General features: G+C 51.9%; 4 protein-coding genes and 1 pseudogene across 4 annotated transcripts in view; 3 read left to right on the top strand and 2 right to left on the bottom strand.

The window, feature by feature from the left end:
* The first annotated feature begins 23,726 nt into the window (after positions 1 to 23,726).
* LOC135999519 (olfactory receptor 14J1-like) lies at positions 23,727 to 24,659 on the top strand. Its single transcript, XM_065653089.1, has one exon. The coding sequence runs from the start codon at positions 23,727 to 23,729 to the stop codon at positions 24,657 to 24,659; it is 933 nt and encodes a 310-aa protein (XP_065509161.1).
* A 9,193-nt stretch (positions 24,660 to 33,852) lies between these two features.
* Positions 33,853 to 34,785, bottom strand: LOC135999348 (olfactory receptor 14C36-like). The gene has a single exon (XM_065652906.1). The coding sequence runs from the start codon at positions 34,783 to 34,785 to the stop codon at positions 33,853 to 33,855; it is 933 nt and encodes a 310-aa protein (XP_065508978.1).
* Positions 34,786 to 49,249: 14,464 nt separating this feature from the next.
* Positions 49,250 to 50,254, top strand: LOC135999493 (olfactory receptor 14J1-like). The gene has a single exon (XM_065653062.1). The coding sequence runs from the start codon at positions 49,250 to 49,252 to the stop codon at positions 50,252 to 50,254; it is 1,005 nt and encodes a 334-aa protein (XP_065509134.1).
* Positions 50,255 to 53,582: 3,328 nt separating this feature from the next.
* On the bottom strand, positions 53,583 to 56,954 carry LOC135999347 (olfactory receptor 14J1-like; annotated as a pseudogene).
* A 13,123-nt stretch (positions 56,955 to 70,077) lies between these two features.
* Positions 70,078 to 70,172, top strand: part of LOC135999346 (olfactory receptor 14J1-like) — an 8,625-nt gene continuing 8,530 nt past the window's right edge. Inside the window, exon 1 of the mRNA XM_065652905.1 lies at positions 70,078 to 70,134. Coding sequence (XP_065508977.1) covers positions 70,078 to 70,134 — 57 coding nt within the window. The remainder of the gene's footprint in view (positions 70,135 to 70,172) is intronic.

Genomic DNA, 70,172 nt, shown 5'->3' with positions numbered 1-70,172 from the left:
TGCAAAGATTTCTCCTCCAGTGAGCTCTCAGTCATCCTCCCCATCCTGACCACCTTTTATCTCTCTCTGCCTTGCTCGTCTCCCTGAGATCCCCAGGCAGAGCCCTCAGCCCTGCTGCGCTTTGCAGAGGAGCTGCTCCTGGGCAGAGCTGTCTCTCTGCAGCGCTGCCGCTTGCCATGAGCTCCCTCTGTCCCAGGAGCCCAGCCCAGCTCAGCAGCACAGGAGCAGCCCAAGGCGCTTTAATGACCCCTCTGGTGGGTTTGCTGCTGAGTCCATGAACTTCAGACCCTGGAGGAAGCTGAAGAAACCTCTCACGAAGTCCAAGTCATATTCAAACTATAAAGTTTCTTGTAATGTTAATGGGTCCCACTGAGGAACACTACTGAGGAAATGACCCCAGGGTCTGGTTAGAGAAGAAAACTGGAGGCAGAGATGGCAGGTCAAGACAAGCAAGGTGAAGTTCTCTCTGATGATCAGTAAACGTGGACGTGTTTCATTAACCAAAGGGCCAAGCCCTGACCCCCAGCCCTGGGAAGGCAGATCCTGTCCCTCCCACGTTGCCCAGGGCCCTTCCTGGGACAGTGTGATGTGGGGCTGTGCAAGGCCAAGGGCAGGACTATGGTCCCACACCTCCCAGGTTCCTGGCTGGGGACAAGGAGGCCATGAGGCCCCTGTGCTGTAAGGACAAGGTGTCTCCTCACAGGCAGCAGAGGTGGAGACAACAGCCACAGCCAAGGAGAGAAGAAGCTCCAGCTGTTAGTGTTTACATGCAGACGGTTTATCCTGATGAGAGCGTCTATCCCAAGATAACATCATGAGCAGTTACAGGACACTACGAATACCACCTGCAGGAGAAACTTTGCGGTCTTGGGGGGCTAGTGCTCGTAATGCCAGAGGTCTGGACTTAGAGGGGAAGTTTCCCTTCATGTGGGACGGCAGCAGGAATGTGTGGAGCTCTGCCTGGGGACAGAGAATATCAGCTGAAAGTTGAGGAGTCAGCGTGAGAGGGCAGAACAACATGGGCAATGTTGTGGTGGGTGCACATCAGCTACTGACTCACTGATGAGGAAAAGGAATTAGATGAGGCCTCCTTCAGACAAATGAAAGAAGCCTCATGTTTCCAGGGCCGTGTCCTCGTGGCAGACCTAAGATATCCCAATAGCTGCAAGGTACCAGCCATCCAGGAGGGTTTAGGAGCTCATGGACAACATCTTCCTGACACGGGTGGCTGAGGAGTCAGTGAGGTGAGGTGCCCTGTGGGACTTCACACTTACAAACCAGAAAGGGATGGTCAGGGATGGAACAGTCAGGGCTGGGAAAGTGGCGTTGAGGCTCCTGGAAGATGATAACAAGGCAAAGAGCAGGATTTCAGGAGAGCAGGCTTTGGCCTGCTGAGGGACCTGCTTGGGTCCCATGGGATATGACCTTGGTGTTTGCAGCAATTTTTCTCTCAGATTTCCTCCCTCCTCTCTCCCACCTGCTTTTGTGCAGCGTTTTTTACCCTTTCTCAAATACAATATCACAGAGCTGCTGCTAGCATCACTGAGTGGCTCAGACTGGGCAAGGAGTGAGTCCATCTTGGAGCCAGCTGAAATTGGCTCTGCCTGATGCCGGTCAAACTCCCGTTGTCTCCTCAGAGAGGTGACAACTGTAGCACACCCACACTCATCCCCAGTTACAAGACTTTGCCATGTATACCCAGTAGACGGTGACAATGTGTTGGGTGTTACAAACTACTTGATCATGGAGAAGAAATGGAAAAGATCTTCTGTCAGCAACCTGAGGAAGTCACCAGTAAATGAGCAGGTTCGTATAGGGAACTGTCATTGCCCTGGCATTCACTGGCCAGGCAAAGCAGTGGGTATCAACAGTCCAGAAGATCTTGGGCCAACTGCTTAACGTGGCTGCCTGGTGGGACAACAAGGGTGATGCTCACCTGGATCTGGAACTGGGAAACAAAGAAGAGCTGGTGAGGGATGTGAACATCAGTGTCCACTTTGGCTGTGGTGACCAGGCAACAGTGGGATTCCAGGCACCAGAGGGGAGGGAGGAAGGCCAGCAGCAGAGCGCAGGCTGGTGGGCTCCAGAGGAGAAGACTTTGACATACTGAGGGACAGCAGCCAATACAGGTGGTGACATGGAAGTCTGTCTGAAGGGTGAAGGAGCTCAGGAAATCTGAGAAGCCTTGCAGGACAGCCTTGTGCTCCAGAGGAGTGTCATTCCTCTTGAGCTGTCCTGGCATGTCTCCTCACTCAAGTGGTGCATCAGGCACCCACTTTCCTACACATATTGTTTTGTCTTCATCAGAAAATGCTCCAGATCAATAAGATACCACCTCTTTGGGAAACGGGGAGGAGGGAGAGGGGCAAAGACAATAGAAGAAATACTGATTTATTCTTCTTTATTATGGAAATGCTCTCTATTTGGCTATTCCTGAAATCTCCCTAATCATCAAGACCAGACTTGAAGCCTTTAGGAAAATGATGCACAGAGCCTTGGCTTGTAAGGGCATTTTGGATGTTAATGGGCCCTCTGCTGCCGTGATCCTGAACTGCAGCTGCTGAAGGAATGAACAAACCTCTGATGAAGTGAAAGGCAGAAGTGGAACTCAAGTTTCTGAGGGTGCTTGGGACCCCATGAAGGGCCAGCACTGACACAGCTGTGAAGGAAACAACCAGTCGAGGTCCCTGTCCCTGGAGGCTGGTGAAGGAAAGACTTGGAGACACTGGTTACAGGTGGTGAGGGCAATGTGGAGGTGGCTCTGATGCCCTGTCAGCCCTTGATGCTTGTTTATCACCAGAATGGCTGAGCCCTGAACCCTGGGACTTGGTAGATTTTTCTCAAATGTTTTTCAAGGCTTTTCGTGTGGTCAGTGTGAGTGTTTGGTGTTTTGGGGGTGGGTTTTATGTCAAGTGCTGTTGTTTTAGCTGCAAGGCTCTGGTTTTCTGTGGAGTTGGAAATGCCTGTGAGTTCTTCACAACGCATCAATCTTCTTTTATACCCCTGGCAATGGTCACCAATCACCTCAATGTCCCAGTCTCAAACTTGCTTGAATCCTCTATTTGGATCCATATCCCATCACTCCAGGATGTTCATGCATCCACCAGGTTCATGGATATTTCCTGAGGTCCATCCAGGACTGGGCAGTGTAAGAGTGGAGCAGAGCAAGGTCAGCTCATGGGCCATGCCTGAGCACAGCCCCCCCAGCAGCAGCCATTCCCCATCTCCCAGGCACAGCCATGCCCACAAGATGGAAATGTCACTGCCATATATGATTAGCCCAAGAGAGGCCTTTCTTCCTTCCTTCCATATTCCCAGGAAAGTCTTGCTCCTATTCCTCCTCCACCTGCAGACAACAACTGCTTTCCATTCCTGGGCTCAGACATGGCTGTAAGGGTTCACTAAACCATCAGCCATCTCATTGCTTCTCCCTGACATGCCCTGTCCCTCTCCCACACCTACACATGGCCAATCTCTGCTGCTCAGGGCCTCCCGCTCTTCAGAAGAGGCCTTGAGCTCTTTGGTTCTTCCTGGTGCTTATTATAAACTTCCTCGCTCACCCCAGAGTTCATGGTGAGCTTTCTTGTCCATAACAGCCCCTTTATGACCATGGCTTACTAAATGGGTGTCTTTTTATGATCATTTGTGCAGAAAGGGTAGTCACAGGAAGCACCCAATATGTCAAAACTGATGCTGAGTGAACTGCCATGAAGACCTGATGAGTTACCCCTGTGTCTCTCCTAGAAGGAGTCTGTCCTGAGAAGGGCATCCAGCTTCTGCCACTCTCTGCAGAGGCACATGAGCAGTGTCCGTGCACCTGGGGACACAAAGGGTGACTTTTGCCAAACCAGCCTTCATCTGAACCACTTAGATGTGTACTTGTGGATGAGGTATGGTCTTATAGTGCAAATACCTATTTAATTGTCATTGGAGGGGCTACCACAGACGCAGAGTACTATGTTACAGATATTTAAATGTAAGCATGTTAAACTTTTTTTTTTCTTTAAAAACTGGCATTCCTAGACAAAGTACACAAACACTTGAAGGATTATTCACGCCTTTTACACATGACTATCCACAGAAGGCCCACCAACTTTGCATCTCAAGAAACTGGATGGGAGAGTTGAAGGGAAGGATGGTTTGGGCTCTGTCCTGGGACCTGGGAAACTGAAACGTGCTCCCATCCCCCCAGCACCCTGCTCTCCTCAGTGAGGGCTGTGAGACATTCTGCCAGCGAGGTCTGAACTCACAGGCATGACAAGTATCTTATGTCTAACTGCAGCCAATGGTGTCCCGCCAGCTAAAGATTTGAGCTTCCGTCCCTGGAATTATTTAAAAGATGTGGAGATGTGGCACTTAGGGATATGGTTTAGTGGTGGCCTTGGCAGTGTTTGATTTATGGTTGGACTCCATGTTCTTAAGGGTCTTTTCCAGCCTAAATGATTCTATGATGCCATGATTCTATGATTTGGGGTGAAACCATTTCAATTCCCATCACCTCCAACTCCCCTTGAGTGCGGCTGTTGCTTTGCACAGCTCTCCTGGCTATCCAGGCAGGTTGGGCACTGGTTTGGTGCCTACATTGGAAGTTTTACCCTTCCTGGGGTAAAAGACTGTTGAGGAAAGACTGTTGTAGAGATTTGGGTCACAGGGGTTTGAAGCAATCCTTCCAAAATCTGAGCAGGCTGAGCTTTGGAGCCCAGGAAAAATCGAGATGCTCTGAAGGATGTTTTAGAACAGTGGTACTACCACTAATAACAGTAACAGGGAACTCCTTATTCTCACTGATGATGATGATTAACTAAAAGTCTTTAGTTTCATTCCTAACAGTCATTCTTGCTTTTCAAAACATCTACTACACCTCAGTAGTTGTCTTGAGAGAAGTTCTTAAAACAATGCTTTTTCTCTCTTTTTTTTTTCTATTGTATAAAGAGTACACCTCTTGGACAGAATTACCCCCAAATCATGCTTCTTTCATAACTTTTCTCCTTTTTTTTCCCTGGTGTGAGGTGGAGGTGGCATAGGAGAATAGTTTCTTTTTGAGACAAAGAAGGCCAAGGAACAGATCCCAGGTCAGCAAGAAGGCACAAAGGAAGCCAGAATCTTTATGTAGTGTGCACTGACACAACACTGTTACCTGCATTTCCATTCTCAAAAGTCCCAACTGTGCAGCAGACTCTGGACTTCTGAGCTCCTTCATCTGCCCTGCGTGACACCATGTAAAATGGAACTACCCCAGTCAAATGGCTGGTTTTGATTCTCTTCACAGCCTGAAGCACCACATGGGTCATGAGACCAGCCAGGATGCACAAAAAAAACCTCACATACTCTTCACTTAAAGTTCAGGTGTTCAATGGCATCTCAGGAGACAAGACATGCTGATTCCTGGGTTCAAGGAGCTTGTCAAGTGCTTCGTCATCATGTCTGTAATGGTGGCTTTGATATCTGTCTGATGTACAGGCTCTGTACATGGATGCTGACACCTCTTGAGCAACCTGCTCTGAAAGGGTTAACAAGTTGGGCATGAGTATAGCAAAAAAGAAGAACTTGGGTTTGGGCAAATGAAAAGGGTGCAGAAGTTGTTGTCAGGCCTGTTTGGGTACTTTTAAAGTAGCCCTGCACCTCATGTGATGTATTTCTGTGATCAGACGGAATCTGAGAGATTTCTCTAAATTGAAAATATGAGGAGGAAGGAAGGACAGCATCATTCAGGCTGGATGGGATCTCAGGAGGTGTCTTGACCAACCTCCTGCTCAAAGCAGGGTCAGACCAGATTACTCAGGGTTTTATCCTACCTTATACAGAAGAATACTGCACGGGATGATGCTGAATGCCTTGCTGACTTCAGGTAACGGACCATCAATGTTCTCCCCGCATCCAGCAACACAGTCCTTTCCTCACAGAGAGCAAAGAGGATGGACAGGGACAACCTGCCCTGGGTAAACCCTGTCACCTTCTCTTTCACACACCCAGAAATGGGGTCAGGGTGGACATGCTCTGGGACACAGCCTTTAGTTACCCTGCTCACTGTCCTGGTTTTATCAGAAACAAGTTTCTCTTTTAGTGAATTTCCCTGTCATCTAAAGTCTTCTTACTAACTGCAGCTTTCCTGAAAGTTAGATACATGTTTTGGTAGACATAGCAATGGAATGCAAGGTCATTGATAATGATGCATCTCGCGAGATGTGCAAGCAGGAGGTGAACTGAAAATTGACCAACTAAAGTATTCGATCCCATTAACGTCATACTTCATATAAAAGTGGGGGATCACGAGGATCTCGTCCCTGTTTTCCTTATGGCCAGCACGGGGAGAGGACCTTGCGAGTTGTCCCTGCAAACTGAGGGCTAGTGACAGACTGAATCCAGCTCCGGTTGGCTGCAGTGTCCAGCCCAGGACTTCGGGTGCCGGCCCCACATCTGCCGGAGCAGTTGCCGGGACTTTCAAGATTGGTTTTGTATATTTTGTATTATTTTCTCTATTTCATATTAGTAGCATTAGTAAAACATTTTTAATTTTTCCAACTCTCTTGTCTCTGTCCTTCTTCCTCCTCCCAATTGCCTGTCCTTAGTGGGATGAGGGGAGAGGGAGGGGCTGAAGGGGGAAGGGGTGGAAGAGGGAGTTAACAATACATCTGCCACGGTTTTATTTTCACCCCGCAAGCAAACCACAGCACTCAACCATTGGCCATTTTGAAAAGTGCACATGATGTGTGAGAGCTGCCAGTGGTCAGGGAGTCCCCCCAGTCTCCATGAGCTTTCCAAGAAGGTGGAGAGTGGCCTCACTGTGACATGGTCCTGCTGTCTCAGCTCCTGGGATGCTGCCCCTCCTGTCCCATAGACTGGAAAGGATTGTGTTGGTTCCAGTGACCCCTGGCTTGATCCCCATCCACTGCTGGTTGTTCTGCCTCCAGCCACAGAGGCCTGGGAGAACTTGCTGGTGAAGATGGAGGACCAGAGACACAGAGAATATCACTTCTCTCCCTTACTAAATTAATCAGTACCCACACGGTGTCTTTGTTTCTCCTTTAACTGTTCCTGCAGTAGTAACAGCTCATTATAGGGCCCTTGAATTGCCTTACAGGTCTAGACTGAGTTTTGATCTGGACTGTTGCTGTGCTTGGAGGCTGCTGTCCTTGCAGACCAGATGAACTAACTTCTGCCACCCTGCCTTGGCAGTTTATTCCATCCGTGTCACAGCTCTGTCTGCAACACTGACAGCTCCAGCTCAGCCAGTCAGGTCCCTGGCTGAGGACATTGCCTCACATGTGGGCTGAACCACCCCAGCTGTGGCACCAGGAAACCTCTGAGTCGCCCCATGGAAACCCGGTACCAGCTGTCCAAGATCCCATGTGTGCAAAGGCTTTGCTTCAGAGCACAGACATGACATGGCCAGAAGATTGCTGAATGTCTCTCTAGATCTAGGAGTATAAACCCAGAATATAATGCCTAAATTCATTCCGGTGAACATACTCCTCCCCCAGTTTGCAGAAATTAGATCCTTTGCTGTAACCTTTCTGGTGTTCTGTCTAATAATGGGACAGGAAAAGCTGATTCTCCTACCGATTTATTTTCTAATAGGAAGAATACAATGCTGGCAAGAAGTGCCTCTGCAGAGGAGAGAGAATCAACTTCACTGATTACTTGAGGTTGTTTCAAAGGATGTGCCCCCGGAGCCCCAGGGACAGCTGGAGGGAGACCAGAGGGGACAGAGGAAGGGGCATCATGGGCTGCTCTTGTGCTGCTGAGCTGGGCTGGGCTCCTGGGACACAGGGAGCTCATGGCAAGCGGCAGCGCTGCAGAGAGACAACTCTGCCCAGGAGCAGCTCCTCTGCAAAGCGCAGCAGGGCTGAGGGCTCTGCCTGCAGCACCGAGGACAGAGGAGCCAAGCACAGAGAGGGAAACGCAGTCTGGGGTGGTGAGATGGCTGAGAGATCACTGGGGGAGAAATCTTCACAGTCCTTAACACAGTAAGTCTCTGGGTGCAGGGTGGTGCAGATGAGGATCCTGCAATTATCTCCCAGAGCTGGCAGATCCCATGGCTGGAGTGGAGGAGAAGGATCTGTTCCTTAGCATGGACAGGGCACGACAGCTGCCATCTCCCAGCTGCAGGGTGCCCAGGGCTGTCCTGCAGAGCAGGGTCCCTGCACCCCAGGGCTGTGCCGGGGCAGGGACTCTGCCGCCTGCCAGGGTCAGCGCTCAGCCTGCCCGGGGAGATCCCAACAACACTGAGGGGAGAAGCTGTGGGGGGAAGGAGCGACCCCCAGCAGGGCAGGGTCATTCTGCCTCTGGGTTCTCCGTGGGTCAGGGCTGCTCTTCCAATAGGAGGTTTCAAGGAGAAGATCTATACAGGTATTACTACAAAGATCAGGCGCTTTCCCGAGTCTGTCCTTTCGGTTTCCTATTCCAAGACTTGGGGAGTGGGGGGATGGAGGAAAGGATAAATGCAAAAGGAGCTCTCGAGTTGTAAGCAGTCACTGAGACTCCTGAACTGCAACTCAGAGTCATCAGTACATCTGCCAGAAGCCTTATAACATCCCTTCACCACCCCTCTGCCTATGGACAGCAGCAGCATCACCTTGGCTGGACACATCTGCCTTAGATGGACCTGTCCTTTTTTGCAGCCTGCAAACCTCTGCTCTCAGCAGTGCCTGGTGGCTTTTCAGGGTAACATGGCAGTGTGATCAGCCTCCATCTCAGAAAGGTGCCAGCCCAGGGCAGCTGGAGCAAGACAGAGGGACAGAGCAGCTGCCCTCACTCTGCACTGACCCACAGGCATCCTCTGGTCTCGCAGGACTCGCTCTGTTCTCTCTGAGTGCAGCAGAAATGCTGAGGGTTTCTGACACCCAACAACACTCTCCAGGGGAGTTGCAGGAAGCTGCAAAAAAACAAGCCTCTCAAACTGCCTTGTTCCGTCCTGGTTCATTATCACTAGGAGAGCAGATGCTGACAGTCCCTTCTGCACCAGGAACGGGTCCATCTGACACAGCTGAACCCCAGGTCTGTCCCCTGCCCCCCGTTCCATGACCCCTGCTGCAGAGCAGGGCTGACTCCTGGGCAGCCAGCGGGCACAGGCCCTGCTCCTCACGGCACCTCCAGCCAGCAGCACCCAGGGCTCAGCCATGGAGCTGAAGGAAGGTCTGGAAAAGGACACGGGGGTGTGCAGCAGGGGGAAGGCATATGTGAAATGGCTTTGGTTTTTCCCAGAGAAGTCTCATCTAAACCGTCACTGTCTTTTCCTCCTTGCACAGGTCCTCATGCCCACAGGCAGCGAATGTCCAACAGCAGCTGCATCACCCAGTTCCTCCTCCTGGCGTTCACAGACACACGGGAGCTGCAGCTCTTGCACTTCTGGCTCTTCCTGGGCATCTACCTGGCTGCCCTCCTGGGCAACGGCCTCATCATCACCACCATAGCCTGTGACCAGCACCTCCACACCCCCATGTACTTCTTCTTGCTCAACCTCGCCCTCATCGACCTGGGCTGCATCTCCAGCATTGTCCCCAAATCCGTGGCAAATTCTTTATGGGACACCAGGGTCATCTCATATGTAGGATGTGCTGCACAGATGTTTTTGTTTCTCTTTTTCATTTCAGCAGAATATTTTCTTCTCACCATCATGTCGTACGACCGCTACGTTGCCATCTGCAAACCCCTGCACTACGGGACCCTCCTGGGCAGCAGAGCTTGTGTCCACATGGCAGCAGCTGCCTGGGCCAGTGGGTTTCTCCATGCTCTGCTGCACACGGCCAATACATTTTCACTGCCACTGTGCAAGGGCAATGCCCTGCACCAGTTCTTCTGTGAAATCCCACAGTTCCTCAAGCTCTCCTGCTCAGACAGCTCCGTCAGGGAACTTGGGCTTATTGTGGTTAGTGCCTGTTTAGTTTTTATGTGTTTTGTGTTCATCATACTGTCCTATTTGCAGATCTTCAGGGCTGTGCTGAGGATCCCCTCTGAGCAGGGACGGCACAAAGCCTTTTCCACGTGCCTCCCTCACCTGGCCGTGGTCTCCCTCTATGTCACCACTGCCTTGTTTTCCTACCTGAAGCCCCACTCCATCTCCTCCCCATCCCTGGACCTGGTGGTGTCTGTTCTGTACTCAGTGGTGCCTCCAGCAGTGAACCCCCTCATCTACAGCATGAGGAACCAGGAGCTCAAGGATGCCCTGTGGAAACTCATATCTTAGTGTTTTCTGAAGCAATAAACTGCTCATCTCCTTCTACATAGCAGTTTTAATGTAACTAGTTACAGGTCCAGCCTCCCATCTGTATTTTCTCTTGTTATTAGCCTTTTTTTAAATTGTGATAACATTTTCATGCCCTTTCTAATTCACTGTCTGCTTTTCTTTTATAACCCCTGGCTGTGTAAATGAGGATCCATGATCTGTCTGTATTTAAACAAAATAAAGCATCCTGTAGTGACTTGTTTTTCAATATATATCCTTCCTGCAAGGCCTGTTTGGAGCTGCAGGGACAGTTCCTGTGTGCATGGGAGGAGGGGAAAAGAGTCCAGCCTGGCAGCACTGCCAGGGAGCACCAGCGCTTGGCCTTCCAGAGCTGTTCTCGTTCCACTCCCACACTCTCCTTCTCATCCCTTGTGTTGGTGCAAGGCCTGAGTGCTCTGGCAGCCTGGTCACCGTCCTGCTGTGTGTGAGTCCTGTGAGCACAGGCAGGGACAGGCCATGGGCACTGCTGTGACAGAGCTGGCCGCAGAGCAGCCTTTCCAGAAAGAAGGGTGATCTCCTATGGGCAGGGCCTGAAGGTTTAGCTCTTCTTCCAAGCTTCTCTGCAGAACATGCTGAATTGACATGCAGATGCAAACAGCAGGGTACAGCTGCACAGTGTGTGTGTGCAGGGCTGGGCACACAGCAGTGTCCTCTCACAGCCAGGCCTCCTGCCAGAGACCTGCAGGACCAGCAGAGCAGGGGCTGGGCTGTGCCATGTGCACTGGACACCCCTTGAGAAGAAGTCTCAGGACATTCATCATGGACTGGCCCCTCACAACCTTCCTTTCCAGCCCTGGCCTCTCTCCCCAGCTCACAGAGGTTGCTCTTCCCTCCTTGGTGGGACACTGAATGAGTTGTTCAGCAGTCCATGTTGGCTTTGTACAGATGAGATGTAGGCACACACATCATGTACGTGAGGTGACACGCACGCGAGTGATCACAAACACCATCAATTATTCCTTGTTTTTCCACTAAGGTCTGTGGCACAGACAAGGTCTTGAGGTCACTTGATGTTGGGAGGAACACGCCATGGGAAATCACCTGAATGCAGCACTGTGATCTTCTTCCCTGAACTGAGGTCCCCGTGTCCATTCCTCATGACATGGGACATCTCAGATGAGTGCAGAGCAGGGTGACACACCACAGGGCTGAAGTGCCTCCCGTCCCTTTGGAGTGGCAACAGGAGGCCAGAGACCCACTGTGACTCCTGCCTCTGTGTGTAAAAGGGACAGACTCTGTCTCTGAACATCCCTGGGTGCATAAACAGTCCTGAGACCAGCTCAGACGTGGATGCCTGATGGAACCCTGGCATTTCTGTGTGTGACTCCAGGAACAAACCTCAGTGGCTGAGTGAGATTCATCTCAGCTGCCTGGGACAGGCTCATTGCAAGTGCTCCTGTCTGCTACATCACCCTTGCCCATGATTCTGGACTGTGCTTTCAAAAGTGACAGCAGAAACACGGGAGTTCTGAGGTCCTTGGGAAAGGAAGATGTCAAACCCATCTTGAAGAAGGACAACAAGGAGAATTTCAATAATTACAGGATGGTCAGCCTACTTCCATCCCTGGGAATGGGATAGGCTGCATCTTCCTGCACCAATCTGCAGGCACCTGAAGGACAAGGAAGGGATTACTGAACCAAAATGAGCAGAAAACCCAATGAGTCCCAAGAAATGCTCTGAACCCATTCCAGAGCTTTAGACCCCCGGGAAAGAGCTCAGTGACAGTGCAGCCCATGCAGTTGCATCTGTGTCCCTCACTGAGCAGCACAACCAGTGTGGAGTCACCCCATGGTCCTGCAGCCAACCTGCTCTGTAGAGCATCAGTGCCAGGTTGGGGCCCTGTGGGGAGCACAGGGAAGGGGCCAGGAGCACCAGACCAGATCAGAGGAGGGATGGGGGGAAGATCAGACAGGAGCTGACCGGGGCTGGAAATTGCCTTGGAGAGAAAAATGCTGGTGTTCAGCTGCCCCAAGATAATACCCAGAGTTCAGGGTGCAGGGCCAGAAGTCCTTGCTGTCCTGGTGCTTCACCAGGCCCGGGAAGTAGCTGGAGAAGGATTGGTGTTCCCCACTTGCCATCTCTTAGTGCATCATTGCTCGTGAAGGGTGGCATGGAAAGCAAGTCTGGGACTTTGTTTCAGGATTTGCACCGAAGAAAGTATTCACCCAGAAGCCACATCATTTTGCTCTGGTACTTCAGTCCTGGTGCTGATCACATGTCCTTAAGACGAACTTTTGCACCCCTCTTGTCAACCTTATCCCAAAAGTCACCCCTAGACAAGGCTCCTGAGCTGGGGCCGAGCTGGAGAACTGGGGTCCAGCTGTGACCAGAGGAAGGACAAGGCCTGTCCTGGGTCCTCTAAAGGGCCGGCAGCCTCTGTGATCTCCACCAGAAAAGGCAGCATGCAGGAAACTGTAGACCATCCCCATGCCCATTGGAGGCCCTTAGGAAGAGTTTCTCTCTCCAAATATCCAGCCCAGCTTGTTGCTGCATGAACAACCAGGAGAAACTGCCCCAGGACCCTCATTCCAGACCCCATCTCCTCCACCCCATACAGGCAGTGCTCTCCCCCTTGTCACTGAGGTGGTTCCAGGGACCCAAGAGACACCTGTGGGGAGGAGATGTTGGGTAGGGACATGGTGTCCTTCAGTGCTCCTCATGGTACCTCCTGCTGGGCTTTGTGCCGCTGGTCACAACCCTCTGAGCCTGGCTGTTCAGTCAGTTCTCAGTGGTGCTAAACAGGAATACGCCCATGAGCACATTGGGCTGCACTGGGAGGAGCGTGGCCACCCAGCCAAGGGCAGTTATTGTCCATCTTGACTCCGCACTGGTGTGGTCACATCTGGAGTGGGGTGTCCCAGTGGGAGGTTCCCCATTCCGGAGGAACGGGGAGGAGCTGTCGTGTGGCCAGAGACAGTCTGGGTCATGTGTGGAGATGTTGAGAGACCCAAACTTCTTTAGCCTGGTGAAGTGGAGGCTGAGGAAACGTGCTGTTTTTACTGAGATTGAGTTAATTTTCTTCATGCATTTTGAATCTCTCCCCTTCATAGCTACTACAGTCTTTTGTTTAGATTTGCTATGAGAATAATAACACTGTTTCCTCCCTGGGTTAGAGTTAATTTTTTCTTTTAGCAGCTTTACAGTGTTTCCCATTTGGTATGAAAGGAATGTCAGAACTCACAGATATCTTGGCTGTTGTCAGGGAAACCAAGGGCTTCTTTGGCCATCCAGCTGCAGATGCAAATTGGCAGGAGGGGACACAGACAGGACAGCACCTGGATTACATGCAGGCTGATCAATGAAATATTCCCTGTGATTAGCGTCATGCTCAGTATAAAGCCGGAGCTGGCTTTTAGGGCTTGTTACATCCGTTATTTTGGGTTTTCCAGCTGGTTTGGTTAGTTCCATTCAGAAGTTTCATTCTGTCAGGAGTTGGATGTCAGTTCGGCCTTTTGCTGTTCTGCCATTTTGCACTTAGCCCTTGGGCCTTTCTGCCTGTTGCCTTTTTGCTCTCTCTTGCTGGGATCAGCTGTTCAGGACCAAGGTGCTCCCTTCTGCAGGACTGGCTGTTCCGTGTGACTGGAGTTACATGAGGGATTGCACGGAGTATGTTTTCTTAATTTAATTTATCTATTTCTATTTAATTTACCTTGACTATTAGTGAAACCAAGGACTTCTTTGGAGTCCAGCTGCAGGTGCAAATTGGTAGGAGGGGGCACAGACAGGACAGCACCTTGATTGACACCCAGGTCAATCAACGAGCTATTCTCTACCATTAGCGTCATGATCGGTATAAAGCTGGAGATGCCTTTTCCAGCTAGTTCATTTCAGTTTTCCGGCTACTATGGTTAGCTCTGTTGGGATTGCACTGAGTAGCGTATATTTTACTTTATGCATATTTTAGTATAAGTATATTATTAGTAGTAGTGTATTATTTTTATTATTTTTATTGTCTTATTATTTTTTTTCTCTAAACCCACAAGTTTCTCCCTTCCCTTTCAGTTCTCTCCCTTATCCCACTTGGGGACTGGGAGCAGGATGTGAGCAGCTACATGGTCTTAGTTGGTGGCTGCGGTAAAACCATGACAAGAAAGAGTAGTAGTAGCTTCAGAAATCTTGAAAATCACTTTCTGAGATGATGGCACGCTTGTTTGTTTTTTTTTTTTTTTGCTAGAGGGAAACAGCGTGAGAAAGGAAAACCATCAGAAACTGCAGCTCTGGAGGTCCAGAGTGGATCTCAGGACAAAGAAATGTCATTTTGAGCACAGTGCTAAGGTCATTCAGAAGGACGCTGTATCAGCCATGGCTTTGTGTTTCAAGGAACAGCTGGTGGGGATGGAGAGACAGCAGCACAGGTGGGGACACATTGGGGTGAGAACAAGGTGGGGAAGCGCGTGGGGTGTCTGCAGCCTGTGGGGAAACAGCCACAGGCCTGGGACAGTGTAGGATGGACCGTGGTGGAGATGGCCAAGGGTGCTGGCAAGGCTGGATGTCCCTGAAAGACCCAAGGTCTTTGTCCCCTTGGCTATGGCAGATGTCCCTGACAGCGAGGCCTAAGGGGAGACACATGGTTGTCATGGCCATGGCACCCCATTGCCTCCTTGCACCCCCAGGGAGTGTCACACCATTGTCCTGCACTGGGCATCATCCCCACATCCCCAGGAAGAGCCCTGAGACACGCGAGAGGGACAGGATCTCCCTTCCCAGGGGCAGGGGGTCAAGGCTTGGCCATTGTCCTTCATCAAACAAATCAAGGGTTTTCTCAGCATCAGAGCTGCTGCACTTTGCCTTTGCCTGATGCAATCACTGCCTCCAATTATCTGCTCTAACGAGTCCCTGGGGAGGCTTTGTCAGTAACAGCCCTCAGTGGGGCCCATTAATGCTTCAAGGTACTTTGGGCTTTGCTTCTGACTTGGGCTTCTTGAGGAGATTCTTCAGTCTGTCCTTGGGATCTGAGGTTCATGGACTCAGCACCAAATACGCCATGGGGCTCATTAAAACACAGAAAGCCCTAACGAGCCATGTTTCTTTCCTCATTTTCTTCCAATCTTCAAGACTTGTAGAACTAACTGGAGAGGTTTCAATGGGACACTTACTGATGAAGACTTCAAAGAAAATTTCATAAAGGAGGGTTTTTTCTTTCAAGGGTATTTTCTGTCATTTTTCAGTGTGTAGAAGTGACAGCAGCATTCTGCAATGGACATTGATCCAGAGGGTCTCCTGAAGACATCTGGACAGGCAGGAGAACAGTCCCTTGACGCTGGACACTGTATGGACACCCTTGCTCCTCACCCCCCACCCCCAGTCTGCCCGTTCCCTCATTGGCCACCTGGGACTTGCATCACTTTTCCTCACATCAGACTTCTGCACTGAGCTCTGCAGGTGGACGCTGCAGCTCCTGCACACCAGCTCCCACCTGCTGTCCTGTGTAAACACTACACAATTTCATAAACACTAAAACACTTTCCTCAACTGTGTGTGTAAGCTGGGTCTAATGAGGTCCACCATCCACACGGGACATCCACACAAGAACTGTTTTAGACAGAGAGATAGGAAAGGATATATATAAACACAATTAACCTGTTGACTACCATGTTAATTAAACCTCTGAAGAATGGGGCAAGTTTGTAACTCCCTGAAGCTCTGAAGCAGAAAGCAGAGAGTTGAGAGGCAACTGAATGACCAAAGAGCAAGTGGAGGAGGAAACCTGAGAGCACTGGGAAGCGCAAACGTCCAGACAGTCTGCTGGAAAGTTGTCCTTTGACATGGACATTTAATCAGGAGAGGTAGAAACTCCTGAATGATGAGGGAAATGAAATAATAGAGTGTTGGTAATAGAAGTACAGGGGAAGACCAATATTTGTTTTCGTACCCTTAGTACACTTCCCACTAATTCACTTTTTAGCATTTTTTTGTGTTTGTGGTGGGGTTTTTTTTGTTTGTTTTGGATTTTTTGTTTTAATATGTTAAAAACAAACAAACAATCAAACTCAGAAACAAACACACCAAACAAACAAACAAAAAACAAAAAAAACCAAAAAAACAAAAAAAACCCCACCACCAACAACAAAGTGCAGCTTTCCAGGCAGACATCAGTCATCAGTTGTCTCACCATAAACAGCCAGGGCCATTTGAGGGGCCCCAGTGCACCTGAGGTGCTGGCCTGGGATTGGCATCTATCACAGAGGACCTGGGGGAGACCAGAGCACCTTGCAATGCAGGGGGAGCCTGGGCAGGGGTTCCCGGGGCATCTACACTGGCACCAGGTGTCTGTGTCCCTGGAGCTGAAGACATTTGTGTCCTAAATCCATTCCCAGTTCTGGAAAACTCTTTGCTTTTCAAAGAAAAGAAACCCTCCCAAAGAAAAAAAGAAAAATAAAGGGAAGTATGTTGACACCTTCCTTTGCTTTGGATCTTTGTCTTCAGTTCTTCTTATTTTAATTTTCATTGACATTAACTGACATCTGATGGGCTTACAGGTATTAAGCCAAGATCATTTTGTGTCTTGCATAGCACCCCATGCCCTCTAAACCTTCCCTGCCCAGGACTCCTCACACTTTGCCCAGAGCGAGTCACACTGAGGTGTTGGCTGGTTCACTGGTTGAGATGATGGTTTAGATGGTCACCTACAGCACAGCTGGATTCATGGCCCATAATCGTCTGCTCTGCTCCAGTTAGAAACAGAGCCCAACATCACAATGGGATCGTAAGAGAACTGAGGTTGAAGGGACCTCAGGAGTCTGCAGTCCAACCTGTCAGAAACTGGGTCAGACCAAGGTGTTCAAGCCTTGATTCAATCAGAGATTGAAAACCTGCAAAGACAGAGCCTGTGCAGCCTCTCTGGGTGACCTGAGACAACACTTGGCTGAGCTCAAGGGGAAAAAGCTTTTCCTTACATCCTGGCTGAACCTCTCTCACCTTCCACCCATTCTCTTTTGTGCTTCTACCACACACCATGGTGAAGAGCCTGGCTGCGTCTTCTCCATGACCTCCTGTAAGAGTTGGTCTGAAGAACAGTATTTGCCTGAACATCACCATCAGGGACTTGGAGAACAGATGTCCTGATAGAAAGAATTGGAAAATGACTTGGAGAGAGGCCTGAGGAAAAAAATTGTGTTGTACAGGTCTCTCCAACCCGGGGGCTACAGGTAACAATGGCTGCTGTACGGATTCCACCTGCTGCCGCAGCCAGACTTGCCCCCACCTCCTAAAAGGAATTGTGTTCTACAGGTCTCTCCGACCTGGGGACTATAGCTGCTGTGCAGAAGATGGATTTTCACCTGCTGCCTCAGCCAAACTTGCCCCCACCTCCTCCCTGCTACTAAGGCCAGTGAAGAAGAGCATGCGCAGAGGCTCTCCAAAGGTCTTGAGGTCACCCAATGGACCAGTAAGAGACCCCTGAACCGAGGTGATGCAGGCACAGACGGGTTCTGGCAAGCGAAGCGGGGACTCTTCAGGCCTGCGCAGTTCAGCCTGGATTGCGAAACAAAGGCAGAGATTGGCCTCAATCCATGGGAGCGAAGCAGGGTAAAGAAGCATGAAAGACGATTCCCGACGGGACATCGCTGAGCTCTCCCCACCAAAGGATCGCGGATCACAACGGAGAACCGGCAGGACTCTTCTCACGGCACCTGAGACCATAGGGACGCCTTTGGATCTCGTAGTGGTAGCCAACCCTTTTTTTCCCCCCTTTCTTTCCTTTCCTTTTTCTCCACTCTCTCTATCACGTGCCGCTTTACGGGCAAAATAAATAAAGAAATATTGATGATTGAATTACAACCTCTTGGCTTTTTGATTGCCTTAATTTTGCACTTCAAGATCAAGGTAAATGAAGCATCACGAGTCCATCACCGAATGGACCATGACAGGCCTGGATCACAAGTCTTATGAGGAGCAGCTGAGGGACCTGAGGCAGTTTAGCCCGGAAAAAAAGAGACTGAGGGGAGACCTTATCGGTCTCTACAACTACCTGACAGGAGGTTGTAGCGTGGTGGGTGTTGGTCTCTTCTCCCAAGCAGCAAGTGATAGGACGAGAGGAAATGGTCTCTAGTTGTGCCAGGGAAGGTTCAGATTGGATATTAGGAGACATTTCTTCGTGGAAAAAGTTGTGAAGCAGTGGAACAGGCTGCCCAGGGAAGTGGTGGAGTCACCATTCCTGGAGGTGTTTAGAAGACATTTAATTGGGTTTCTTAGGGACATGGGTTAGTGCCAGAGTTGGGTTATGGTTGGACTCGATGATCCTGAGGGTCTCTTCCAGCTGAAATTGTTCTATAAATCGATTGACAAATCAAATTCAGGGTGGTTATTCCCTTTAATGCCAGTTACACGTCTGCAGTGTTACGTGAGGTGCCAAGGCTCTCGCACACCCCTACATGCACTGGGCAGGGACAGCGATGGTCCTGTCCAGGGCAGCCATCCCCATCCACAGTGAGTGTGGGACAGACACCCCAGACAGCACTGCAGACAGATTCGGTGCCTTTGTGCAAGAAACTCATTCCCACCTCTGAAGCATCGCAAGATCTGTCCCTTCTCTATCCAGGAGATGTAGGGCAGCCCATGAATAGGAAGCGCTTCACACCACAGTATCCATGCGTATAGCAACACTTCCAAATCTCCTTTTTTTCTTTTCACCAAACCTGTTCTCAACTCCTTGATAACACAATCAAGGGACAGACAAACCACTGTCACATTGGGCCTGTCAGCAGCACCTTGTCATTCCTAGAGATCAGTGACACGTCTGCCCAAGTACCTCAGGGGCAGCAGAGACGCCACTGACAAAACACACGTTTCCTTCCAGGTCTGTCATTCCCAGCCCTGTTTCTCTCTGGCCTTGGGGACAGCAGGGCTTGCTCACTCTCCTGTTGCCCAGTTTCAGCCCTAACTTTCCATCTGCCAAGCACTGTGACATTGCTCTGCTCTGAAGTCAAATCTTTGCACACATGGGGATCTGGATTCTTGAGACCAACCAGATTTCCCGAGAACTATCAGAGCTTGGCCGGGTGCTACAGCTGAGGTGCCACAGCCCAACTGTGCACTGATGCCCTGAGCCAAGGGCACAGCCAGGACAAGCTGCAGCCTGTGCTGTTTGACACCCATGGAGTCACCGCCAGGCGTGGTGGGACAAGTCACACAGCTTGGGGTGCTGCAATGGCTGGGTACAGGCTTTTCAGGAGAGACGGGCTGGAAGGGTCAGCAGTGGGATTCCCTCAGAGTGAAGAAGTTGCTTGGATGTATGGAGCTCCTTTATGTGGGGAGTGACCAGATGGGTTTTCCCTTGTGAGTGAGGGCACCAATGACAAAGCCCTGGGGCTGTGGGGGCACATGGCCATGGCCCCCAACAATCTGGTGCCACCGAAAGTGGGGCACGGCAGTCAGGGAGAGGCACCAGCATAAGGAGGAGAAAGCAGCACTGAAAGACTGTGCTAGGGAAATTGGAAATTATTTCTTTTTGCTTGAATAAACTCTTGATGGAACCCTGCTACTGCTGCCATTTTAGTGGCCACTTTCTGGGCTCAGGAGAGTCCTGGAGGCTGAGGCCCCTTTTCTTTAGGGGGCACCGGGGGCTCCCCGGGCGAGCGGTCCCTGCCCTGGCTGGAATTGGAGGGACTGCGGCTGCAGCAGTCCAGGGAGAGTCCAGACCTGGAGAAACTTTGGGGTTCCACCATCAGGAATCTCTGAAGTTTCAAAAGGAGAAGCGGCCAGTCCTGTATCGGGGCAGGAGAATAACCCCATCCATCAGGACAGAGCAGGACCTGACACGCTGAGCAGGGACCCTGAGGAGAAGGGCCTGGGCACTACAAGGGCCGCCACACAAGCCCGTGCCGCACGCTCACCATGAACAAGGCAGCTGCACACGGGGCTGCATGAGGAGGAGCGTGGGCACCCAGACACCTGGAGTTCTCATCCCATTCGGTTCAGCACTGGTGTGACCCCACACACACGGGTGTGTGCCAGTGTGCGGCTCCCAGTTTGGAGAAGCAGGGAGGAACTGGAGAGTGCAGGGCTGTGCCAAGGCAGGGTTCAGGACTTTGTGCACATGGTGTGGGATGCTGAGGGACCTGGGCTGCTCTGGCCCAGCAGCGCTGGGGAGGCTGCAGCAGTGTAGGAGTAGGCTGAGAGTGCTGGAAGGGTGGTTTCAGAGAGGGTGGAGGTTTTCTTCATAGTGGGAAACAGAATAGGAAAGAAATAATGGCACAAAGTGCAGCTGGGGAGGTCCAGGCTGGACATGAGCAGGAAGGAATGTGAGTGGAAGGGCAGTGCTGTGGTGGAGCAGGTCACCCAGAGGCAGTCTGCATCAGCCCAAGGCTTTGTGCTTCAAGGAACAGCTGGGGAGGATGGAGAGAGATCAGCAAAGGAAGGAAGATGCTCAGACAAGAGCAAGGTGGGCAGCAGGGGGGATGTCTCCAGCCTGCAGGGCAAGAGGTGCAGGGGATGCCACAGCATAGGACAGGCTGTCGTGGAGATGATCAGGGGATGTAAAGAGGCTGAAAGCCCCCACCAGACATGAGCTCCTTCTCCCCTTGGCTGTGGCTGTTGTCTCCAGCTCTGCTGCCTGTGAGGAGACACCTTGTCCTTACAGCACAGGGGCCTCATGGCCTCCTTGTCCCCAGCCAGGAACCTGGGAGGTGTGGGACCATAGTCCTGCCCTTGGCCTTGCACAGCCCCACATCACACTGTCCCAGGAAGGGCCCTGGGCAACGTGGGAGGGACAGGATCTGCCTTCCCAGGGCTGGGGGTCAGGGCTTGGCCCTTTGATTAATGAAGCACATCCAGGTTTACTCAGCATCAGAGAGACCTTCACCTTGCTTGTCCTGACCTGCTATCTTTGCCTCCAGTTTTCTTCTCTAACCAGACCCTGGGGTCAGTTCCTCAGTAGTGTTCCTCAGTGGGATGCATTAACATTACAAGAAACTTTAGAGTGTGATTCTGACTTGGACTTCTTGAGAAGTTTCTTCAACTTCCCCTCAGGGTTGATGTTCATGGACTCAGCAGCAAACCCACCAGAGGGGTCATTAAAGCGCCTTGGGCTGCTCCTGTGCTGCTGAGCTGAGCTGGGCTCCTGGGACAGAGGGAGCTCATGGCAAGCGGCAGCGCTGCAGAGAGACAGCTCTGCCCAGGAGCAGCTCCTCTGCAAAGCGCAGCAGGGCTGAGGGCTCTGCCTGGGGATCTCAGGGAGACGAGCGAGGCAGAGAGAGATGAAAGGTGGTCAGGATGGGGAGGATGACTGAGAGCTCACTGGAGGAGAAATCTTTGCAGCCCTTGCCATGGTAAGTCTCTGGGTGCAGGGCAATGCAGCTGTAGCTCCTGGAGACATCTCCTAAAGTCAGCACAGGCACAGCTTGTGAGATCTTTAAGGAGGAGGCTCTTGTCAGGCAATTTTGAACAGCTGTGAAGCTGGGTGAGCACCCAGGGTTGCCCAGGGCTGTCCTGCAGAGCAGGGTCCCTGCACCCCAGGGCTGTGCCGGGGCAGGGACTCTGCCGCCTGCCAGGGTCAGCGCTCAGCCTGCCCGGGGAGATCCCCACGGGGCTGTGGGGAGAAGCTGTGGGGGGAAGGAGCGACCCCTATCAGGGCAGGAAAGGTGCTTCTGCTGTGGAGAGGGTGCTGTGTGGGTCAGAGCTGCTCACAGCTCCAAATCAGCTCCAGGATTTTTCCAGGTGGATGCCTCAAGCAGAAGATCAATGCAAGGATTACCAGACAGACAGGGAGCTTTCCTGAGCCTGCCTTTTCAGTTTCATATCCCGACGGTTGGAGAGTGGAGGAAAGGATAAAAGGAAAATGAGCTCTCATGCTTAAGCAAGTCACTGAGACTCCTGAGCTGCAAGTTTGAATGATCAGTACATCTGCCAGAAGCCTCATAACATCCCTTCACCACCTCTTTTCCTGTGGACAGCACCTGCATCACCTTTGCTGAACTCCTCAGCCTTAATCTGACCTGTCCTGTTTTCCAGCCTGCAAACAGAAAGATGCCCCTAGGCAAAGAGGCAGGATCTGTACGGCCTGGATGAGGGCACAGAGGGTGGGATGGGGTCTGTGAGCAATGACAGAGAAAAGACATGGACAGGGAAACACCTCTCAGGAGGAAAATCTTCAGGTAGCAGGGATGTGATCTGGGAAAGAGAGGAAATCAAAACCAGAAATGCTGTGGGAGGGAGAACAGAGAAAACTCCGTATGATCCCCGCAGTGCAGATGCCCCCTGTGAGCAGCCCCCTTACCTCCTCTCCCACCCAGCAAAGCCTCTGCCCTCAGGGCCGGGGGCTCCAAGGCATGAAGCAGCTCCTGTGCAGCCAGAGCTCCAGTTCCCTCTGCAGAGCACAGGGGCTGAGAGCAGCTGCCCGGCAATGCTGGTGTGTGGGAGGTGGCTGCACAGCTGGGGAAGGGTGACGCTGTCTGAGTGCCCGGCTGCCTCTGCCCTGGCCTCTCTCACACCCACCCTCACCGCAGTTTCCTTCTTGCTCCACTGCTCTGGGTCACTGTTGGTGTGATCTGGTTCTTGCTGTCAGGCTCTCTGGGGATGGGAGTTTCAGCTGCAGAGTCACAGCCTGATCTTGTGGGTCCTTTCCTGCAGCTGTGTCCATGGGAACACGTGTCCCAGCTTTGCTCTGAGCTGTGGGGCTGTGGGCAATGCAGTGTGTGGGGCTGGGGAATGAGCATTATCTGAATTCCCCACAGAGAAGTGCAGAGATGCTATGATGGAGGAAATGCTGTTGGGTTTGTGAAATGAGCCGTGTGTGTCCTGGGCTAAACATGGGGTGCTGAGACCTTAGGAAAGGGTGAGACATGTCGAGGTCTGAGGTGGATCCCTCTGCTCTCAGCAGTGCCTGGTGGCTTTTCAGGGTAACATGGCAGTGTGATCAGCCTCCATCTCAGAAAGGTGCCAGCCCAGGGCAGCTGGAGCAAGACAGAGGGACAGAGCAGCTGCCCTCACTCTGCACTGACCCACAGGCATCCTTTGGTCTCGCAGGACTTGCTTTGTTCTCCCTGAGTGCAGCAGAAATGCTGAGGGTTTCTGACACCCAACAACACTCTCCAGGGGAGTTGAATGATTGGACTAGATGATCTTTCAAGGTCCCTTCCAATCCCTAATATTCTGTGATTCTGTGAAGCTGTCAAATCCCCAAGCATTTCAAACTTCATTTTACCATCCTGTTCCATTCTCTGTGACAGTGCAGATGCTGACAGGCCCTTCTGCACCAGCAGCAGTTTCAGATGACAACTTTGAACCCCAGGTCCGTCCCCTGCCCCCATTCCATGACCCCTGCTGCAGAGCAGGGCTGACTCCTGGGCAGCCAGCGGGCACAGGCCCTGCTCCTCACGGCACCTCCAGCCAGCACCACCCAGGGCTCAGCCACGGACCCGAAGGAAGGTCTGGAAAAGGACAAGGGGTGTGGAGCAGGGGGAGGGTGTGTGAGAAATGGCTTTGGTTTTTCCCAGAGAAGTCTCATCTAAACCGTCACTGTCTTTTCCTCCTTGCACAGGTCCTCATGCCCACAGGCAGCAAATGTGCAACAGCAGCTCCATCGCCCAGTTCCTCCTCCTGCCGTTCACAGACACACGGGAGCTGCAGCTCTTGCACTTCTGGCTCTTCCTGGGCATCTACCTGGCTGCCCTCCTGGGCAACGGCCTCATCATCACCACCATAGCCTGTGACCAGCAGCTCCACACCCCCATGTACTTCTTCCTGCTCAACCTCGCCCTCCTCGACCTGGGCTCCATCTCCAGCATTGTCCCCAGATCCATGGCAAATTCTTTATGGGACACCAGGGTCATCTCATACTCGGGATGTGCTGCACAGCTCTTTTCGTTTGCCTTCTTGATAGTAGCAGAGTATTCTATGCTCACCATCATGTCCTACGACCGCTACGTTGCCATCTGCAAACCCCTGCACTACGGGACCCTCCTGGGCAGCAGAGCTTGTGTCCACATGGCAGCAGCTGCCTGGGCCACTGGGTTTCTTGTTGCTCTGCTGCACACGGCCAATACATTTTCACTGCCACTCTGCAAGGGCAATGCTGTGGACCAGTTCTTCTGTGAAATCCCCCAGATCCTCAATCTCTCCTGCTCAGACAGCTCCCTCAGGGAACTTGGGCTTATTGTGGTTAGTGCCTGTTTAGTTTTTATGTGTTTTGTGTTCATTGTGCTTTCCTACGTGCAGATCTTCAGGGCTGTGCTGAGGATCCCCTCTGAGCAGGGACGGCACAAAGCCTTTGCCACGTGCCTCCCTCACCTGGCCGTGGTCTCCCTCTACGTCACCACTGCCTTGTTTTCCTACCTGAAGCCCCCCTCCATTTCCTCTCCTTCCCTGGACCTGGTGGTGTCTGTTCTGTACTCAGTGGTGCCTCCAGCAGTGAACCCCCTCATCTACAGCATGAGGAACCAGGAGCTCAAGGATGCCCTGTGGAAACTCATATCGAAGTGTTTTCTGAAGCAATAAACTGCCCATCTGCTTCTGCATAGGAGTTGTAATTAATTACAGGTCCAGCCTGTCTTCTGTATTATATGTTGTTATTGGTTGGGTTTTTATTGTTTTATTGTTTTTATTCTCCCTCTACTCTGCCCTGGTGAGACCTCACCTGGAATATTGTGTCCAGTTCTGGGCCCCTCAGTTCCAGAAGGACAGGGAACTGCTGGAGAGAGTCCAGCGCAGGGCCACAAAGATGATTGAGGGAGTGGAGCATCTCCCGTGTGAGGAAAGGCTGAGGGAGCTGGGGCTCTTTAGCTTGGAGAAGACGAGACTGAGGGGTGACCTCATCAATGTTTATAAATATATTAAGGGTGGGTGTCACAAGGATGGAGCCAGGCTCTTCTCGGTGACAACCAACAGTAAGACAAGGGGTGATGGGTTCAAGCTGGAACACAGGAGGTTCCACTTAAATTTGAGAAGAAACTTCTCTCAGTGAGGGTGATGGAACACTGGAACAGGCTGCCCAGGGAGGTTGTGGAGTCTTCTTCTCTGGAGACATTCAAAACCCGCCTGGACGCCTTCCTGTGTAACCTCACCTAGGTGTTCCTGCTCTGGCAGGGGGATTGGACCAGATGATCTTCTGAGGTCCCTTCCAATCCCTAACATTCTGTGACTCTGTGATTCTGTGATTCTTCAAAAGGTTTGCTCAAGAACATGCCCAAGAAACTGGCCCACAGATGCAAACACCAGTGTCCAGGTGCACAGTGTGTGTGTGCAGGGCTGGGCACACAGCAGTGTCCTCTCACAGCCAGGCCTCCTGCCAGAGACCTGCAGGACCAGCAGAGCAGGGGCTGGGCTGTGCCATGTGCACTGGACACCCTGTGGAAGCTGCCCCAGGGCATCGTCATGGACTGGCCCCTCACAACCTCCCTTTCCAGCACTGGGCTGTCACACCAGATTGAGAATTTTTTCCTGAATGAGTAGGTCAGAAGTCCATGTTTGCATTGTTCAGATGAGATATGGGCATGCACATCATGTACATGAGGTGAGATGAACACGAGTGAGCAGAAATGCCATCAGCTATTCCTGGGAGTGCCAGGAAGGCCTGTGGGACAAACATCGAGGTCACTCACATTGGGAGTAACAGCCCATGGGAAACAACCCACTGGGATCTTCTTCCTTGAACTGAGGTCCCCGTGTCCATTCCTCATGACGTGGGACATCTCAGATGAGTGCAGAGCAGGGTGACACACCACAGGGCTGAGGTGTCTCCCGTCCTTTGGGAGTGGCAACAGGAGGCCAGAGAGACACTGTGACTCCTGCCTCTGTGTGTAAAAGGGACAGACTCTGTCTCTGAACATCCCTGGGTGCAGAAGGATTCCATGAGGCCAGCTCAGATGTCAATGCTTGACGGAACCCTGGTATTTCTGTGTGTGACTCCAGGAACAAACCCCACTGGATCAGTGAGATTCATCTCAGCTGCCTTGGACAGGCTCACTGCAAGTGCTCCAGTCTGCTATGTCACCCTTGCCCGTGATTCTGGATTGTGCTGTCCAAAGTACCATAGAAACCAGAATGGTTCTGGGGTCCTTAGAAAATGCAGACCTCAAACCCATCTTCAAGAAGAGCATGAACAGGAACTGGGAGAAAAACAGGCTGGCCAGCCTACCTCCCTCCCTGAGAAGGGGATGGGACATGTCATCCTGCAGCCATTTCCAGGAATGTGAAGGACAAGGAAGGGATTGCTGAACCCCAATGGAGAGGGGCAAGAAAGGCATGTTGTGTACAGGGCGTTTGCAAGGCCTCAGACATGGTCTCCTTCTGGGCAGAGTGGTGCTGATGGGGCTCAAGAAGTGGATGCTGGGTGGGAAATTGGCTGAACCATCAAGGCCAAATATCATCAGTGGTACAAAGTCCTCTGTGCAGACAGTTACCAGTGTCACCTCTCAGTGACCAGCACTTGGGCCAACACTGTTGAACGTCTTTATTCTCCCCTTCTATGATGTAACAGAGTGCACTTTCAGCTCCTTTGTGGAGGGTGCAAACTTGGGAGGAGGCCTCGAGCAACCTCCCCTGGTTCACCCTGCCCTGAGCAGGAGAGCGAGACAAGATGAGTGAGACAAGGGCTCTCTTCAAACCTGAGTTATTCCGTGATTTGAAATAATTTGTGACTTGGAGATGTTCCTGGAGAGACAATAGGTAGAAGAATAGTAAAAAAATTTAAAAAGGCAGAAGAGGAGATATAGGAGATGTTAAAATAAATACAGCAGTTCCAGTGAGGAGTGCTTTTCACCCACATTGTTAGTAGGAAATATATTTAAGAAATTTGAACAAGGAGAGGAAGCGAGATGGGTGTCTAGAGCCTGCAGGGAAAGAGGGGCAGGTGTAGGAATGTGTAGAACACGCTTCAGTCTTGGTCAGGTCCTGGTTGCTAAGGAGGAGGATGGATGGGTGTGGTATTATGATGTCAGTTGTTTCTCAGACACTCACAATCCAGTAAGCAGCGTGTGGCTGTGAAGGGGACTGTGGGGTCAGTTCTGTCTCTGGAGGTGACAGCCCAGCAGCAGGAACGTGGCTGGGAAAGAACCTCTGCATAAGTACCCACAGCCCCTACCCAGGAAGAGGCCTTGGAGACGGGCTGTCATGTCCATCCCACCTGAGAACATGATGGCACAGCAGCAGGGACATGGTCGTGTCTATCAGAGAAGCTGAAAGGCCAGCAGCAGTCCTGGGATTTAGAAGATCATGGTGAGGTTACTTCTTTCTGGTGAGGTGAAACACCACAAGAAGCCTAACGGGTTGGGTTCCCTGCATGAAGGGCACTTTCTGAGATGGTTGAGCTTTCCTTGATAGTGGGAAGAAGCAGAAGAGAGAAAAAATATGTCAGAAAGTGCAACTTGGAAGATGGAGACTGGATATCAGGAGGAAGAAATGTCACTGGAAGGGCAGTGCTGTGGTGCAAGAGGTCACCCAGAGGGAGCTGGATCAGCCCATGGTTTGTGTTCCAAAGAACAGCCACTGAGGGTGCAGACACATCAGTGAAGGGACAGAAATGCTGGGGTGAGAGCAGGTGGGGAAGCAGATGGGTGTGTGCAGCCTGCAGGGAAAGAGGGGCAGGTGTAGGACCGTGCAGAACAGCCTGTGATGGAGATGGCAAAGGGCGCTGGTGAGGCTGGAAGGGACCAACAGGACCCAGGTCTCTGTCCCCTTGGCCATGGCAGTTGTCTCTGCCACTGAGGCCTGGGAGAAGACATGTTGTCCTCACGGCACTGGGGCCTTGTTGCCTCCTTGCAGCCCCATGGGGAAGCTGGAAGGTGCTGTACCAGTGTTGTCCTTCCCTCAGCCTTGCACACCCACATCCCACGGTCCCAGGAAGAGCCCTGAGCCGTGTGTGAGGGACAGGATCCCCCTTCCCATTGCCTGGAGGTCGTGGCTTCTCCTTTCTGCTTCAGAAAGCAAACCAAGGGGTTTCTCAGCATCAGAGCTGAGGAAAACACTAAAAGGAGACCTCATGGTGGCTACAGCTTCCTCACAAGGGGAGAAGGAAGGGAAGGTACTGAGCTCTTCTCTCTGGTGACCAGTGACAGAACCCAAGGGAATGGCAGGAGGATGTGCCGGGGGAGGGTGAGTTGGACATGAGGAAAAGGTTCTTCACCCAGAGGGTGCTGGGCACTGGAACAGGCTCCCCAGGGAGGTGTCACAGCCCCAACCTGACAGTGTTCAAGAAGAGACTGGCCAACGTCCTCAGACACATGGTGTGGACTGTGGGGTTGTCCTGTGCAAGGACAGCAGTTGGACTCAATGATCCTTGTGGGTCCTTCCAACTCAGGACATTCTATGATTCTATGGAATACTAGGTCAAAAGCCCATGTTTTCATTGTACAGATGAGTTGCAAACATACACATCATGTGCATGTCCACTGTGCGCATGTGGTGAGATGAACCCAAGGGAGCGCAAATGCTTTCAGCTATTCATTAGGGATCCATAAAGGTCAGTGGGAGAGAGATGGTGTTGAGGGGTCTCTTCCAACCTGCGTTATTCTAGGATTCCATGAATCTTTTCTTGGAGAGCTCTTTCACATCAGAATAGACACAGGAAGAGGAAGAAGAAGAAAAAAAAACCAGGCAGAAGCAGAGATAAAAAATGCCCCAGTGTAAATACAGCAGCTCCTCTGAGGAACGTTTCTCCACTCAAACCCTTGATAAGAAATCTATTAGATACATTTGATGAAACCAGCTTAGTTTTACCTGCTCACACACTGGAGCACAAGGAGGGCGATGGCTGGGTCCGATGTCATGTGCTCAGCTGTGTCTCAGGAACTCATAGTCCAGTAGGAAGCCAATGGCTGTGGAGGGGACTGTGAGTCACTTGTGCCCCTGCAGGGGACAGGCCAACAGCAGGAACAGGGCTGGGAAAGGACTGGGAGGTCACACATACGAGACGAGCAATCGGGCCCAATCAGCATGGCTTTATGAAAGGCAGGTCCTGCTTGACCAACCTGATCTCCTCCTGTGACAAGGTGACCGGCTTAGCAGATGAGGGAAAGTCTGTCGTGGGGGAGTGAATCCACCACACAGGCTGTGGATGTTGTGCACTTAGACTTCAGTAAAGCCTTTGACACCGTATCCCACAGCATCTCCTGGAGAAGCTGCAGCTCATGGCCTGGATGGTGTATCTGCGATGGATAAAGAACCGGCTGGAGGGCCGGGCCCAAAGAGTTGTGGTGAACGGAGCCAAACTCAGTTGGCAGCCGGTCACGAGTGGTGTTCCCAGGACTCAGTATTGGGGCCAGTTCTGTTTAATCTCTTTGTCAATGATCTGGACGAGGGGATCGAGTGCACCCTCAGTAAGCTTGCAGGTGACACCAAATTGGGTGGGAGTGTTGATCTGCTGGAGGGTGGGAAGGCCACACAGAGGGATCTGGACCGGATGAAATGATGGACTGATAACAATTGTATGAGGTTACTGACCATGATGCCATATGGTGTGGAATATCTCTTTGGTCAGTTGGGGTCAGCTGTCCTGGCTTGGTCCCCTCCCACCCTTTAGCCACATCCAGCCCCCTTGTTTTTGGGGCAGACTGAGAAACACAGAAGGCCTCGAGGCTGTGCCAGCACTGCTCAGCAATAACTAAAAGGTCAGCATGTTCTTGAAGGTGTTTTGGCCACCAAGTAAAGCACAGCACAGCAGGGGAAGGAGTGTTGATCTGCTGGAGGGTAGGAAGGCCATACAGAGGGATCTGGACGAGCTGGATTGATGGGCTGAGGCCAGTTGTCTGAGGCTCAACAAGGCCAAGTCCCAGGTCCTGCACTTGGGTCACAACAACCCCATGAAGGCTCCGGGCTCAGGGAAGAGTGGCTGGAAAGCTGACCGACAGAAAGGGATCTGCGGGTGTTGACTGACAGCAGCTGAACAGGAGCTAGCGTGTGCCCAAGTGGCCAAAAAGGCCACCAGCATCCTGACGTGCACCAAGAATAGCACAGCCAGCAGCACCAGGGCCGTGATCATCCCCTTGTCCTCAGTGCTGGTGAGGCCCCACCTGGAATCCTGTGTTCAGTTTTGGGCCCCTCACTATAGGAAAGACCTTTACGTTCTGGAGCGAGTTCAGAGAAGGGCAACGGAGCTGGTGAAGAAGCTGGAGAAGAAGTCTTAGGAGGAGCGGGTGAGAGAACTGGGGCTGTTTAGCCTGGAGAAAAGGAGGCTGAGGGGAGACCTTCTCACTGTCTATAACGGCCTGATAGGAGGTTGGAGCAGGGAGGGTGTTTGTGTCTTCTCCTGAGTAGCAAGTGATAGGACAAGAGGAAATGGCCTCAAGTTGTGCCAGGGGAGCTTTAGATTGGATATTAGGAAAAAATTCTTCTTGGAAACGGTTGTCGGGCATTGGAACAGGCTGCCCAGGGAAGTCACGGGGTCACCATCCCTGTAGGTGTTTAAAAGGAGTTTAGATGAGGTTCTTAAGGGAGATGGTTTAGTGCTCGAGTCAGGTTATGGTTAGACTCGATGATCCTGAGGGTCTCTTTCCACTGAAACGATTCTATGATTCCGTGATATCAACTGGATAATTCTTCTATCACTTCTTCTCAGTGCTCTTCATGTACCTGCCTCTTTACCTACAGTGCTGAAACTTTTCTAATTAAGCACAGAAGTCTTGAATACTAGATGTAAATGATGGAAGCGACATGTCTTTATCAGTCTTGTCTGATACCTGCCAGTCCAGGCAAACACCTCAGGTATACTGGGGCCTCTCGAGGTTTGCACTGGGTGCTTATAGTGAGACCATGGAGCTCAGCCCGAAAACCTGAGAACTCCCCTCAAAACCAAATCAAACCAAAAACAACAACAAGAACAAAAAACCCCACACTCTTTTTTTCTCAGATGAAATGATTCAATATTTCCAATAAAATGTCTGTGGAATTTCTATACTGCGAAAATATTAATTTTCAGAATGCGTATGTACTGTGGGAATTGAAACATTGACCTTTCCCTGTGCTTGCATTGCCACAATTCTGTCTATCATGCTGTGTATTTAATCCCCCTGAACATCCAGGAGTTTCTACCTGTCCTTATTCAGCTCACCATGTCTGAAGTTATCTCTTCAGAAGCCTGTCTGGACATTTGCACTTTCCATTGCTCCCCAGATGTTCTTCCTCCTCTCACTCTTTGCTCGTTCAGAGCCTCTCAGCTCTGTCCCTGCTTTGAGCTTCAGGCAGGTAAAGTCTTTCAGCAGTTGCTGTCGTACTCCCTATAGGCGACTCAATTATGGCAATGGACCTCACTGGAAACTACTTAATTTAACCATAGAACTGAGAAACATCATTAAGTTCTATTGTGTTTTCTTTTTTTTCTCCTTTCTTTGTTTCCTCTAATTAAAAATTCCCCCGGTGCCTGTTTAATCCGGTTCTCTAAGGAAACATGAACTAATTCCTGCAAAGAACCTGCAACAATCAGGTGCAAACTTCCGTGCAGAATCTGATGTAAAGAAATGTGATGTAAATCCCAGGGGGCCAATGAGCAAAACAGGGAGTTTGGGGAGCTGATTAGAGATTTCCTGCTAACAATTTGAGTAGAGAAACATTCTTCACAGGAACTGCTATGTTTCTGTTGACCCCTTTTAGGTCTCCTCCTCTGCCTCTTTTTTCCTTTTTTTTTGTCTTGTTCCTCCACCTATTCTGTCTTCCAAAACCTTTCCAAGGGGAAGATTCCTTGAATCACAGACTAACTCAGGTTTGAACATCCTCTTGTCTCACTGTCCTGCTCAGGGCAGGGTGAACCAGGTGAGGTTGTCCAAGGCCTCTGCCCAGCTTTGCACCATCCACAAAGGAGCTGAAGGTTCACTCCGTCACCTCATTCAGGGGGAGAATAAAGACATTCACCAGTGCTGGCCCAAGTGCTGGTCCCTGAGGGATTCCACTGGTAACTGACTGCAGGGGGGGCTTTGTACCACTGGTGACATTTGGGCTTCATCATCCAGCCAGCTTCCCACCCAGCATCCACTTCTTGAGCCCACAGAGAACCAATCGCATTATAAGGACACCATGGGAAACCATGTCTGACACCTTGTGAAATTCTATGTGCACAACATGCCTTTCTTTCCCTGCCCATTTGGGTTCAGCAATCCCTTTCTTGTTTTCCAAGTGCCTGGACATGGCTGCAGGAGGACTTGTCCCATTCCCTTCCCATGGAAGGACACAGGCTGACCAGCCTGTAATTCTCACAGTTCTCATTCCTGCCCTTCTTGAAGACAGGTTTGACAACTGCCTTTTCCAAGGACCTCAGAACCCCTCTGATTGCTCTGGCAGGTTTCAGACCACAATTCAGACTCACAGGTAAGGATGACATAGCAGACAGGAGCACGTGAGATTGATCTGCCTGGGCCAGTGGCGTTTGTTCCTGGAGTCACACACAGAAATGTCAGGTTCTGTCAGGTGTCCACATCTGAGCCGGCCTCGTGGGCTCCTTATGCACCCAGGGATGTTCAGAGACAGAGTCTGTCCCTTTCACACACAGAGGCAGGAGTCACAGTGTCCCTCTGGCCTCCTGTTGCCACTCCCAAAGGACAGGAGGCACCTCAGCCCTGTCGTGTGTCACCCTGCTCTGCACTCATCTGAGATGTCCCACGTCATGAGGAATGGACACAGGGACACTGGTTAAAGGAAGCACAACCGGTGCTGCATTTAGGCAGTTTCCATGGGATGTTACTCCCAACGAGAAACAACTTCAAGACCCTGTCTGTCCTACAGGCCAAAATGGAACCCACAGGAATAGCTCGTGGCGTTTCTGCTGACTCGGGTTCATCTCACCTCTCATGCATGATGTGCATGCTCACATCTCATCCGTATGATGCAACATGAACAGCTGAAATACTCATTCAGTGTCCCTCCATGGAGGGACAAAGAACCTCTCTGAGCTGGGGAGAGAGGAAATGGTGGTTGTGAGGGGCCAGTCCATGACGAAGTCCTGGGGCAGCTTCCGCGGGGTGTCCAGTGCACAGGGGCACAGCCCAGCCCCTGCTTTGCTGGTCCTGCAGGTCTCTGGCAGGAGGCCTGGCTGTGAGAGGACACTGCTGTGTGCCCAGCCCTGCACACACACACTGTGCAGCTGTACCCTGCTGTTTGCATCTGCATGTCACTTCAGCATGTTCTACAGAGAAGCTTGGAAGAAGAGCTAAACCTTCAGGCCCTGCCCATAGGAGATCACCTTTCTTTCTGCAAAGGCTGTTCTGAGGCCAGCTCTTTCACAGCAGTGCCCATGGCCTGTCCCTGCCTGCGCTCACAGGACTCACACACAGCAGGACGGTGACCAGGCTGCCAGAGCACTCAGGCCTTGCACCAACACAAGGGATGAGAAGGAGAGTGTGGGAGTGGAACGAGAACAGCTCTGGAAGGCCAAGCGCTGCTGCTCCCTGGCAGGGCTGCCAGGCTGGACTCTTTTCCCCTCCTCTCACCCACACAGGAATTTTCCCTGAACATCCAAAAAGGCCTTGGAGGAAGGATATAGTGAAAAACAAGTTACTACAGGAATGTTTATTTTGTTTAAGAGAAAAGGAGAGCACGGCTCCTCATTTACACAGCCAGTGGTTATAAAAGAAAAGCAGAGAGAGAATTAGAAAGGGCATGACAACATTAAAACAATAAAAAACCAAGCAATAACAGAAAATCCAGATGACAGGCTGGTCCTGCAATTAGCTACATTAAAACTCTTATGTAGAAGCAGATGGGCAGTTTATTGCTTCAGAAAACAGTAAGATATGAGTTTCCACAGGGCATCCTTGAGCTGCTGGTTCCTCATGCTGTAGATGAGGGGGTTCACTGCTGGAGGCACCACTGAGTACAGAACAGACACCACCAGGTCCAGGGTAGGAGAGGAGATGGAGGGGGGCTTCAGGTAGAAAAATATGGCAGTGCTGAGGAACAGGAAGACCACGGCCAGGTGAGGGAGGCACGTGGAAAAGGCTTTGTGCCGTCCCTGCTCAGAGGGGATCCTCAGCACAGCCCTCAAGATCTGCACATAGGACAGCACGATGAACACAAAACACCCAAATACTACTAAGACACTAACCACAGAAAGCCAAACTTCCCTGAGGGAGGCATCTGAGCAGGACAGCTTGAGGATCTGGGGGATTTCACAGAAGAACTGGTGCAGGGCATTGCCCTTGCAGAGCGGCAGTGAAAATGTATTGGCCGTGTGCAGCAGAGCATAGAGAAACCCAGTGGCCCAGGCAGCTGCTGCCATGTGGACACAAGCTCTGCTGCCCAGGAGGGTCCCGTAGTGCAGGGGTTTGCAGATGGCAACGTAGCGGTCGTAGGACATGATGGTGAGAAGAAAATACTCTGCACCTAACAAGAAAGCTAAAAAGAAGACCTGGGCAGCACATCCTGCAAAGGAAATGACCCTGGTATCCCACAGAGAGTTGGCCATGGATTTGGGGACAGTGATGGAGATGGAGCCCAGGTCGAGGAGGGAGAGGTTGAGCAGGAAGAAGTACATGGGGGTGTGGAGGTGCTGGTCACAGGCTATGGTGGTGATGATGAGGCCGTTGCCCAGGAGGGCAGCCAGGTAGATGCCCAGGAAGAGCCAGAAGTGCAAGAGCTGCAGCTCCCGTGTGTCTGTGAACACCAGGAGGAGGAACTGGGTGATGGAGCTGCTGTTGGACATTTGCTGCCTTTGGGCATGGGGACCTGTGCAAGGAGGAAAAGACAGTGACAAGTTAGAGGAGACTTCTCTGAGAAAAATAACCATGCCATTTCTCATAGAAAACCTCATCCCTGATGGAGGCATGTGTCAGCTAATTCTCCTTTTCCACCAAATGACAAACACGGGTCATCACAGCTTAAAATGCAGCTTGGGCACCTAATTTCCATGAATGCACCTCTGGGGCAAGACCCCCTGGGCTGGTGTCAGAGCTGAAACGGACCCACATTCCCACCCCAACCACAGAGAGTCAGAGCACGAGGGACAGGTGGAGAAACAGGGAAGAACACTGCAGTGCTCCTGAAAAATAAAGCAAGGACAGAAAGGCAGTCGCGCATGATGTGAAACCTTCTTACCTGGCTGTGCTGCTGCCACTCACATGATGACATTGTAGAGCAAGTATTTCAGCACCTTTTTTGTGTACCACATTCCAGAAACCCTTCACCTGGAGGTCCACCTGCTGAGGTGGAGACTCGTGACCTGGACCCCATGGCTTTGGGGCAGAGGCTCTGCTGGGGAGGGGAGGAGACCAGGGGGTTGCACTGGGAAATGTGTCTGCACTGCAGGGGAGGGCAGGGGGCTTCCTGAATCCCCTCCCCAGTATTTCTGGTCACAGCTCCCTCTCCCTGCCCATGTCTCTCCTGCCTGGAGCTGTCCCTGCTGGGAGCTGTTTCTCTGCCCCTGGGTCTGCTCCCTGTCAGTGTCCCAGAGCCCGTCCCCCATGCTCAGCTCTGTCCTGCTCACACCTCCTGGCACCGGGCACTGCCCAGGGGCAGCTCTGTGTGTGCAGGGGCTCAGGAGCAGCTCTGGCAAGTCCTAACGAGAACTGGGGTCTTAGCACCTTCTCCAGGGCAGAGAAATAAATTCCCATGTCCCACTGCCCACCCAGCCAACCAAGAGTGGAAAAAACTCAAAACTTAAAATCATCCCTATGAGATAAATGCTTCCTCAGTGTCCTTCATAAGGAACCTCTGCAAATGTCCTGGGGGTGAGCTGGAGCTGTGAGCTGCCCTGATCCACGCAGTTCCCTCTCAACAGCAGAAGGACCCTGCCCTGCTGGGAGTCGCTCCTTCCACCCACAGCTTCTCCCCTCAGTGTTCTTGGGATCTCCCCGGTCAGGCTGAGCGCTGACCCTGGCAGGCGGCAGAGTCCCTGCCCTGGCACAGCCCTGGGGCGCAGGGACCCTGCTCTGCAGGACAGCCCTGGGCACCCCTGGGTGCTCACCCAGCTTCACACCCTGCAGCTGGGAGAAGGCAGCTGTCGTGCCCTGTCCACGCTGTGAATCCCTGCTGAGGAGCAGATCCTTCTCCTCCACACCAGCCATGGGATGTGCCAGCTCTGCGAGATAATTGCAGGATCCTCATCTGCACCACCCTGCACCCAGAGACTTACTGTGTTAAGGGCTGTGAAGATTTTCCTTAGAGTGATCTCTCAGCATCCTCCCATCCCAGACTGCGTTTCCCTGTCTCTGCCTGGCTCCTCTCCCCTCGGTGCTGCAGGCAGAGCCCTCAGCCCTGCTGCGCTTTGCAGAGGAGCTGCTCCTGGGCAGAGCTGTCTCTCTGCAGCGCTGCCGCTTGCCATGAGCTCCCTCTGTCCCAGGAGCCCAGCCCAGCTCAGCAGCACAGGAGCAGCCCATGATGTCCCTTTCTCTGTCCCCTCTGGGCTCCCTCCAGCTGTCCCTGGGGCTCCAGGGACACATCCTTTGAAACAACCTCAAGTTATCAGTGATGTCGATTCTCTCTCCTCTGCACAGACACTTCTTGCCAGCATTGTGTTCTTTGTGTTAAAAAATAAACTGGTGTGAGAATCATCTTTTCGGGTCCTGTCATTAGACAGGACACCAGGAAGGTTACAGCAAAGGATCTAATTTCTCCAAGCTGGAAGGGGGAAATCTTCATTTCAAGGAATTCAGGCATTTTATTCTGGTTTTATACTCCTAGGTCTAGAGAGAAATTCAGCAATCTTTGGCCATCCCATGTCTGTGCTCTGAAGCAAAGCATTTGCACACATGGGCTCTTGGACACTTGGTACCAGGTTTCCACGGGGCGACTCAGAGGTTTCCTGGTGCCACAGCGGGGGTGGTTCAGCCCAGATGTGAGGCAATGTCCTCAGCCAGGGACCTGACTGGCTGAGCTGGAGCTGTCAGTGTTGCAGACAGAGCTGTGACACGGATGGAATAAACTGCCAAGGCAGGGTGGCAGAAGTTAGTTCATCTGGTCTGCAAGCACAGAAGCCTCCAAGCACAGCAACAGTCCAGAGCAAAACTCAGTCTAGATCTGTAAGGCAATTCAAGGGCCCCATAATGAGCTGTTCCTAGTTCAGGAAAGGAGAAACAAAGACACCTTGTGGCCACTCATTGATTTAATAATGGAAAGAAGTGATATTCTCTGTGTCTCTTGTACTCCATCTTCACCAGTAAGCTCTCCCAGGCCTCTGTGACTGGAGGCAGAACAACCAGCAGTGGATGGGGATCAAGTCAGGGGTCCCTGGAACTAACACAATCCTTTCCAGTCTATGGGACAGGAGGGGCAGCATCCCAGGAGCTGAGACAGCAGGACCATGTCACAGTGAGGCCACTCTCCACCTTCTTGGAAAGCTCATGGAGACTGGGGGGACTCCCTGACCACTGGCAGCTCTCACACATTGTGTGCACTTTTCAAAAATGGCCAATGGGTGAGCAGGGGAACTAAGGGCTGTGCCCCAGAACATGTTCACTGGGACCCCAATTCTGGGTGTCTGAAGGTGACAGGGTTTACCCAGGGCAGGTTGTGCCTGTCCATCCTCTTTGCTTTCTGTGAGGAAAGGACAGGGTTGCTGGATGCGGAGAGAGCAGTGGTGGTCTGTTACCTGGAAGTCAGCAAGGCATTCAGCATCATCCCCCACAATATTCTTGTGTCCAAGGTAGGCTATTATGATCTGTGTCAGTGTGTAAGTAGATGGGTAAAAAACAATCTGGATGGTCAGGCTTGGAAAGGTGCTATAGAAAGGGAGAAACTTTCCAATCCTGAGGACAGTCAAGCCCTGGAATCTGTTTCCCAGGGGTGCGCATCCACTCTACCCCAGAAAGTGTCCAAGATGTGTTTGGATAGAGCCCTGAGTAATCTGGTCCGACCCTGCTTTGAGCAGGAGGTTGGTCAAGACACCTCCCGAGGTCCCATCCAGCCTGAATGATGCTGTCCTTTCATCCCCTTCATGTTTTCAATTTAGGGACAGCTCTCAGGTTCTCTCTGACCACAGGAATAATTCACATGAGGTGCAGGGCTGCTTTACAAGTGCCCCCAAACAGCCCTGACCACATCTTGTGCATCCCTTTTCCTTTGCCCTCACCCAAGTTCTTCTTTTTTGCGGTCCTCATGCCCACCTTGTTGATCCTTTCAGAGCAGGTTGCTCAACAGGTGTCAGCATCCGTGTACAAGTCTGCACATCAGCCAGGCAGCAAAGCCATCGTTACAGAAATGGAGACGAGGCTCTTGACCAGCTCATTGCACCCAGCAATTGGCACAACTTGCCAGCTGAGATTCCCATGAACACCTGAACTTTAAGTGCAGAGCATGCGAGTCCTCGTTGGGTATCCTGGCTTGTCCCCTGACCCATGTCGTGCTTCAGGCTGTGAAGAGAATCAAAACCAACTTTTGGCTGGGGTAGTTTCATTTTACATGTGTCACACAGGGCAGATGAAGGGAGCTCAGAACTCCAGACTTTGCTGCACTGTTGGGACTTGAGAGACTGGAAATGCAGGTGACGGTGTGTGTCAGTGCACACCACATAAACATTCTGGCTTCCTTTGTGCCTTTGCACCTACCTGGGATCTGTTCCTTGGCCTTCTTTGCCTAAAAAAGAAGTAATCTTCCCTGTGTCACCTCCACTCACACCAGAAAAAAAGGGAGAAAAGTATGAAAGGGGTGATTTCAGGGCAATTCTGTCCAAAGAAATACTTTCTAAATGATAAAAATTGTAGAAGTGAGAGGAAAAGCTCTTAAAAAGAACTCCATGCAAGAGGTCAGCTACTGAGACGTAGCAGCTCTTTTGAGAAGCAAGAATGACTGTTGGGAATGAAATTAAAAAACTTTAGTTCAGCATCATCATCATCAAGAATAAAGAATTCCCTGTTATTCTTATTAGTGATTGTACCACTTTTCAAAAACATCCTTGAGATTGTCTCTATTTTTCAATGGCTCCAAAACTGAGCCGGTCAGATTTTGAAAGGACTGCTTCAAATCTCTGCAACTCAGATCTCTACAACTGTCTCTCATCGAAGGTCTTTTACCCCAGAAAGGGGAAAACTCCCAATGCAGGCACCAAACCAGTGCCCAACCTGCCTGGAGAGCCAGGCCAGTTGTGCCACACAGCAGCCGACCTCGGGGACAGCTGGAGGTGATGGGAATTGAAATGGTTTTGACTCAAATCATAATTTAGGTTGGAAAAGACCCTTAAGGTCATAAAGTCCAATCATAAATACGACACTGCCAAGTCCACCCATTACACCATATCCCTAAGCGCCATGTCTACACATCTTTTCAATACCTTCAGGGATGGAAGCTCCAGTCCTGAGCTGGCAGGACAACACTGTCTGCAGTTACACATAAGATACCTGTCATGGCTGTGACTTCAGAGTTTCTCACACCCTTCACTGAGCAGGGCGGGTGTTGGGAGATGGGCGCACACTTCAGTTTACAGATGCCAGGACAGAGCCCAAGCCATGCTTCCCTTCTGCTCTGGCATCCCATTTCTTGAGATACAAAGCTGGTGGACCTTCTGTGGATAATCGTGGTAAAAGGCATCAATAATCATTCAAGTCTTTGTGTAATTTCTCTAAGAGTGTCAATATTAAAAATAATAATTAAAAAAAATAAAAAAGGGTTCATTTGCCTACATATAAATATCTGTAACACAGTAGTCTGCATCTGTGGTAGCCCCACTGGCAGGGCCAATCCACAGAATCACAGAATGTTAGGGATTGGAAGGGACCTCAAAAGATCATCTAGTCCAATCCCCCTGCCGGAGCAGGAAAACTTAGGTGAGGTTACACAGGAAGGCGTCCAGGCGGGTTTTGAATGTCTCCAGAGAAGGAGAATCCACAACCCCCCTGGGCAGCCTGTTCCAGTGTTCTGTCACCCTCACTGAGAAGAAGTTTCTTCTCACATTTAAGTGGAACCTCTTGTGTTCCAGCTTGGACCCATTACCCCTTGTCTTACTGTTGGTTGTCACCGAGAAGAGCCTAGCTCCATCCTCGTGACACCCACCCTTTATATATTTATAAACATTGATGAGGTCACCCCTCAGTCTCCTCTTCTCCAAGCTAAAGAGACCCAGCTCCCTCAGCCTTTCCTCATAAGGGAGATGCTCCACTCCCTTAATCATCTTTGTGGCCCTGCGCTGGACTCTCTCCAGCAGTTCCCTGTCCTTCTTGAACTGAGGGGCCCAGAACTGGACACAATATTCCAGATGAGGTCTCACCAGGGCAGAGTAGAGGGGAAGGAGAACCTCTCTCGACCTACTAACCACCCCCCTTCTAATACACCCCAGGATGCCATTGGCCTTCTTGGCCACAAGGGCACAGTGCTGGCTCATGGTCACCCTGCTGTCCCCAGGACCCCCAGGTCCCTTTCCCCTACACTGCTCTCTAATAGGTCATTCCCCAACCTATACTGGAACCTGGGGTTGTTCCTGCCCAGATGCAAGACTCTACATTTTCCCTTATTATATTTCATTAAATTTTCCCCTGCCCAACTCTCTAGCCTGTCCAGGTCTCACTGGATGGCAGCACAGCCTCTGGCGTGTCAGCCACTCCTCCCAGCTTGGTGTCATCAGCAAACTTGCTGATAGTACACTCAATTCCCTCATCTAAGTCATTGATGAATATATTGAATAATACTGGTCCCAGTACCGACCCTTGAGGGACTCCACTAGATACAGGCCTCCAACCAGACTCCGCCCCATTGATCACGACTCTCTGGCTTCTCTCCTTCAGCCAGTTTGCAGTCCACCTCACTACCCGATCATCCAGTCCACTCTTCCTCAGTTTTGCCGTGAGGATGCTGTGGGAGACGGTGTCAAATGCTTTGCTGAAGTCAAGGTAGACCACATCCACTGCTCTGCCATCGTCAATCCACCTTGTTACGTCTTCATAAAAGGCTATGAGGTTGGTCAAACACGACTTCCCCTTGGTGAAGCCATGTTGACTGTCCCTGATGACCCTCTTATCCTTGATATGTCTTAAGATGGCACCAAGGATAAGGTGTTCCATCACTTTCCCAGGGATGGAGGTGAGGCTGACCGGTCTATAGTTGCCCGGGTCCTCCTTCTTGCCCTTTTTGAAGACCGGAGTGACATTTGCTTTCCTCCAGTCCTCAGGCACCTCTCCCGTTTCCCAAGACTTGGCAAAGATGATGGAGAGCGGTCCAGCAATGACTTCAGCCAGCTCCCTCAGCACCCTCGGGTGCATCCCATCTGGACCCATGGATTTATGGATGTCCAGATTGCTTAATTGTTCCCTAACCCAGTACTCATCAACTGAGGCAGACTCCTCCATTGCCCTGCCTTCCTCTGGGGCCTCAGGGGTACGGGGCTCCTCAGGACAGCCTCCAGCAGAGTAGACAGAGACAAAGAAGGCATTCAGTAATTCTGCCTTCTCTGTATCTTCTGTCACCAGGGCACCCACCCCGTTCATCAGTGGGCCTACATTGCCTCTGGTGTTAGTTTTATCTGCCATGTATTTGAAGAACCTCTTCCTGTTGTCCTTGACCCCTCTCGCCAGGTTTAACTCTAAGGAGGCCTTAGCTTTCCTAGTTGCCTCCCTACATCCTCTGACAACAGCCTTATATTCTTCCCAAGTGGCCAGCCCCTCCTTCCATGATTTGTAAACCCTCCTCTTCCACCTGAGTTTGCCCAGCAGTTCCCTGTTTAACCACGCAGGTCTCCTGGCTCCCTTCCTTGACTTCGGGCGCGTCGGGATGCACTGATCTTGAGCTTGGTAGAAGCAGTCCCTGAAAGTTAACCAACTATCTTGGGCGCCTTTACCCTCAAGCAGCCTTGCCCACGGGATTTCCTCCAGCAACTGTTTGAAAAGGCCAAAGTCGGCCCTGCTGAAGTCCAGGGTTGCAATTCTGCTCGGTATTCTGCTCCCACCACAGGAGATTCTGAACTCCACCATCTCATGGTCACTGCAACCAAGGCAGCCCCCCACCTTTACTGCTTCGACCAGACCCTCCTTGTTAGCGAGGACGAGATCCAGCAGCGCACCTCTTCTAGTCGGCTCCTCCACCATTTGCATCAGAAAGTTATCGTCAATGCACTGGAGGAACCTCCTAGACTGAGGCTGGCTGGCTGAGTAGTCCTTCCAGCAAACATCAGGGTAGTTAAAATCCCCCATAACAACCAGAGCCTGTGACTGTGAGGCCACGCTCAGCTGCCCGTAGAGGCCTCATCAACATCCTCACCCTGATCTGGTGGCCTGTAATAGACTCCCACAACAGTGTCACCCCTGCCAGCCTGCCCCTTAATTCTCACCCACAGACTCTCAACTCGCTCCTCAACCGCACCTGGACAGTACTCTATACATTGCAGTTGCTCTCTCACATAAAGAGCAACTCCACCACCAGGTGGAGCAACTCCAATAGGTATTTGCAGTATAAGGCATGATACCCCATCCATAAGTACATATCTAAGTGGTTCAGATGAAGGGTGGTCTGGCAAAAATCACCCTGTTCCTCCCCAGGTGCACGGACACTGCTCATGTGCCTCTCCAGAGAGTGGCAGAAGCCGGATGCCCTTCTCAGGACAGACTCCTTCCAGGAGAGACACAGCAATGGGAGTAACTCCTCAGGTCTTCATGGCATTTCACTCAGCATCAGTTTTTATATATTTGTTTTTTTCCTGTGACTACTCTTTCTGCACAAATGCTCACAAAAAGACACCCATTTAGTAAAACATGGTCATAAAGGCACTGTGATGGACAAGAAACCTCACCATGAGCTCTGGAGGGAGGGAGGAAGATGATAATAAGCACCAGGAAGAACCAAGGAGCTCAAGGCCTCTTCTGAAGAGTGAGAGGCCCTGAGCAGCAGTGAGCGGCCATGTGTGGTGTGGGAGGGTCAGGGGATGTGAGGTAGAGAAGGGTGATGGCTGATGACTTCAGCAAATCCTTACAACCATGTCTGAGCCTGCAAGTGGGATGTGGCTGATGTCTGCGGGTGGAGGAGGAATAGGAGAAAGGCTTTGGGGTATACTGGAAAGAAGGCAGGCTTCTCTTGGACTAGTCATACATGGCAGTGACATTTGCATGCTGTGGGCATGGCTGTGCCTGGGAGATGGGAATGGCTGCTGCTGGGGGGGCTGTGCTCAGGCATGGCCCATGAGCTGACCTTGCTCTGCTCCTCTCTTGCACTCCCCATGCTTGGATGGTCCTCAGGAATCATCCATGAGCCCGGAGGAAGCACCAGCCTCCTGGAGTGTTGGCCCATTACTGGAGGACAAGAGTGAAAGGTTTGTGAGACACATGGGAGTGCAGGAAGAGACGGGTCTATGCGTAGTAGTAAACGTGTTAAAGAAGAAGACCTAAAGACCATTGGCTGATCGTGCTAATGTGGAATAGATTGATTTTTCTTTTTTATTTTAGGGCAGCAGAAGAAGGAACGTGTGCTTTCAGTGGATCCAAAGAGCGGATTCAAGCAAGTTTGGGACCGGGACAGCTCAGGTGATTGGTGACCATTGCAGGTCTATGAAAGAAGCTGCATGGGCTTGGGGGACCTCATAGGCATTGCCAAATCCTCAGAAAACTAGAGCCCTGTGGATAAAGCAACAGCACTTGGCACCAAACCCACACCCAAAACACAAATACTCTCCCAGTGACCACAGGCAGAGCCTTGAGAAACGTTTGACTGAAAGGGTCTCCTGTGCTAGGCCCTGGGGGTCAGGGCTTGGCCATTCTGATGCTAAACAACCATGAAGGGCTGACAGGGCACCAGAGCCACCTCCACATCGCCTTTACCACCTCTGACCATTGTCTCCAGGCTTTTCCTTCACCAGCCTCCTGGGACAGGGACTGCTTGTGTCAGCGATGGCCCCTCGTGGGGTCCCAAACACCCTCAGAAATTTGGGGTGTGTTTCTGCCTTTCACTTCATTAGAGGTTTGTTCATTCTTTCAGTAGCTGCAGTTCAGGACCATGGCAGCAGAGGGCTCATTAACAGCCAAAATGCGCTTACAAGCCAAGGCTCTCTGCAGCACTTGCCTAAAGGCATCAAGTCTAGTGTGGATGATTAGAGACATTTCAGAACAGTAGCCAAACAGTGAGCATTTCCATAACAAATACTAATTAAGCCAAATTTCTTTTATTTCTGTCCCCCTCCCAATGCCCTCGTTTCCAGAACAGCTGGTATCAACAATCTCCAATAAATATTGATCTAGAGAATCTCCTGATAAAGACTGAATGTGTGAGAAAGTTGGGTGACTGACGCACCACTTGAGCGAGGAGACAGGATAGGACAACTCAGGAGGAATCACACAACTCTGGACCAAGAGGTGGGTGTTCCTGGGAATCTCAGGTGCCACAGCACAGCGATACTTGTGTTCAGGGAGCCGGTCAAGTGACCCATCTCCTTTTCTGTAATGGTGTCTGAGTTTGCTCAGGTAACCCCTGACTTGAGCCCCATCCACTCCTGGCTGTTCTCCAGACTCCTGCCTTCAGGAACAAAGTCCCAGGAGACCTTGCTGGTGAAGATGGAGGCAAAGAAGCCGTGAAGTACCTCAGTCCTGTCTGATTCTACTCTTACGAAGTTCAGCAGCAGGCCCACGTTCGCCCTGTCTATTCTTTTACTGTAAGGAAGCAATGTCAGGTCATCTTGCTGCCCTCAGCCTCCCCTGCAGGTATCAAGTCCAGGGCAGCTTTGGCATCATCCGCACATCCATGGACAAGGATTCTAAATTCCTCCTTGGCAGCTTCCCCTGCTTCTACCTTCTGTGTGCTGCCTTTTTGCCCTGGAGCTCCATCTGTTCAGACAAGCAACCTCATGACATAAAGTCTTCTTTTCATGGGTACTTGGAGAGATCATTCTTGTGCCTGGAGCAGGCTGATTTCCTGAGCTCCTTCACCCTTCAGACCTACTTCCATGTCACCACCTTTATTGGCCGCCGTCTCCCAGCATGTCAATGTCTTCTCCTCTGGAGCCCACCAGCCTGTGCTCTGCTGCTGGCCTTCCTCCCTCCCCTCTGGTGCCTGGAATCCCACTGTTACCTGGTCACCACAGCCAAGGTGGACACTGATGTTCACATCCCTCACCAGCTCTTCTTTGTCTCCCAGTTCCAGATCCATGTGAGCATCACCCTTGTTGTCCCACCAGGCAGCCACGTTAAGAAGTTGTCCCAAGATCCTCTGGACCGTTGGCACCTGCCGCTTTGCCTGGCCAGTGAATGCCAGGGCAATTACAGTTCCCCATAGGAACCTGCTGATTGACTGGAGACTTCCTCAGGTTGCTGACAGAGGATCTTTTCCATTTCTTCTCCATGATCAAGTAGTTTGTAACATCCAAGACATTATCACCCTGTGTTGGGTTTACATGGCAAAGTCTTGGAACTGGGGGTGAGTGTGGGTGTGCTACAGTTGTCACCTCTCTGAGAAGACAACAGGAGTTTGATGTCAGACAGAGCCGATATGAGCTGGCTCCAAGATGGACCCACTCCTTGACAAATCTGAGCCACTCAGTGATGCTGGCAGCACCTCTGTGATATTGTATTTGAGAAAGGGTAAAAAACGCTGCACAACAGCAGGTGGGAGAGAGCAGGGAGGAAATGTGAGAGAAAAAACACTGCAAACACCAAGGTCATATCCCATAGGACCCAAGCAGGTCCCTCAGCAGGCCAAAGCCTGCTCTCCTGAAATCCTGCTCTTTGCCTTGTTATCATCTTCCAGGAGCCTCAACTCTACTTTCCCACCCCTGACTGTTCCATCCCTGACCAACCCTTTCTGGTTTGTAAGTGTGAAGTCCCACAGGGCACCTCACCTCACTGACCCCTCAGCCACCTGTGTCAGGAAGATGTTGTCCATGAGCTGCAAAACCCTCCTGGATGGCTGGTACCTTGCAGCTATTGGGATATCTTAGGTCTGCCATGAGGACACTGCCTGGAAACATGAGGCTTCTTTCATTTGTCTGAAGGAGGCCTCATCTAATTCCTCTTCCTCATCAGTGAGTCAGTAGCTGATGTCCACCCACCACAACATTGCCCATGTTGTTCTGCCCTCTCATGCTGACTCCTCAACTTTCAGCTGATATTCTCTGTCCCCAGGCAGAGCTCCACACATTCCTGATGTTCTCCCACATGAAGGGAAACTTCCCCTCTAAGTCCAGACCTCTGGCATTACGAGCACTAGCCCCGCAAGACAGCAAAGTTTCTCCTGCAGGTGATATTCGTAGTGTCCTGTAACTCCTCATGATGTTATCTTGGTATAGACACCCTCATCAGGATAAACCATGTGCATGTAAACACTAACAGCTGGAGCTTCTTCTCCCCCTGGCTATGGCTGTTGTCTCCAGCTCTGATGCCTGTGAGGAGACACCTTGTCCTTACAGCACAGGGGCCTCATGGCCTCCTTGTCCCCAGCCAGGAACCTGGGAGGTGTGGGACCATAGTCCTGCCCTTGGCCTTGCACAGCCCCACATCACACTGTCCCAGGAAGGGCCCTGGGCAACGTGGGAGGGACAGGATCTGCCTTCCCAGGGCTGGGGGTCAGGGCTTGGCCCTTTGGTTAATGAAACACAACCAGGTTTACTGATCATCAGAGAGAACTTCACCTTGATTTGCCTGACGTGTTGTCTCTGCCTCCAGTTTCCTCTCTAACCAAATCTTGGAGTCATTTCCTCAATAGTGTTCCTCAGTGGAACCCTTTAACATAACAAGAAACTTTGGAGTTTGAATCTGACTTGGACTTCTTGAGAGGTTTCTTCAACTTCCTCCAGGGTCTGAGGTTCATGGCCTCAGCACCAAACCCACCAGAGGGGTCATTAAAGTGCCTTGGGCTGCTCCTGTGCTGCTGAGCTGGGCTGGGCTCCTGGGACAGAGGGAGCTCATGGCAAGCGGCAGCGCTGCAGAGAGACAGCTCTGCCCAGGAGCAGCTCCTCTGCAAAGCGCAGCAGGGCTGAGGGCTCTGCCTGCAGGACCGAGGGGAGAGGAGACAGGCACAGAGAGGGGAAACACAGTCTGGACTAGTGAGACGGCTGAGAGAGCACTGGAGGAGAAATCTTTGCAGCCTTGCCATGGTAAGTCTCTGGGTGCAGGGCAATGCAGCTGTAGCTCCTGCAGGCATCTCCTCAAGTTAGCACAGGCACAGCTTGAGGGATCTGTAAGGAGGGGGCTCTTGTCAGGCAATTTTGAACAGCTGTGAATCTGGGTGAGCAGCCAGGGGTGCCCAGGGCTGTCCTGCACAGCAGGGTCCCTGCACCTCAGGGCTGTGCCGGGGCAGGGACTCTGCCGCCTGCCAGGGTCAGCGCTCAGCCTGCCCGGGGAGATCCCCACGGTGCTGTGGGGAGAAGCTGTGGGGGGAAGGAGCAACCCGTATCAAGGCAGGAAAGGTGCTTCTGCTGTTAAGGGGGTGCTGTGTGGATCAGAGCGGCTCACAGCTCCAGATCACCCCCAGGATTTTTCCAAGTGGATGCTTCAAGCAGAAGATCAATGCAAGGATTACCAGACAGATAGGGAGCTTTCCTGAGCCTGTCTTTTCAGTTTCAAATCCCGAGGGTTGGGGGGTGCAGGAAAGGATAAAATGAAAATGAGTTCACATGCTTAAACAAGTCGATACTCCTGAACTGCAACTCCAATTAATCATTACATCTTCCAGAATCCTCATTAACATTCCTTCAGCTGCTGCTCTGCCTGTGCACAACACCAGCATCATATCTGCTGAACTCATCAGCCTTACTCTGACCTGTCCTTTTCCCCAGTCTGCAAACAGGACGATGCCCCCAGGCAGTGCCCTGTGAACAGACAGGATCTGTAGGGCCAGGGTGAGGGCACAGAGGGTAGGATGGTCTGTGAGCACTGACAGGGAAAAGACATGGACAGGGAAACTGTTCCCACGGGGAGAATGTCCAGGCAGCAGGGAAATGATCAGAAATGAGAGGAAAATAAACCCGCAATTGTTCTGGGAGGGAAAGCAGAAAAAACTCCGTATGACTCCTGCAGTTCAGATCCCTCCTGTGAGCAGCCCCCTCGCCTCCTCTCCCACCCAGCAAAGCCTCTGCCCTCAGGGCCGGGGGCTCCAAGGCATGAAGCAGCTCCTGTGCAGCCAGAGCTCCAGTTCCCTCTGCAGAGCACAGGGGCTGAGAGCAGCTGCCCGGCAATGCTGGTGTGTGGGAGGTGGCTGCACAGCTGGGGAAGGGTGACGCTGTCTGAGTGCCCGGCTGCCTCTGCCCTGGCCTCTCTCACACCCACCCTCACCGCAGTTTCCTTCTTGCTCCACTGCTCTGGGTCACTGTTGGTGTGATCTGGTTCTTGCTGACAGGCTCTCTGGGGATGGGAGTTTCAGCTGCAGAGTCACAGCCTGATCTTGTGGGTCCTTTCCTGCAGCTGTGTCCATGGGAACACGTGTCCCAGCTTTGCTCTGAGCTGTGGGGCTGTGGGCAATGCAGTGTGTGGGGCTGGGGAATGAGCTGAGTCTCCCTGAATCAAATGGCATCATTAGGACACTTGGATATCTCCTGGGAGTTTACATAGATGCTCTGAACTATCCTTCAGGATGCAAACCTGTACTACAGCATCCTTGTGTTATCCGAAAGCCCCACGGAGAAATGCGGAGCTGCTGTGACAGAGAAAATGCTGTTGGGTTTGTGAGATGAGCAGTTTCCGGGCTATAATTTGGGGTGTTGAGACATTAGGAGAGGGTGAGACATGTCATGGTCCGAGGTGGATCCCTCTGCTCTCAGCAGTGCCTGGTGGCTTTTCAGGGTGACATGGCAGTGTGATCAGCCTCCATCTCAGAAAGGTGCCAGCCCAGGGCAGCTGGAGCAAGACAGAGGGACAGAGCAGCTGCCCTCACTCTGCACTGACCCACAGGCATCCTCTGGTCTCGCAGGACTCGCTCTGTTCTCCCTGAGTGCAGCAGAAATGCTGAGGGTTTCTGACACCCTACAACACTTCCCAGAGTGGGAGGGGAGAAGGAGCTATAGAAACTACAAACCTCTCAAACTCAGTTTCTCAGGTCTGGGGGTACAGATGCTGACAGTCCCTTCTGCAGCAGCAGCGGTTCCATCTGACAAAGCTGAACCCCAGGACTGGCCCCTGCCCCACCCCATCACACAGGGTCAGGCTGACTCCTCAAGAGCCCCTGGGCAGAGACCCTGCTCTTCATTGCACACTCATCAAGCACCGACCAGGGCTCCAGCCAGGACGTTCTCCTGGAAAAAGAAAAGGGTCTCTTTGTGGGAGGTTCTGTGGGAAATGACTTTGATTTTGCTCAGAGGAGTCTCATCTAAACCGTCACTGTCTTTTCCTCCTTGCACAGGTCCTCATGCCCACAGGCAGCAAATGTCCAACAGCAGCTCCATCACCCAGTTCCTCCTCCTGGCGTTCACAGACACACAGGAGCTGCAGCTCTTGCACTTCTGGCTCTTCCTGGGCATCTACCTGGCTGCCCTCCTGGGCAACGGCCTCATCATCACCACCATAGCCTGTGACCAGCACCTCCACACCCCCATGTACTTCTTCCTGCTCAACCTCGCCCTCCTCGACCTGGGCTGTATCTCCACCACTGTACCCAAATCCATGGCCAATTCCTTCTGGGATACCAGGGCCATCTCATACTCGGGATGTGCTGCACAGCTCTTTTCGTTTGCCTTCTTGATAGTAGCAGAGTATTCTATGCTCACCATCATGTCCTACGACCGCTACGTTGCCATCTGCAAACCCCTGCACTACGGGACCCTCCTGGGCAGCAGAGCTTGTGTCCACATGGCAGCAGCTGCCTGGGCCAGTGGGTTTCTCAATGCTCTGCTGCAAACGGCCAATACATTTTCACTGCCACTGTGCAAGGGCAATGCCCTGCACCAGTTCTTCTGTGAAATCCCCCAGATCCTCAAGCTCTCCTGCTCAGATGCCTACCTCAGGGAATCTGGGCTTATTGTTGTTGGTGTCTGTGTGTTCTTTTTGTGTTTCATGTTCATTGTGGTGTCCTATGTGCAGATCTTGAGGGCTGTGCTGAGGATCCCCTCTGAGCAGGGACGGCACAAAGCCTTTGCCACGTGCCTCCCTCACCTGGCCGTGGTCTCTCTGTTCATCATCACTGCCATGTTTGCCTACCTGAAGTCCCCCTCCATCTCCTCCCCATCCCTGGACCTGGTGGTGTCTGTTCTGTACTCAGTGGTGCCTCCAGCAGTGAACCCCCTCATCTACAGCATGAGGAACCAGGAGCTAAAGGATGCCCTGAGGAAACTCATGGCTGGATAATTTTCAAAGGCTTTAAACTTCCCATCTTCTGCATATCACTCATGACATAACTCATGACAGGTCCAACCTGTCTTTTTTATATTTCGTCGTTGTAGATGATTTTTTGGAGTTAGGGGAAGGCTTGTTTGGTTTTGCTTTTTTAACTATGATAATACTGCCCACAAAGAAATGTTATTATTCATCCCACTTCTAATTTTCTGTCCACCTTTATAGTTCAAGTGAAAGACCTTGTAAATGAGAAGTTGTGCTCTCTGTGTATTTAAACAAAATAAATGACCCTGCAGTGAACAGTTTGTCTGAGATCTTTCCTCTGCAACCTTTGTGAAGGTCAATACAAGGTGTCTGTCGGCAAAGATGGAGGAAACGGTCACAGCAGAGCAGCTCTGCCAGGGAGCACCAGCCTTGTTCTTCCCAGAGTCCTTCTCTTTCCACTTCCCCACTCTCCTTCTCAGCCCTTGTGCTGCTGCAAGGCCTGAGGGCTCCCAGGGCTTGGTCACAGTCGAACTGTGTGTCGGTCCTGTGACCAGGACAGGCAATGGGCACTTGTGTGACAGAGCTGGCCTCAGAACAGCATCTCCAGCAGCAAGGGGATCTCCTTAGCACAGTGCCTGAAGGTTTAGATCTTCTTCCAGAGTTGTTTTAAAGAACAGGCCTAAGGAACAGACTCTCAAGGGGCTCATTGTTTGGCTTGTTTCTCTGTGGGCTCAGTGTGATGGGATCAGGGTCCCAGTGTGGCTTTCGAGGGACTTCGGGCTGGTTGTTCAGCAGTTGCTTGTTGGTGGCCAGCACCCACGCACATGGTGAATAAGGCAGGGTCCCTCTGAGCACCCTCCGTGGCCACCCAAGAGTTTGTGTGGGAGGCGGTCAGTGGCAGTGACCACCATCAGCTGGGGCTGCCTCCCAGTCTGGCCAGTACGGCCCCGCAGAGTCACCACAGCCCGGGCACCACAGCCCACTTGATCTACAGAGCAAAACCCCAGCTCGGGGGCTGTGGGGAGCGTGGGGACAGGGTGCAGGAATGGCAGCCAGTGCAGGTGTGCTCTCCCTAGGGAAAGGCTTTGTGGGGAGATGGGATGTCCCAGGAGAAGAACAGGACACAGTGTGTGTGCAAGAGAGACATGGAAACAGTCTGTCATGCTGCCGGGTGCCAGCTTGGGGCTGTTGCCTCTTGCAGCCACCACACCATTTTGATCATTGTCCTCTCACCAGGGCTCAGAGAGCTTGTTCTACCCCCATGGAAGGACACCAGACGACTAGATCAGAAGTCCAGGTTTGCACTGAGGGGAGATGTGAGCATGCACATCCTGTGCGGGGGCAGATGTACCCTAATAAGCACAAATGCCATCAGCTGTTCCTGTGGGTGCCATGGAGGCCTGTAGGACAGTGTATTGAGGTCACTTCATGTTGAGTAACTTCCCCAAGAAACCACCGGCATGCAGCACTGGGATGTGATTCCTGGAACCAAGGCCAGTGTGACCTCCCTGGAGACCTGCTACAGCTCCAGCACCCAGACCCACTTGCTGCCCAGTTTTGTGGCTGACAACGGCACCATGTCTGCTCACAGATGTGTTAGGACTATTTTCTGCAGCTCTTGCATATGCTGAGCATTTGCATTTCAGAACCATTTCTCCCCTTCCTGTTCACATGGGCATCCCATGAATGCATCACTGCTCTCTACCCCAGTGTAGACAGGCACAAGGCTTTCTCCACCAGCTCCTCTCACCAGTGCCACTGTTTTCTACAGCATCCTCATCCTTGACTGTGGGATGCCCAGAACAACCCTCCCAAGACAGTTTGATAAAGCCTTTTTTCTACACCATCCCCACATCCCTGCTCCCCCTCATCCACAGCTTGAGGACCAGAAAGGTTTGGCACTGAGCAAAATGCTCAGGAAAGCTTTGAGGTGCACAGAGAGCCCATCGACATATTGACAAGCTGCTCTCTTCTGAACAAGCCCAGAAGACCTGGACAGCATTTGCCGTGTCCCAGAAACTTGCCTGGAAGGTTGGGTTATGGAGAAAATTTTTGGTGCGGGAAGGGGCAGACAGGCGCTGGTGGAACTGGCTGGTGTGACCGTGAGACATGTCTCAAACACCTCAGAAAAGTCATGGCTCTCAGGGAGGTTGCATAGTCCTCTGAGAAAGAAAACATCACAAATGACTTACCATAGAATCATAGAATAATTGTGGTTGGAAGAGACCCTTAAAATCATTGAGTCCAACCATAACCTAAATCTGGCACTAAACCATGTCCCTAAAAGCCCCATCTGTCTGTCTTTTAAACACCTCCAGGGATGGCGACTCGACCCCCTCTCTGGGCAGTCTGTTCTGTTGCTTCAAAACCCTTTCTGTGAAAAAATGTTTCCTAACATCCAATCGCAACCTTCCTTGGCACAAATTGAGGCCATTTCTTCTTGTCCTCTCACTTGGTACTTGGCAGAAGAGACCAACACCCTCCGTGCTACAACCTCCTTTCAGAGAGCTGTAGAGAGTGATAAGGTCTCTCCTCAGCCTCCTTTTCTCCAGACTGAATTCCCCAAGGTCCCTCAGCTGCTCCTCATAAGACTTGTGCTCCAGCCCCTTCACCACCCTTGTCACCCTCCTCTGATCTCTCTCCAGCACCTCGATGTCTTCCTTGTCATGAGGGGCCTAAATTGACCACAGTACAAGGGGATGATCTCTTCTCTAGTCCTGCTGGCCACACTGTTCCTGATACAAGCCAGGATGCTGGTGGCCTTTTTGGCCACCTGGGCACACGCTGGCTCAGGTTCAGCTGCTGTCAATGAACACCAGCAGGTCCTTTTGTGCCAGGCAGCTTTCCAGTCACTCTTCCCCAAGCCTGTAGTGCTGCCTGGGTTGTTCTGACCCAAGTGCAGGACCCAGCACTTGGCCTTGTTAAGCCTCCTACAATTGGCCTCAGCCCAACGATCCAGCTCATCTAGATCCCTCTGTATGGCCTTCCCACCCTCCAGCAGATCAACACTCCAGAACAATTTGTCGTCATCTATGAAGTTACTGAGGGTTGACTCGATCACCTCATCCACATCATCGATAAAGAGATTAAACAGAACTGGCCCCAGTACCAAGCCCTGGGGAACACCACTCGTGACCGGCCACCCACTGGATTTGTCTCCATTCACCGCAACACTTTGTGCCTGGCAAAAGCATCCTTGTATTCCTCTTAAGCCTCCCGTCACTCCTTCCAAAGCTTATAAATTCTCTTTTTATTCCTAAACTGCAGACACAATTGTCTGTTCAGCCAGGCCGGCCTACTTCCCCGCTGGTTTGCCGTCTGGCACACGGGGACAGCTGCTCCTGCGCCTCTGAGATCACCTTCCTGAAGAGAGACCAGGTTCCTGGACACCTTTGTCCTTCAGAACTGCCTCCCAAGGGACTCTGCCAACCAGCCTTCTGAACAGGTCAAAGTCTGCCCTTCGGAAATCCAAAGTAGCAGTTCGGCTGACCACCCTCCTGCAGTCCAACTCCTGTCCCTGCACAGGACACCCCACAGGTCACACCGCGTGTCTGAGGACGGTGTCCAGTCTCTTCTTGAACACTGTCAGGTTGGGGCTGGGACACCTCCCTGGGGAGCCTGTTCCAGTGTCCAGCACCCTCTGGGTGAAGAACCTTTTCCTCATGTTCAACCTAAACCTCCCCTGGCACATCCTCCTGCCGTTCCCTCGGGTTCTGTCACTGGTCACCAGAGAGAAGAGATCAGTACCTACCCTTCCTTCTCCCCTTGTGAGGAAGCTGTAGCCACCATGAGGTCTCCTTTTAGTGTTTTCTTCAGCTCTGATGCTGAGAAACCCCTTGGTTTGCTTTCTGAAGCAGAAAGGAGAAGCCATGACCTCCAGGCAATGGGAAAGGGGATCCTGTCCCTCACACACGGCTCAGGGCTCTGCCTGGGACCGTGGGATGTGGGTGTGCAAGGCCAAGGGAAGGACAGCTCTGGTACAACAGCTTCCAGCTTCCCCATCGGGCTGCAAGGAGGAAGTGAGGCCCCAGTGCCATGAGGACAACATGTCTTCTCCCAGGCCTCAGTGGCAGAGACAACTGCCATGGCCAAGGGGACAAAGACCTGGGTTCTGTTGGTCCCTTACAGCCTCACCAGCGCCCTTTGCCATCTCCATCACAGGCTGTTCTACATGGTTCTACACCTGTCCCTCTTTCCCTGCAGCCTGTAGACACCCATGTCACTTCCCGCCTGCTCTCACGCCAGCATTTCTGTCCCTTCTCTGATGTGTCTGCACCCGCACTGGCTGTTCTTTGGAACACAAACCATGGGCTGATCCAGCTCCCTCTGGGTGGCCTCTTGCACCACAGCACTGCCTTTCCAGTGACATTTCTTCCTCCTGATATCCTGTCCTCACCTTTCAAGTTGCACTTTCTGGCTTTTTTTTTCTCTTTCCTGCTTCTTCCCACTAACAAGGAAAGCTCAACCATCTCAGAAACTGCTCTTCATGCAGGAAACCCAACCCATTAGGATTTTTGAAGGTCTTTTACCTGACCGGAGAGAAGTAACCTCACCATGATCTTCTAAAACCCAGGACTGCTGCTGGCCTTTCAGCTTCTCTGGTAGACACGACCATGTTCCTGCTGCTGTTCCATCATATACTCAGGTGGGATGGACATGACAGCCCGTCTCCAAGGCCTCTTACTTGGTAGGGCTCGTGGGTACTTATGCAGAGGTTCTTTCCCAGCCACGTTCCTGCTGCTGGGCTGTCACCTCCAGAGACAGAACTGACCCCACAGTCCCCTTCACAGCCACACGCTGCTTACTGGATTATGAGTTACTGAGACACAACTGACCTCATAATACCACACCCATCCATCTCCCTCCTTAGCACCCAGGACCTGACCAAGACTGAAGCGTGTTCTACACAGTGCTACACGTGCCCCTCTTTTCCTGCAGGCTGTAGACACCCATCACGCTTCCTCTCCTTGTTCAAATTTGTCAAATATATTTCCTACTTACAATGTGAGTGAAAAGCACTACTCACTCACGTTCATTTCACCTCTCGTACATGATGTGCGTACTCACATCTCATCTGTACAACACAAACTCGGACTGTTGAACTACTCATTCAGTGTCCACCCATGAAGGGAAGAACAACCTCTGTGAGCTGGGAAGAGAGGCCAGTGCTGGAAATGCTGGTTGTGAGGGGCCAGTGCATGATGATGTCCTGGGGCAGCTTCCGCGGGGTGTCCAGTGCACAGGGGCACAGCCCAGCCCCTGCTGTGCTGGTCCTGCAGGTCTCTGGCAGGAGGCCTGGCTGTGAGAGGACACTGCTGAGTGCCCAGCCCTGCACACACACTGTTCAGCTGTACACTGGTGTTTGCATCTGCATGTCACTTCAGCATGTTCTACAGAGAAGCTTGGAAGAAGAGCTTAACCTTCAGGCCCTGACCATAGGAGATCACCTTTCTTTCTGGAAAGCTGCTCTGAGGCCAGCTCTGTCACAGCAGTGCCCTTGGCCTGTCCCTGCCTGCGCTCACAGGACTGACACACAGCAGGACGGTGACCAGGCTGCCAGAGCACTCAGGCCTTGCACCAACACAAGGGATGAGAAGGAGAGTGTGGGAGTGGAACGAGAACAGCTCTGGAAGGCCAAGCGCTGCTGCTCCCTGGCAGTGCTGCCAGGCTGGACTCTTTTCCCCTCCTCCCATGCACACAGGAGCTATCCCTGCAGGTCCAAAAAACCTTGCAGGAAGGATATATATTGAAAAACAAGTCACTACAGACACATTTATTTTGTTTAAAGGCAAAGAGAGCACGGCTCCTGATTTACACTAGTGGTTATGAAAGAAAAGCAGACAGAGAATTAGAAAGGGGATGACAACATTATCACAATAAAAAAACAATCAATAACATATAATACAGATGACAGGCTAGATCTCTAATTAGATACATTACAATTCCTATTCAGAAGCAGATGGGCAGTTTATTGTTTCAGAAAACACTAAGATATGAGTTTCCACAGGGCATCCTTGAGCTCCTGGTTCCTCATGCTGTATGAGGGGGTTCACTGCTGGAGGCACCACTGAGTACAGAACAGACACCACCAGGTCCAGGGATGGGGAGGAGATGGAGGGGGGCTTCAGATAGGCAAACATGGCAGTGCTGACAAACAGGGAGACCACGGCCAGGTGAGGGAGGCACGTGGCAAAGGCTTTGTGCCGTCCCTGCTCAGAGGGGATCCTCAGCACGGCCCTCAAGATCTGCACATAGGACAGCACAATGAACACAAAACACCCAAATGATAAACACTAACCAAAATAAGCCCAGCTTCCCTAAAGTAGGACTGTGAGCAGGAGAGCTTGAGGATCTGGGGGATTTCACAGAAGAACTGGTCCAGGGCATTGCCCTTGCACAGTGGCAGTGAAAATGTATTGGCCGTGTGCAGCAGAGCACTGAGAAACCCAGTGGCCCACGCAGCTGCTGCCATGTGGACACAAGCTCTGCTGCCCAGGAGGGTCCCGTAGTGCAGGGGTTTGCAGATGGCAATGTAGCGGTCGTAGGACATGATGGTGAGAAGAGAATACTCTGCTACTATCAAGAAACCTAAGAAGACAACCTGGGCAGCACATCCTGCAAAGGAAATGGCCCTGGTATCCCACAGAGAGTTGGCCATGGATTTGGGCACAGTGATGGAGATGGAGCTCAGGTCGAGGAGAGCGAGGTTGAGCAGGAAGAAGTACATGGGGGTGTGGAGGTGCTGGTCACAGGCTATGGTGGTGATGATGAGGCTGTTGCCCAGGAGGGCAGCCAGGTAGATGCCCAGGAAGAGCCAGAAGTGCAAGAGCTGCAGCTCCCGTGTGTCTGTGAACGGCAGGAGGAGGAACTGGCTGATAGAGCTGCTGTTGGACATTTGCTGTATCTAAGCATGGGCACTGTCATAGGAGGAAAAGATAGTGACAATTTAGGGGAGACTTCTCTGGGAAAAACCAAAGCCATTTCCCACAGACTCTTCCACAAAAAGACCCTTTTCTTTTTCCAGGAGAACATCCTGGCTGGAGCCCTCGTCGGTGCTTGATGAGTGTGCAATGAAGAGCAGGGTCTCTGCCCAGGGGCTCTTGAGGAGTCAGCCTGAGCCTGTGTGATGGGGTGGGGCAGGGGCCAGTCCTGGGGTTCAGCTTTGTCAGATGGAACCGCTCCTGCTGCAGAAGGGACTGTCAGCATCTGTACCCACAGGGCTGAGAAACTGACTTTGAGAGGTTTGGCGTTTCTACATCTCCTTCTCCTCTCACAGCCTGGGGAGTGTTGTTGGGTGTCAGAAACCCTCAGCATTTCTGCTGCACTCAGGGAGAACAGAGTGAGTCCTGCGAGACCAGAGGATGCCTGTGGGTCAGTGCAGAGTGAGGGCAGCTGCTCTGTCCCTCTGTCTTCCTCCATCTGCCCTGGGCTGGCACCTTTCTGAGATGGAGGCTGATCACACTGCCACGTTACCCTGAAAAGCCACCAGGCACTGCTGAGAGCAGGGGGATCCACCTCAGACCATGACATGTCCCACCCTTTCCTAAGGTCTCAGCCTGTTTAGCTCGGGATACACACACCTCATTCAACCAACCAAACAGCATTTTGTCTGTCACAGCTTCTCCTTGGAGCCTTCAGATACCACACAGATGCTGTAGGACTGGTTTGCATCCTGGAGGATAGTTCAGAGCATCTATGGAAACTCCCAGGAGATATCCAAGTGTCCTAATGATGCCATTTGATTCAGGGAGACTCAGCTCATTCCCCAGCCCCACACACTGCATTGCCCACAGCCCCACAGCTCAGAGCAAAGCTGGGACACGTGTTCCCGTGGACACAGCTGCAGGAAAGGACCCACAAGATCAGGCTGTGACTCTGCAGCTGAAACTCCCATCCCCAGAGAGCCCGACAGCAAGAACCAGATCACAACAGCAGTGACCCAGAGCAGTGGAGCAAGAAGGAAACTGCGGTGAGGGTGGGTGTGAGAGAGGCCAGGGCAGAGGCAGCCGGGCACTCCGACAGCGTCACCCTTCCCCAGCTGTGCAGCCACCTCCCACACACCAGCATTGCCGGGCAGCTGCTCTCAGCCCCTGTGCTCTGCAGAGGGAACTGGAGCTCTGGCTGCACAGGAGCTGCTTCATGCCTTGGAGCCCCCGGCCCTGAGGGCAGAGGCTTTGCTGGGTGGGAGAGGAGGCAAGGGGGCTGCTCACAGGAGGGATCTGCAATGCAGGGGTCATACGGAGTTTTCTGTGTTCTCCCTCCCATAACAATTCTGAGTTTAGTTACCTCTCATTTCTGATCATTTCACAGAATCACAGAATCACAGAATGTTAGGGATTGGAAGGGACCTCAAAAGATCATCTAGTCCAATCCCCCTGCCAGAGCAGGAAAACTTAGGTGAGGTTACACAGGAAGGCGTCCAGGCGGGTTTTGAATGTCTCCAGAGAAGGAGAATCCACAACCCCCCTGGGCAGCCTGTTCCAGTGTTCTGTCACCCTCACTGAGAAGAAGTTTCTTCTCACATTTAAGTGGAACCTCTTGTGTTCCAGCTTGAACCCATTACCCCTTGTCTTACTGTTGGTTGTCACCGAGAAGAGCCTAGCTCCATCCTCGTGACACCCACCCTTTATATATTTATAAACATTAATGAGGTCACCCCTCAGTCTCCTCTTCTCCAAGCTAAAGAGACCCAGCTCCCTCAGCCTTTCCTCATAAGGGAGATGCTCCACTCCCTTAATCATCTTTGTGGCCCTGCGCTGGACTCTCTCCAGCAGTTCCCTGTCCTTCTTGAACTGAGGGGCCCAGAACTGGACACAATATTCCAGATGAGGTCTCACCAGGGCAGAGTAGAGGGGAAGGAGAACCTCTCTGGACCTACTAACCACCCTCCTTCTAATACACCCCAGGATGCCATTGGCCTTCTTGGCCACAAGGGCACAGTGCTGGCTCATGGTCATCCTGCTGTCCACCAGGACCCCCAGGTCTCTTTCCCCTACACTGCTCTCTAATAGGTCATTCCCCAACCTGTACTGGAACCTGGGGTTGTTCCTGCCCAGATGCAAGACTCTACATTTCCCCTTGTTATATTTCATTAAATTTTTCCCCGCCCAACTCTCTAGCCTGTCCAGATCTCGCTGGATGGCAGCACAGCCTTCTGGCGTGTCAGCCACTCCTCCCAGCTTGGTGTCATCAGCAAACTTGCTGATAGTACACTCAATTCCCTCATCCAAGTCATTGATGAATATATCAGAGGTTTCCTGGTGCCACAGCTGGGGTGGTTCAGCCCAGATGTGAGGCAATGTCCTCAGCCAGGGACCTGACTGGCTGAGCTGGAGCTGTCAGTGTTGCAGACGGAGCTGTGACACGGATGGAATAAACTGCCAAGGCAGGGTGGCAGAAGTTAGTTCATCTGATCTGCAAGGACAGCAGCCTCCAAGCACAGCAACAGGCCAGAGCAAAACTCAGTCTAGACCTGTAAGGCAATTCAAGGGCCCCATAATGAGCTGTTCCTAGTTCAGGAAAGGAGAAACAAAGACACCTTGTGGCCACTCATTGATTTAATAATGGAAAGAAGTGATATTCTCTGTGTCTCTTGTACTCCATCTTCACCAGCAAGGTCTCCCAGGCCTCTGTGACTGGAGGGAGAACAACCAGCAGTGGATGGGGATCAAGTCAGGGGTCCCTGGAACTAACACAATCCTTTCCAGTCTATGGGACAGGAGGGGCAGCATCCCAGGAGCTGAGACAGCAGGACCATGTCACAGTGAGGACACTCTCCACCATCTTTGAAAGCTCATGGAGACTGGGGGGACTCCCTGACCACTGGCAGCTCTCACACATTGGGTGCACTTTTCAAAAATGGTCAATGGGTGAGCAGGGAAACTAAGGGCTGTGCCCCAGAGCATGTCCACTGGGACCCCATTTCTGGGTGTCTGAAAGAGAAGGTGACGGGGTTTACCCAGGGCAGGTTGTGCCTGTCCATCCTCTTTGCTTTCTGTGAGGAAAGGACAGGGTTGCTGGATGTGGGGAGAGCAGTGGTGGTCTTTTACTTGGAAGTCAGCAAGGCATTCAGCATCATCCCCCACAATATTCTTGTGTCCAAGGTAGGATATTATGGTTTGTGTCAGTGTGTAAGTAGATGGGTAAAAACCAATCTGGATGGTCAGGCCTGGAAAGCTGCTATAGAAAGGGAGAAACTTTCCAATCCTGAGGACAGTCAAGCACTGGAAGCTGTTTCCCAGGGGTGCGCATCCACTCTACCCCAGAAAGTGTCCAAGATGTGTTTGGATAGAGCCCTGAGTAATCTCGTCTGACCCTGCTTTGAGCAGGAGGTTGGTCAAGACACATCCCGAGGTCCCATCCAGCCTGAATGATGCTGTCCTTTCATCCCCTTCATGTTTTCAATTTAGGGACAGCTCTCAGGTTCTCTCTGACCACAGGAATAATTCACATGAGGTGCAGGGCTGCTTTACAAGTGCCCCCAAACAGGCCTGACCACACCTTTTTCATTTGCCCCCATCCAAGTTCTTCTTTTTTGCTGTCCTCATGCCCACCTTGTTGATCCTTTCAGAGCAGGTTGCTCAACAGGTGTCAGCAAGCGCAGATGAAGGGAGCTCAGAACTCCAGTCTCTGCTGCACCATTGGAACTTCAGAGACTGGAAATGCAGGTGACGGTGTGTGTCAGTGCACACCACATAAACATTCTGGATTCCTTTCTGCCTTTGCACTGACCTGAGATCTGTTCCTTGGCCTTCTTTGGCTAAAAAAGAAATAAAACTGCCCTATGTCACCTCCCCTCACACCAGAAAAAAAGGAGGAAAAATTATGAAAGAGGGGTGATTTAAGAGCAATTCTGTCCTAGGAAGTACTTTTTAAATTATAAATCTGGTAGAAGTGAGAGAAAAAGCTCTTAAAAAGAACTCCATGCAAGAGGTCAGCTACTGAGACGTAGCAGCTCTTTTGAGAAGCAAGAATGACTGTTGGGAATGAAGTTAAAAAACTTTAGTTCATCATCATCATCATCATCAAGAATAAGGAATTCCCTGTTATTCTTATTAGTGATTGTACCACTTTTCAAAAACATCCTTGAGATTGTCTCTATTTTTCGCTGGCTCCAAAACTGAGCCTGCTCAGATTTTGAAAGGACTGCTTGAAATCTCTGCAACTCAGATCTCTACATCTGTCTCTCATCGAAGATCTTTTACCCCAGAAAGGGGAAAACTCCCAATGCAGCCACCAAACCAGTGCCCAACCTGCCTGGAGAGCCAGGCCAGTTGTGCCACACGACAGCCGACCTCGGGGGCAGCTGGAGGTGATGGGAATTGAAATGGTTTTGACTCAAATCATAATTTAGGTTGGAAAAGACCCTTAAGGTCATAAAGTCCAATCGTAAATACGACACTGCCAAGCCCACCCATTACACCATATCCCTAAGTGCCATGTCTACACATCTTTTCAATACCTTCAGGGATGGAAGCTCCAATCCTGAGCTGGCAGGACAACACTGTCTGCAGTTACACATAAGATACCTGTCATGGCTGTGACTTCAGAGTTTCTCACACCCATCACTGGGCAGGGCAGGTGTTGGGAGATGGGCGCACACTTCAGTTTCCAGATGCCAGGACAGAGCCCAAGCCATCCTGCCATTGGCCTCTGGCATCCCATTTCTAGAGATGCAAAGCTGCTGGGCCTTCTGTGGATAATCATGTTAAAAGGCATCAATAATCATTCAAATCTTTGTGTAATTTCCCTAAGAGTGTCAGTATTAAAAATAATAATAATTAAAAAAATAGAAAAGGGTTCATCTGCCTACATATAAATACCTGCAACACAGCAGTCTACATCTGTGGTAGCCCCACGGCCAGTGCCAATCCAATAGGTATTTGCAGTATAAGGCATGACACCCCGTCCATAAGTATATATTTAAGTGGTTCAGATGAAGGGTGGTCTGGCAAAAATCACCCTGTTCCTCCCCAGGTGCACGGACACTGCTCATGTGCCTCTCCAGAGAGTGGCAGAAGCTGGATGCCCTTCTCGGGACAGACTCCTTCCAGGAAAGACACAGCAATGGGAGTAACTCATCAGGTCTTCATGGCATTTCACTCAGCATCAGTTTTTATGTATTAGGTGCTTTCCTCTGACTACTCTTTCTGCACAAATGCTCACAAAAAGACACCCACTTAGTAAAACATGGTCATAAAGGTGCTGTTATGGACAAGAAACCTCACCATGAGCTCTGGAGGGAGTGAGGAAGATGATAACAAGCACCAGGAAGAAGCAAGAAGCTCAAGGCCTCTTCTGAAGAGTGAGAGGCCCTGAGCACAGTGAGCGGCCATGTGTGGTGTGGGAGGGTCAGGGGATGTGAGGTAGAGAAGGGTGATGGCTGATGACTTCAGCAAATCCTTACAACCATGTCTGAGCCTGCAAGTGGGATGTGGCTGATGTCTGCGGGTGGAGGAGGAATAGGAGAAAGACTTTGGGGGATCCTGGAAAGAAGGCAGGCTTCTCTTGGACTAGTCATATATGGCAGTGACATTTGCATGCTGTGGGCATGGCTGTGCCTGGGAGATGGGAATGGCTGCTGCTGGGGGGGCTGTGCTCAGGCATGGCCCATGAGCTGACCTTGCTCTGCTCCTCTCTTGCACTGCCCACACTTGGATGGTCCTCAGGAATCATCCATGAGCCCGGAGGAAGCACCAACCTCCTGGAGTGTTGGCCCATTACTGGAGGACAAGAGTGGAAGGTTTGTGAGACACATGGGAGTGCTGGAAGACACGGGTCTATGCGTAGTAGTAAACGTGTTAAAGAAGAAGACCTAAAGACCATTGGCTGATCGTGCTAATGTGGAATAGATTGATTTTTCTTTTTTATTTTCGGGCAGCAGAAGAAGGAACGTGTGCTTTCAGTGCTGGGGCATGGATCCAAAGAGCGGATTCAAGCAAGTTTGGGACCGGGACAGCTCAGGTGATTGGTGACCATTGCAGGTCTATGAAAGAAGCTGCATGGGCTTGGGGAACCTCATAGGCATTGCCAAACCCTCAGAAAACCAGAGCCTTGTGGTTAAAGCAACAGTACTTGGCACCAAACCCACACCCAAACCATAAATACCCTCCCAGTGACCACAGGCAGAGCCTTGAGAAACATTTGACTGAAAGGGTCTCCTTTGCCAGGCCCTGGGGGTCAGGGCTTGGCCATTCTGATGCTAAACAACCATGAAGGGCTGTCATGGCACCAGAGCCACCTCCACATCGCCTTTACCACCTCTGACCATCGTCTCCAGACTTTTCCTTCAGCAGCCTCCAGGGACAGGGACTGCTTGTGTCAGCGATGGCCCCTCCTGGGGTCCCAAACAGCCTCAGAAACTTGGGGTTTGTTTCTGCCTTTCACTTCATTAGAGGTTTGTTCATTCTTTCAGTAGCTGCAGCTCAGGATCATGGCAGCAGAGGGCTCGTTAACAGCCAAAATGCGCTTACAAGGCTCTCTGCAGCACTTGCCTAAAGGCTTCAAGTCTGGTGTGGATGATTAGAGAGACTTCAGAACAGTAACCAAACAGTGAGAATTTCCATAACAAATACCAATTAAGTCAAATTTCTTCTATTTCCATCCCCCTCCCAATGCCCTCGTTTCCAGAACAGCTGGTATCAACAATGTCCACGAAATATTGATCTAGAGAATCTCCTGATAAAGACTGAATGTGTCAGAAAAGTGGGTGCCTGGCACACCACTTGAGCGAGGAGACAGGCCAGGACACCTCAAGAGGAATCACACCCCTCTGGACCCAGAGGTGGGAGTTCCTGGGAATCTCAGGTGCCACAGGACAGCGATACTTGTGTTCAGGGAGCCGGTCAAGTGACCCATCTCCTTTTCTGTAATGGTGTCTGAGTTTGCTCAGGTAACCCCTGACTTGAGCCCCATCCACTCCTGGCTGTTCTCCAGACTCCTGCCTTCAGGAACAAAGTCCCAGGAGACCTTGCTGGTGAAGATGGAGGCAAAGAAGCCATGAAGTACATTGGTCCTGTCTGATTCTACTCTTACGAAGTTCAGCAGCAGGCCCACGTTCGCCCTGTCTATTCTTTTACTGTAAGGAAGCAATGTCAGCTCATCTTGCTGCCCTCAGCCTCCCCTGCAGGTATCAAGTCCAGGGCAGCTTTGGCATCATCCCCACATCCATGGACAAGGATTCTAAATTCCTCCTTTACAGCTTGACCTGCTTTGACCTCCCATGTCCTGCCTTTTTGCCCTGGATCTCTGTCAGTTCAGACAAACAGCCTCATGACATAAATTCTTCTTTTCAGGGGTACTTGGAGAGATCATTCTTGTGCTTGGAGCAGGCTGTCCTGTGAGGCTTCTCAGATTTCCTGAGCTCCTTCACCCTTCAGACCTACTTCCATGTCACCATCTTTATTGGCCGCCAGCCCCCAGTATGTCAAAGTCTTCTCCTCTGGAGCCCACCAGCCTGTGCTCTGCTGCTGGCCTTCCTCCCTCCCCTCTGGTGCCTGGAATCCCACTGTTGCCTGCTCACTACAGCCAAGGTGGACACTGATGTTCACATCCCTCACCAGCTCTTCTTTGTCTCCCAGTTCCAGATCCATGTGAGCATCACCCTTGTTGGCCCAGCAGGCAGTCACGTAAAGAAGTTGTCCCAAGATCCTCTGGACTGTTGGCACCTGCTGCTTTGCCTGGCCAGTGAATGTCAGGCCAATGACAGTTCCCCATAGGAACCTGCTCATTGACTTGTGACTTCCTCAGGTTACTAACAGAAGATCTTTTCCATTTCTTCTCCATGATCAAGTAGTTTGTAACATCCAACACTTTATCACCCTGTATTGGGTTTACATGGCAAAGTCTTGGAACTGGAGTGAGTGTGGGTGTGCTACAGTTGTCACCTCTCTGAGAAGACAACAGGAGTTTGATGTCAGACAGAGCCGATATGAGCTGGCTCCAAGATGGACCCACTCCTTGCCAAATCTGAGCCACTCAGGGATGCTGGCAGCACCTCTGTGATATTGTATTTGAGAAAGGGTAAAAAACGCTGCACAACAGCAGGTGGGAGAGAGCAGGGAGGAAATGTGAGAGAAAAAACACTGCAAACACCAAGGTCATATCCCATAGGACCCAAGCAGGTCCCTCAGCAGGCCAAAGCCTGCTCTCCTGAAATCCTGCTCTTTGCCTTGTTAGCATCTTCCAGGAGCCTCAACTCCACTTTCTCATCCCTGACTGTTCCATCCCTGACCAACCCTTTCTGGTTTGTAAGTGTGAAGTCCCACAGGGCACCTCACCTCACTGACTCCTCAGCCACCCGTGTCAGGAAGATGTTGTCCATGAGCTCCAAAACCCTCCTGCATGGCTGGTACCTTGCAGATATTGGGATATCTTAGGTTTGCCACGAGGACACGGCCCTGAAAACATGAGGCTTCTTTCATTTGTCTGAAGGAGGCCTCATCTAATTCCTCTTCCTCATCAGTGAGTCAGTAGCTGATGTCCACCCACCACAGCATTGCCGATGTTGTTCTGCCCTCTCACGCTGACTCCTCAACTTTCAGCAGATATTCTCTGTCCCCAGACAGAGCTCCACACCTTCCTGATCTTCCCCCACATGAAGGGAAACTTCTCCTCTAAGTCCAGAGCTCTGGCATTATGAGTACCAGACCCCCAAGATGCCACAGTTTCTCCAGGAGGGGCTATTTGTAGTGTCCTGTAACTCCTCCTGCTGTTAACTTGGGAGAGACACCTTTATCAGGTTAAACCATCTGCATGCAAAGATTAACAGCTGAGCTAATTGTGCTTGAGAAACTTTGGAATTCACCCATCAAAGAGCTCTGAAGTTGTACAAGGAGAAATGGCTAATTCTGTATCGGGGCAGGAGAATAACCCCATCCATCAGGACAGAGCAGGACCTGACACGCTGAGCAGGGACCCTGAGGAGAAGGGCCTGGGCACTACAAGGGCCGCCACACAAGCCCGTGCCGCACGCTCACCATGAACAAGGCAGCTGCACACGGGGCTGCATGAGGAGGAGCGTGGGGACCCAGACACCTGGAGTTCTCATCCCATTCGGTTCAGCGCTGGTGTGACCCCACACACACGGGTGTGTGCCAGTGTGCGGCTCCCAGTTTGGAGAAGCAGGGAGGAACTGGAGAGTGCAGGGCTGTGCCAAGGCAGGGGTCAGGACCTTGTGCACATGGTGTGGGATGCTGAGGGACCTGGGCTGCTCTGGCCCAGCAGCGCTGGGGAGGCTGCAGCAGTGTAGGAGTAGCCTGAGAGTGCTGGAAGGGTGGTTTCAGAGATGGTGGAGGTTTTCTTCATAGTGGGAAACAGAATAGGAAAGAAACAATGGCACAAAGTGCAGCTGGGGAGGTCCAGGCTGGACATGAGCAGCAAGGAATGTGAGTGGAAGGGCAGTGCTGTGGTGGAGCAGGTCACCCAGAGGCAGTCTGCATCAGCCCAAGGCTTTGTGCTTCAAGGAACAGCTGGGGAGGATGGAGAGAGATCAGCAAAGGAAGGAAGATGCTCAGACAAGAGCAAGGTGGGGCAGCAGGGGGGATGTCTCCAGCCTGCAGGGAAAGAGGTGCAGGGGATGCCACAGCATAGGACAGGCTGTCGTGGAGAGGATCAAGGGATGTAAAGAGGCTGAAAGCCCCCAACAGACATGAGCTCCTTCTCCCCTTAGCGATGGCTGTTGTCTCCAGCTCTGATGCCTGTGAGGAGACACCTTGTCCTTACAGCACAGGGGCCTCATGGCCTCCTTGTCCCCAGCCAGGAACCTGGGAGGTGTGGGACCATAGTCCTGCCCTTGGCCTTGCACAGCCCCACATCACACTGTCCCAGGAAGGGCCCTGGGCAACGTGGGAGGGACAGGATCTGCCTTCGCAGGGCTGGGGGTCAGGGCTTGGCCCTTTGGTTAATGAAACACATCCAGGATTACTCAGCATCAGAGAGACCTTCACCTTGCTTTTCCTGACCTGTCATCTCTGCCTCCAGTTTTCTTCTCTAACCAGACCCTGGGGTCATTTCCTCAGTAGTGTTCCTCAGTGGGACCCATTAACATTACAAGAAACTTTGGAGTTTGAATATGACTTGGACTTCTTGAGAGGTTTGTTCAACTGCATCTCAGAGACTGAGGTTCATGGCCTCAGCAGCAAACCCACCAGAGGGGTCATTAAAGCGCCTTGGGCTGCTCCTGTGCTGCTGAGCTGGGCTGGGCTCCTGGGACACAGGGAGCTCATGGCAAGCGGCAGCGCTGCAGAGAGACAGCTCTGCCCAGGAGCAGCTCCTCTGCAAAGCGCAGCAGGGCTGAGGGCTCTGCCTGGGGATCTCAGGGAGACGAGCAAGGCAGAGAGAGATGAAAGGTGGTCAGGATGGGGAGGATGACTGAGAGCTCACTGGAGGAGAAATCTTTGCAGCCCTTGCCATGGTAAGTCTCTGGGTGCAGGGCAATGCAGCTGTAGCTCCTGGAGGCATCTCCTAAAGTCAGCACAGGCACAGCTTGAGGGATCTGTAAGGAGGGGGCTCTTGTCAGGCAATGTTGAACAGCTGTGAAGCTGGGTGAGCACCCAGGGGTGCCCAGGGCTGTCCTGCAGAGCAGGGTCCCTGCACACCAGGGCTGTGCTGGGACAGGGACTCTGCCGCCTGCCAGGGTCAGCGCTCAGCCTGCCCGGGGAGATCCCCACGGTGCTGTGGGGAGAAGCTGTGGGGGGAAGGAGCGACCCGTATCAAGGCAGGAAAGGTGCTTCTGCTGTTAAGGGGGTGCTGTGTGGATCAGAGCTGCTCACAGCTCCAGATCACCCCCAGGATTTTTCCAAGTGGATGCCTCAAGCAGAAGATCAATGTAAGGATTACCAGACAGATAAAGAGCTTTCCTGAGCCTGTCTTTTCAGTTTCCTATCCCAAGGGTTGGGGGATGCAGGAAAGGATAAAATGAGGATGAGGTCTCATGCTTAAACAAGTCACTGAGACTCCTGAACTGCAACTCAGAGTCATCAGTACATCTGCCAGAAGCCTCATAACATCCCTTCAGCTGCTGCTCTGCCTGTGCACAGCACCTGCATCACATTGGCTATACCCGTCAGTCTTACTCTGACCTGTCCTTTTCCCCAGTCTGCAAACAGGAAGATGCCCCCAGGCAGTGCCCTGTGAACAGGCAGGATCTGTAGGGCCAGGGTGAGGGCACAGAGGGTGGGATGGGGTCTGTGAGCACTGACAGGGAAGATACATGGGCAGGGAAACACCTCCCAGGGGGAAAATCTCCAGGAAACAGGGAAATGATCAGAAATGAGAGGAAACTAAACTCAGAATTGTTCTGGGAGGGAGAACACAGAAAACTCCGTATGATCCCCGCAGTGCAGATCCCTCCTGTGAGCAGCCCCCTCGCCTCCTCTCCCACCCAGCAAAGCCTCTGCCCTCAGGGCCGGGGGCTCCAAGGCATGAAGCAACTCCTGTGCAGCCAGAGCTCCAGTTCCCTCTGCAGAGCACAGGGGCTGAGAGCAGCTGCCCGGCAATGCTGGTGTGTGGGAGGTGGCTGCACAGCTGGGGAAGGGTGACGCTGTCTGAGTGCCCGGCTGCCTCTGCCCTGGCCTCTCTCACACCCACCCTCACCGCAGTTTCCTTCTTGCTCCACTGCTCTGGGTCACTGCTGGTGTGATCTGGTTCTTGCTGTCAGGCTCTCTGGGGATGGGAGTTTCAGCTGCAGAGTCACAGCCTGATCTTGTGGGTCCTTTCCTGCAGCTGTGTCCATGGGAACACGTGTCCCAGCTTTGCTCTGACCTGTGGGGCTGTGGGCAATGCAGTGTGTGGGGCTGGGGAATGAGCTGAGTCTCCCTGAATCAGATGCCATCATTAGGACACTTGGCTGTCTCATTGAGTTTTTCTTCCAAGATGTGAGCTTCCCTCCAGGATGCAAACCTGTCCTATAGCACGTTAGCATTATCTGAATTCCCCACGGAGAAGTGCAGAGACGCTATAACGGAAGAAATGCTGTTTGGTTTGTGAAATGAGCCGTGTGTGTCCTGGATAGAAGTGGGGTGCTGAGACCTTAGGAAAGGGTGGGACATGTCGAGGTCTGAGGTGCGTCCCTCTGCTCTCAGCAGTGCCTGGTGGCTTTTCAGGGTAACATGGCAGTGTGATCAGCCTCCATCTCAGAAAGGTGCCAGCCCAGGGCAGCTGGAGCAAGACAGAGGGACAGAGCAGCTGCCCTCACTCTGCACTGACCCACAGGCATCCTCTGGTCTTGCAGGACTCGCTCTGTTCTCCCTGAGTGCAGCAGAAATGCTGAGGGTTTCTGACACCCAACAACACTCTCCAGGGTGAGAGGGCAGAAGGAGCTGTAGAAACGCCAAACCTCTCAAACTCAGTTTCTCAGCCCTGCGGGTACAGATGCTGACAGTCCCTTCTGCAGCAGGAGCGGTTCCATCTGACAAAGCTGAACCCCAGGACTGGCCCCTGCCCCACCCCATCACACAGGGTCAGGCTGACTCCTCAAGAGCCCCTGGGCAGAGACCCTGCTCTTCATTGCACACTCATCAAGCACCGACGAGGGCTCCAGCCAGGACGTTCTCCTGGAAAAAGAAAAGGGTCTCTTTGTGGGAGGGTCTGTGGGAAATGGCTTTGGTTTTTCCCAGAGAAGTCTCCCCTAACTTGTCACTGTCTTTTCCTCCTATGACAATGCCCATGCTTGGATACAGCAAATGTCCAACAGCAGCTCCATCACCCAGTTCCTCCTCCTGGCGTTCACAGACACACGGGAGCTGCAGCTCTTGCACTTCTGGCTCTTCCTGGGCATCTACCTGGCTGCCCTCCTGGGCAACAGCCTCATCATCACCACCATAGCCTGTGACCAGCACCTCCACACCCCCATGTACTTCTTCCTGCTCAACCTCGCCCTCCTCGACATGGGCTGTATCTCCACCACTGTACCCAAATCCATGGCCAATTCCCTCTGGGACACCAG

This window comes from Caloenas nicobarica, chromosome 28 (assembly GCF_036013445.1).
Source record: "Caloenas nicobarica isolate bCalNic1 chromosome 28, bCalNic1.hap1, whole genome shotgun sequence".
Lineage (NCBI taxonomy): Eukaryota > Metazoa > Chordata > Aves > Columbiformes > Columbidae > Caloenas > Caloenas nicobarica.
The sequence above is the reverse complement of the archived record's forward strand: the minus strand, read 5'-3'. Positions and strand labels throughout refer to the sequence as shown.

Bases quoted from the DNA above. Each gene is read 5' to 3' on its own strand.
- LOC135999519 (XM_065653089.1), top strand. From the start codon at position 23,727: ATGTGCAACAGCAGCTCCATCGCCCAGTTCCTCCTCCTGCCGTTCACA.
- LOC135999348 (XM_065652906.1), bottom strand. From the start codon at position 34,785: ATGTCCAACAGCAGCTCCATCACCCAGTTCCTCCTCCTGGTGTTCACA.
- LOC135999493 (XM_065653062.1), top strand. From the start codon at position 49,250: ATGACTTTGATTTTGCTCAGAGGAGTCTCATCTAAACCGTCACTGTCT.